The sequence below is a fragment of the Lepidochelys olivacea genome (genome assembly GCF_965140295.1).
Source record: "Lepidochelys olivacea isolate rLepOli2 genome assembly, chromosome: 1".
Lineage (NCBI taxonomy): Eukaryota > Metazoa > Chordata > Testudines > Cheloniidae > Lepidochelys > Lepidochelys olivacea.
The window spans coordinates 87,323,717-87,395,805 of NC_140411.1; positions in this window are offsets into that span (position 1 = coordinate 87,323,717).

Genomic DNA, 72,089 nt, shown 5'->3' on the forward strand with positions numbered 1-72,089 from the left:
CACCAGCGCACTTTTAAAGACCCAAATGCACATTCTACCACCATTCTGCACTTACTCAGCCTGTAGTTGAACAGCTCCTGACTACTCTCCAGGCTGCCTGTGTATGGCTTCATGAGCCATGGCATTAAGGGGTAGGCTGGGTCCCAAAGGATAACTATAGGCTTTTCAACATCTCCAACAGTAATTTTCTGGTCTGGAAAGTAAGTCCCTTGCTGCAGCTTTTGAAACAGACCAGAGTTCCTGAAGATGCGAGCGTCATGTACCTTTCCCGGCCATCCCACATTCATGTTGGTGAAACGTTCCTTGTGATCCACCAGTGCTTGCAGCAACATTGAAATGTACCCCTTGCAGTTTATGTACTTGCCTGCTTGGTGCTCCGGTGCCAAGATAGGGATATGGGTTCCGTCTATGGCCCCACCACAGTTAGGGAATCCCATTGCAGCAAAGCCATCCACTATGACCTGCACATTTCGCAGACTCACTACCCTTGATATCAGAATATCAATGATAGCGTTGGCTACTTGCATCACAGCAACCGCCACAGTAGATTTGCCCACTCCAATTCCCGACTGACCGGTAGCTGTCTGGTATTGCAAACTTCCACAGGGCTATCACCACTTGCTTCTTAAATGTGAGGACTGCTCTCATCTTGGTATTCTCGTGCTCAGGGCAGGGGAAAGCAAGTCACAAAGTTCCATGAAAGTGCCCTTATGCATGCGAAAGTTTTGCAGCCACTGGGAATCGTCCCAGACCTGCAACACTATGTGGTCCCATTACTCTGTGCCTGTTTCCCAGGCCCAGTATTGGTGTTCCATGCCATGAACCTGCCCAACTGACACCATGATGTGCACATTGCAGGCACCCGTGATTTGAAAGAAGTCTGTGTCCATGTCCTCATCTCTCTAGTCACGATGCTGCAGTTGCCTCCTCCTCACCTTGTTTCACTTTTCTTGCAGATTATAGTCCTGCATATCCTGTTGGATAACACACGCGGTGTTTATAGCCCTCATCATTGCTGTGGTGATCTGAGTGGGCTCCATGTTCCCAGTACTATGGCATCTGCTCTGAAAAAAGGCGCAAAATGATTGTCTGCCATTGCTCTGATGGAGGGAAGGGCGACTGACAACATAGCTTACAGGGTTGGCTTACAGGGAATTAAAATCAACAAAGGGGGTGGCTTTGCATCAAGGAGAAACAGAATGGCCTCCTCAAGGATATAACTCAAACCCTGGGTTTAGCAGGCCATTGACTTCATGGAGGGAGGAAGGAGAAAATGAATACAAAACAAAACTGGTCTATTTCTTGTTTTGATTCACTTCATCTATCTTTATACATCTTGCTGGCAGCAGAGTGTGCAGTACCACTGCTGGCCATCATCATGCCCTTGGTGCTCAGCAGAAGATGGTGCAGTATGACTGCTGGCCATCATCATCTCCTGGCTGCTCATTAAAAGATGGTGCAGTAGGACTGCTGGCATGACTGAATCGCCATGAGATGAAACTTAAAAGGGTAATGACCTGGCTGAGTCACTCTCATGTTTGCCCAGGTGCCCCTAACCTCGAGTTAAAAGAGCATCCTGGAGTATGTCGATGGTGGCTACCAGTCATACTGCACTGTCTGCTGCCAAAAGGCAATGAGCGGCTGCTGCGTAGCAATTCAGTACCGTGTCTGCCGACACCCAGGAGACATACGGTGACGGTGAGCTGAGCGGGCTCCACGCTTGCTGTGGTATGGCATCTGTTCAGGTAACCCAGGAAAAAAGGCACAAAACGATTGTCTGCCATTGCTTTCATGGAGGGAGGGAGGGATGGGGGCCTGACAATATGTACCCAGGACCACCCGCGATAATGTTTTTGCCCCATCAGGCATTGGGATTTCTACCCAGATTTCAAATTGGCAGCGGAGACTGCGGGAACTGTGGGATAGCTACCCACAGTGCAACACTCCGGAAGTCGACGGTTGCCTCGGTACTGGACGCACTCCGCCGACTAAATGCTGGATAAGTGCATGAAGACCATTTGTGTGGGGACACACACAATTGACTGTATAAAAACACTTTCTACAAAAGCGACTTCTATAAATTTGACCAAATTTCATAGTGTAGACATAGCCTAAGTTGGTTTGTAGCCATTTTGCAAAGAATGATTGTCAGAAAAAATATTTGAGGAAATGAGTTGCCCAGACGTTAAGAGCTACATCATATTACATAAACTGGCATGGGACACAGTTCAAGAAAAGCTTCATCATACAAGGTAAGAATATAATTTTTGCAAGAGAAAGGATCAAGGAATCGAGTGGCAAGTGATACAATTACTTCCATAATTCTAGAGATATGGGATATTTCACATGCTCCTACTTGTTGTGGCTCCTCAGTCTTCCCCCCTTAAGGCATGCTTTGCCATTCTCAGAAACCTTAAATCAGCAGAGGGGCACTTGATTTTCTTTTCCCCCTTCAAATCTGGGCCCTTCCAGAAGAGAGAAGAGAAGGTGTCAGAGAATAGAGAAGTTCAGGTTTGGACATATGAGAACAAACTCCTCCTTGGTATAGCATTGTCCATTGAGTTTAAGATGGTGGTAGCATATCCAGGAGTAGAAATATGGAAGAAATTAGTTGGAGATGAAAGCTATAGGATAGAGCGAGAGATTTCAGCATCATCAGCACAGAGATAGAACATGTAAACAGATGTACATGTACATAATGTAACAGACGTAATTTACATGTAAACAGATAGACAGAAAACCTGTTTTTCACCTTTGCTGGTGACTAATACCTTGACACAGACTCTAAGAACATATTTACAGTATATATCACTCCTTACATAATATTTCTACATATATTTCAGAATGATATTAATAGTCAGTGTGACACCAGCTTTTATTTGAGACCTCAGATGATGTTCTTTGGTGAACCAGAATGTACATATTGGAATCAGGAGATTCTTGTAACCCCCCCTGCCAGTTGGTAGGAAGACATTCCTGGGTCACAACCTCCCCCATTGCTGCTGTCATTAGTTGGTGGGGGTGAAGCAGGAGAGGGGTTGAAACAGTTTTCTACCTACCTAGGGTATCCATTGTGGGTTCCCTGTTTCAACCCCACTCTTAATCTAGCTGTGGGATCTCTGATTATGTCAGGGGCTAGGCCAGGGGTTGGCGACCTTCAGCACATGGCCCATCAGGGTAAGCCACTGGCGAACCGCGAGACATTTTGTTTATGTTGTACCGTCTGCAGCCACAGCCCCCCGCAGTTCCCAGTGACCGTGGTTTGCCGTTTCCAGCGAATGGGAGCTGTGGGATGTGGCAGCCAGCACATCCCTGCGGCCTGCAGCTTCCCGCAGTTCCCATTGACCGGGAATGGTGAACTGCAGCCACTGGGTGCTGTGGGGGACCATGCCTGCAGACAGCCAGTACAAACACAATGTCTCACGGCCTGCCAGCAGATTACTCAGATGGGCCACGTGCCGAAGGTTGCCAACCCTGGGCTAGGCTGATCAGCAGTTTTGGAGTCTGGAAGGGATTATTCTCATATAGTATAATTGGCAAACTATTGTGGGGTTTTCACCTTCCACTTGGCATGCAGGAGGTCTAGTTTTGGGGATTTAATGACAATTGTTGCAACTTCGGCAGGTTCCAGTGTGGAAGATCAGTTCTAAAAACCCTGTGATTCCTGTAACCCAATGGGCTGCTTGGGCATTGGTGCTAAGCACAGCATTGCTTGGTGAAGGGGTGTGCCTCAACATCTGGTTCAGCTCATGGCAGTTCATGGCTCCTCTCATTTTAGCTCTCATACCTCCAACATGGTGGAGTGAAACAGGCTGGGATTCTGGCTTCCAGACAGAGTTGCTTGGTAGGCCTGAGAGTATAGAAGGGGCATGGCCTTCATAGTAACTCTTGGGTATGTAGTCCATTTGGGCCATTGGTACCCATTGATATCCACATTGGAATGAACCTGCCAGGTAGTTCCACATAGTTTCCCTAGGTAAGTAAAAACTTTTTTAAAAAAATGTATATCCTTTGCATTTAACAAATTATGATGTCTGTATCTCATTGTTTCCATGTCTACATGAAATATTCCATCTCAGCTTGCTGGTCAACCAACTTTGCAATTGACAACCTAAAGAGAGTATGAGGAGCACAGGCTACACTTGTAGTATGTGACATTTAGCCCTTTCCTTCCTCCTACGCCATGATTCCCAACTGTTGACTTCAGTAGGTCAACTCCAACTAGTGCATATCCATATAGGCTCCTTATATAAGTGAGAACAGAATCTGGCTCAGAGCGTTTAGAAAATTTTGAAGAGGTATCACTGTAAGCTGAAAGCTGGTGACAGCTCTTGTTTATCTAACTATAAAAATATGTTCTCAATCAACATTTTAATGTATAAACTTTCATAAAAGACATTGTTCCTTAAGGCTCTGATATTTGGCATTTTGACAATGTGCGTTGGAGAGCTGTTCTTGCTTGAGTGGATTTCAACAGACTGAATTTGTTCAACATTCTGTATAATCAAATACAAAGATATAATTTTCTTTGCATTACCATGGGAAATGTGGATTTATGATTCTGTGCAAATTGAATAAGAGCCTATTGACTGAATTTTTTTCTGAGTAATGGATGCATTTTTCTTCTGAATTAGTATAAGACTAATGCTAGGCTGTGAAAGTCTGTAGGTCCTTCAGGGATATCATATCTGAGCACAGACCTCAGACTGAACTTCTGTGGTGCGTGTTTTACGTCTGTCCTTTCTTTTGTAAAATAATGTTGTAAGAGATAGGGTAACTTCCTGCAATATCTTTGGGAAATTATATTGTATTAAGTGTATGAATAATTTATGTACCACTGCGACACAGGGACCGTATTCACTCCACGCGGGTAGGGTTACCACAGCTCCTCCAGAAAATGAAAATAATATGGGGTAATTAACAAAATACACTCCAATTAGAACACCTCCACCTCACCTTCTGTGGAGACTTGCATATTCCAGTTCAAACTAGCACAGGCTCTGGCCTTTATTGACAGACTGGCTTGCTGGGGATATTACAGTATAAAGCACGGAGCTCTTCGTCCTTAAAAACCCCAGTCAAAGTGCAGTGAGACAAGGGTCTCCACTCAAGAGAGGTGACAGCTGGGAGCCAGAAACCTTTAAATAGGTGCAGTTGAGGGACCATGGAGAGGGGAAATACACATGTACTTACCCTGCAACTGTGACAGTTATGTTGACGTAAAACTCTCCTAAGCATACTAGTCTAGAATATTTACTGTACACCAAAAGAAATCACAAGCATATATCTCAACAGTTGAATAAATACCTTTTCAAATAAATGGAATGTGAAGCCTCACAAGACAATGTAGCTGATGTACACTGAAGAAACCTACTGTTTTTGTTGCTGTTTGTTCTGTGTCCCAGCTACATTAAGACGAATTAAATCGTTGACAAACATTTAGTTTAAAAGAAAATGTATAGTGTGTTTTTTTGTTTATTCCTCAAACAATAGTTCTTTTGTATGCCAATTTTGATTGTCATGATTACCTATGTCTTGGAAAACTGAGAGTGTCATACTAACATCATTTTGCTCTATTCTTTGTCAAAGAAATATTATGCTTTACAGTGAAAGTGTAACCTATGTACAGGGAAAGTAAGTCAAATTACTTACCAATTCTGTGCTACAGAATACCTCTCTCTGAGTTAACATATTTCCACAGACCATGAATTCCTATCCTTGCGAGAAACTACAGTGGGATTTTCTATAGGAACCTTACTAATATAGGATTCACTTTCTTTCTCTCCTTATCAGTCCAGTACCAGTCTTTACCATAAGTCAGTTACACACAATTAATAATTTCAAAATCCTTTTTATGAATAACAGTACAAAGATAAACCATTATAGCACAGCAGTTACAATGCACCTATGCTAGACTAACATCACTAACTAGAGATTTGTTATTTTCCTTTAAAATGAAGAATGTAACACAGGCCCTGTCCTCACCCCCCCACTTCCAAATGTCTATATTTAGAATACCTTACTAAATAAATAGAGGGGATTGGAACTTCTGACAATCAGAGATCTTCTGCTTTCATGTAGGCTCACCCTAAGTATTATATTTATAATTATATAAAGCATTTAGTGGTACTACATAACCAATTGTTTCAGCACCCACACTATTGAGCACATAGACAACTTCAAAGAAGAAAGAAAAGAAAACTTGACAAGTATTTTAGATGTTAGGCGCAAACACTGTCTTTGGTTCAATGATGTAATACAACTCCTGAAAACATTTGGCCTCCAGTCTGTGATTTCTCCTTTATGATGTTTTTTCTCCCAGTCTCAATCCTACTGACTTCTGTAAAATTATAGGCAACTGTACCTATAGAATCACAGAATCAATCTTGTTTTCCCCTGGCAGCTCTCTCTTCTTCCTGCGGAGCTGGGATGGATCTGACTGTTGCTCAACATGGCTGCCAGTTTTGTAACCACGACAGAACTCGCTACTGATTGGTCAGGAGCTTTCAGCTTCCAACTCAGGTGTATGTATGCACATGAGTTATCAGGAGAGACTGAGGGAACTGGGGATGTTTAGTCTATGGAAGAGAATAATGAGGGGGGATTTGATAGCTGCTTTCAACTACCTGAAAGGGGGTTCCAAAGAGGATGGATCTAGACTGTTCTCAGTGGTAGCAGATGACAGAACAAGGAGTAATGGTCTCAAGTTGCAGTGGGGGAGATTTAGGTTGGATATTAGGAAAAACTTTTTCACTAGGAGGGTGGTGAAACACTGGAATGCGTTACCTAGGGAGGTGGTGGAATCTCCTTCCTTAGAAGTTTTTAAGGTCAGGCTTGACAAAGCCCTGGCTGGGATGATTTAATTGGGGATTGGTCCTGCTTTGAGCAGGGAGTTGTACTAGATGACCTCCTGAGTCCCTTCCAACCCTGATATTCTATGATTTCTATGCAAGAATGTCTGCCCTTAATGTCGACTTCCACACCAGCTTCAAAAACAGCTACTGAGCATGGTTAACAACTTCCAGCACTTCCTTTAGTGTGCTGAAATAGCAACTCCTTTTTTGCAATCACTCAAGGCTCTGTTCTGCCACCTTGCCTGGGAATGTTTCCATATCAACTCAGAGTAAGTAGGAACCAGCAACTGTGATTGGAGCAGTAAGTGTTTTTGGATAAATAAGGGGGGGGGGAATGGGTATTAGACAAGTATGCTTGTGTTTTGAGTAGTCTAAGATACTCAAAGATACCTTCAGGGTTGTGCTTTTCAATTGTTGGTATTAGTTATAATAATTTTAATAATAGTCATAATAAATAATTCATTTTCAAGAGCATCTGTCTAGATTTTGGAAGAACATCCATGGCAAATATCAAGTTTAAATTTGTCTTGGCTTCCTCAATATTCATAAAAAGAAAAGGAGTACTTGTGGCACCTTAGAGACTAACCAATAAGGTGCCACAAGTACTCCTTTTCTTTTTGCAAATACAGACTAACACTGCTGGTATTCTGAAACCTGTCAATATTCATAGTAACAAATTTGCTTTTCTGCTGTCAGTGGGATTTCACATTGTCATTGTAATTCATCATGATGTCCGTTCAGCAAACAGAGGCTATATGAATCTTCCATTAGCAAAACAAAACATCTAGATGGGTCCCTTTTTAATCAAGTAAGCAAACTCCTAATTTAAAATATTTTCTCCTTTTACAGCCTGAGAACCAAAAAGGGTGCCAAAAAGCACTAGTTGCACCGCAATCCTGAACCAGCTATTTGAAAAAAAAATAGCCACCCTATCTGCTGTGCATACTTTGTAATATATAGAGATGTGCTATGCACCATAAAATAACTTCATACTGTTTTCTGGGAACACTGCCTATATAGGGCCCCATCTGGTACAGTGGTGAAGTCTGGGGAAGCTGAGGGCATTCAGGAGGTGCTGAGAAGCAGACCATTACCTGCTTAAGAATGAAAGAATGTGGCTAGTTCTGAAGCCATTAGATCTCATCTATTAAACTCTTGTTTCTTCCTCTCTATATATGTCTATACTAGAGCTTTTGCTGCTGTTTAAACTTGAGTTAATTGATTGTCAATTAGCTTGAGTTAACTAATATAGTTGTAAATGCATCTTCTTGATACTCCACAAACGTTTGTGGTTTATAATAGGGTAAACAGGAGGCCAGTAATCACCATTGCTTTTGCCAGAAGGACCAATTGGTTCAAGATTAGTAATTCTAATCAAATTATATATATTATAAGAGGATCTTTCTCTTGGTCCACAGTAGGAAAAAAACAACAACATGTGAACCACAGTGTCCTTGCCTCTTCAATAGTACTCTTAAAAGTCTGGTCTGTGTCTTGGCCATCTCTCACATAGATTATTGCAAATTCTTCCTCCCTGCATCTCACTGAGAACTTTTTCCACTTGACTTATCAGAACATCTAATTCAGTTCTGAGAGAACACTTCATTCAGTACTCTGGGATCCAAAACACTTAGTTCGACTCCAGATTTCATCACCAAATTGCCTTTATTTGGCTTACAGCAATGCTATGCTGAGTTGATGAGTCTCAGATGCAGGGAGGTGGATGCAGGACACGTCATAGCTCCAAAGATACACAGAAAACCTCTTCCTTTGTGTACATTTACACATAACACTGCCTCAGAAGTTTTTCACTTGGCTTGGTTACTTTTTCAGGAAACAATCCCTGTGCAGCATGCTCTGTCCATTTGCTGGTCATGTAGATCTTTACATACCATGTTTATTTTGTCCATTGTCCCTAGTATCAGGGTGTTCGTACTTATCTTGGCTGCCTCAGACATTCTGTTTTCAGCCTAATGGTCTATTTACATGGCTAATTCTATCCTCCAAGAAAGGAGGCCTCCCTCCATATGTTAATTATTCATATCAGGACAGGTCTCTCCAACAAAAATGCCTGCAATGAATTTTGCCCCCTTGCTATGCATTTTGGAAGTCTCTCCTCTACATTTAGGGCCAAAATGTGCCACATAGCATTTACAACCCCTTCCCTTTAGAATTGTTTAGCCTTCTTCCCCATCTACATTCAGTTGTGGAAGGGGTAAGGCCTTCATCACCTTCTTGTTCCTTTGAGGTGACATGCACCTGCAGATGTTCAAGATGGAGCAGCCTTGAGCACAAGTACTGTTTTTCTAATTGGCTCTTGCATGGGTTTGTGTGAAGTTATTGACATAATCTGGGAGAGTATGGATCATTGTTGTAACCAAGGTCCTGTAGTGGCACCAAATCTTGTAAAAAGGGAGTCAAATAGGGTGTCTAAGACAAGGTTATGGTTTGCTGGTTATGATTATGCTGTCTATATGTGTGTATCATTTTTGTAGTTAAAGTTATAAATATTGGCTCTATACTGTCTGCATTTCAAACTTATGGTATGCTTCTGGGTGACACCCCAGACAAGTTGGTGTCAGCTCTGCGTAGCCTGCTTGATGGCCCATTAAGGACCATCAGCTATACAACTGACCCATTGAGAGAAGGCAGATATGCCTTGTGATTCAGCAAAGTATGGAGGGACTTGCCCATGTGACTCCAAACTCCATTTTGCTGTAATTTTCCACAGTAAGAACAAAGAGGTGTTCTTACACCTGGAAAAGACTATAAAAGGCTGATGCCTCATCTCCATCTTGTCTTCAATCCTGCTTCATACCTCTTGAGGAACTTTGCTACACTGAAGTTTGAAGCAAGGACTGAAAGACCCATCCCAGCTGTGGATGTACTCCAGAGACTTGATTTGAACCTGCAGTCTATTCCATAACTGCTACAAGCCTGAACCAAGAACTTTGCCATTACTGTATGTAATTGATTCAATTTAACCAATTCTAGCTCTGAGCTATATCTTTTTCCTGTTATGAATAATGAATAAAACTTTAGCTTTTAGATTCTAAAGGATTGGCAACAGAGTGATTTGTGAGTAAGATCTGCTTTGTATATTGTCCTGGGTCTGGGGCTTGGTCCTTTGGGATTGAGAGAACCCTTTTTCTTTTACTGGGATATGGGTTTTCATAACCCTTTGTCCCCATAACGAGTGGCACTGGTGGTGATACTGGGAAACTGCAGTGTCTAAGGGAATTGCTTGTGTGACTTGAGGTTAGCCCGTGGGTGAGACCAAAGTCTGCTCTGTTTGGCTGGTTTGGTTTGCCTTAGAGGTGGAAAAACCCCAGACTTGGGCTGCAACTGCCCTGCTTGAAGCAATTTGTCCTGAATTGGCACTGTCAGTTGGGTCCTGCCAGAACCAGCATCGTTACAGCTTGCAAGGGGAAAAGATGAGTGTAACATTCCTCCCTTCTCACCAGTGTAATAGCAATCCACAGCCGGTCTCCAGCTCTTCAAGAAGTTGAAAATACATGTGTGACATGTGACTTTAGGAGCTATGATAGTAAATGCTTCAGCAAGGACTTGGTCCTGAGAGATTCTGGGCATCTGAAACTCCCATTCACTCAGCACCTTCCTGTGTCAGGCCCTTTCAGCATGTGTATGCTGCAGCTAGGTGCAAGCCTTCCAGCCAGAGTAGACAGACTCACATGAGCCGAGCTTGAGTCAGCACATTAGAAATAACGGTGAAGACGTATGGCTCAGGTGGTAGCTTGGGCTGTCAAGGCCACCAGGCCCTCTGGATCTGAGCTCAGATAGCTAGCCCAAGTCTTTGCCAGTGCCACAACATCCACAGTGCCAATAGTATACTAGCTTGAGCTGAGCTATTGCAAGGCTGTCTACCTGGGCTGGGAGGCTTGCTTCCAGCTGCAGTGTACATATACTCTTTTTATCCTAACTAACGGCCCAGGTCTTTGGTTATGATCAAAGAATGCCAGTGCAGCTCAGAAGTCAAAGGGTGCTCAAAAGATGTCTGTTGTGCTTTCCCAGTCCTGAGTTTGTTCTGTGATAGGCCATTCCCACAGTGAAACTTGGAGCAGCCTTTTGTCTGCTCTAATTAACCCTGGCTGCCAATTGACCAAAGGTGATAATCTGGTTCCTTGTGATCAACAGCACATAGGGAAACCTGCACTATGCCTATTTTCTCTAATCGGCACCCACTATACTGGTATCATGTGTGTGGCAAAATGGCTGCAAGGCCAGTTGTTCCCTTTACACTGAGGTGTTCTCCTGTGGTTGGCTACACTGGGTATATAGCCATAGTCCACAAATAGTACAATGTGAAATGGCTGCACCCCAGTGGAAAATCTGGATCAGTATCTGCATGGGAAGATTTTGACACCGAAAATGTTCTTCATGTACAGTTTTCAGTGTGGAAATATATGCTGCATTGAAATCTTTTTGCTCTTCCAGCCAAATGTATGTACTTAAAAGTCCACCTTTTCTCACGTACATCTCTGCCCTTGGACTAATCACATGAGTTAAGGTTAGAGGAATAGGTCTGTAGCTGCATGTTGTGTCACTGAAGAGTAAAAGTGAAATAAACAACTGATCATTGAACAGTTTTGATAATAAAAATGCACGTGGAACATTATGACAATTGTATTTGTTACCTGTTAGACAAAGATGACTACTATTAGGTAATCACCTATAGTAATTAGACTAAAACCATATCTTAGCTGAGGTGTTCTGGTCTATCAGGTAATTAATTAATTGGGTAGAATTTTAAAACTCCTAATTATGTGCTGATAGACTGTAACAAGTCATTCTGGCTTATTGAGTACTTACTAATTTAGGCAATTCTGTTTTTTATAATGGGCATAATGTTCTATGCAGTACATGATAGTATTGAAGAGTTTCCTTCAAAACCATTCCAGTTTATTGGGCAATTGTATAATTAGGGTGTTCATGGTACTGTACCACTAATTTTAAAAAAATAAATACATAAACATATTAGATAGGAATATTAATTTAAAGATTTTTAAAATGAAAATGTTAGCTGTCTTTTACTCATTTTGATACATTTTAAACCTGTAAAATTGTGAACTAATACAAATCTGATATTAAAAATGACATTTCAGATGACGATTATATAGTAATAGCAGCAGATTTTTCTCAATTATAGTGGAAGTATTCTCATTTATTGCTTTCTCTTTCATTATCTCTTAGGAAATTTGCAGTTTGTGGTAGTTTCTTTAAGTTAGATTGAGAGACTTTCTTCTCTGATATTCATTTTGCTCAGAATGCTCGATCAATCTCCCTTGATGTGCCTGAAAAATATGGCTGAAAAAATAATTTCCATGAATTTGGGGAAGGGAGTATTTTACAGAGCCATGCTTCCTCCTTCCACATCTCCTTATCCAACTTCTCAGGCTTTAGCACCTCTCTGTCAGTGCAAATTGATAGGGCCCTTTATGCATACAATTACAGGTAGTTTACAAAATATTACATTTTTCTACAGTTATTAATTTCAAAATGAAAAAAAGAAGAAGAAAAGTGAAAAGAAATCCAGTGTTATCCATATTCCTGTGTTTATTTGAGCATACTGGGGAATGGGTGTATAGGTATTTTGACACTGTGGAAGTTAAGATTTTGTGTGCTTCTCTGGGTATCTTGGCAATACGGAAGGTGGTTGTATGTCCCTATTTTATATTTTATTCCCCTTGCAATCCTATAAGCAGGGCAAAATTTATTTAAAGGGAAATAGATTAAAGCTAAAATAATCCATCTCAAGGGAGCAGGGAATATTTGGGAGCAGTAACATCCTTTGTAGTAGGGTGACCAGGTGTCCGGTTTTCATCTGGAACATCCGGTCAAATAGGAACCCTGGTGGCTCCGGTCAGCACTGCCGACTGGACACTTAAAGGTAGGCAGTACTGAGGTGCTAAGGCAGGCTAGTCTCTACCTGTCCTGGGCACAGCGCTGCGCCCCAGAAGCGGCCAGCATGTCCGGCTCCTAGGCAAGGGGGCCACCGGCCAATCGGGGCTGGGGGGTGGGGTGGGGTAGTGCCTATGGGCGAGAGCAGCTTGTGGGGCACCTCTTGCCCTCCTCCCCCACCGACTAGCACTGGACCTGCTGGCTGTTACCGGCGCGAGCACAACACTGTGTCAGGACAGGCAGGCAGCCTGCCTTAGCCCCCTCGACTGCACCCCTGACTGGGAGTTCCGCAAGGTAAACCCGCTCCTCTGCCCCAGCCCTCAGCCCCACCCCCAAACCTGGAGCCCCCTCCTGCAGCCCAAACCCCTCATCCTCAACCCCACCCCAGAGCCAGCGCCCCCAGCCCAGAGCCCTCACCCCCTTCTGCACTCCAACTCCTTGCCTCAACCCACAGGCCCCTCCCACACTCCGAATCCCTCACCCTCACCCTTCAGCCTGGAGCCCCCTCCTGCACCCCAAGCCCCTCATCCCTGTCCCCACCCCAGAGCCCACACCCCAGCCCAGAACCCGTACCCCAAGCCCCTTCCCCAGTCCAGTGAAAGTGAGTGAAGATGGGGGAGTGCAAGCCACGAGGGAGGGGGAATGTAGTGAGTGGGAGTGGGACCTCAGGGAAGGGTCAGGGTAGGGGTGGGGCCTATATGAAGGGGCGGGGCTAGGGTGTTCAGTTTTGTGTGATTAGTATGTTGGAAACCCTACTTTGTAGTTCCGTAGGCCATGAACCAAATCAGTGTGGGAGTGTGTGATATGCTAACCTTGAAAAAACATCAAGAAAAATACACTTGTTCGATTATTAAGACAATCTAGAACAAAGATGCTGGAGTGGTTTATTAAATAGTGGCTCCTATCTCAGGATTTCTAGCTCCTAAGAAATGTGGCCTGGCAGTTTATTGTGAAATTGAAATAATATACATTTTCAAAGCAGTGTGTGGGGAGGGGAGTTATTAGTCTGTTCTGTTCAAGTTCTTACGTCAAGTTTTTATGTCACTTCTGTCCATCTCCCTCCAAAGACAGGATTTAGGTTAGCAGTCCTTTGGCCATTCCCTGGGACTATGCCAGCAGGTCAGACCAATCCAGCACCTGAGCTTTCTCAAGAGACAATGACAGGGTTAACCAGTGACCAGCTTGCTTTCACAAAGCACAATACATTTATTTTAGGACAAAAAGCATTACAAAGGGGAAAAAACATATGATAACACAATAAATAGTATACATGCATATAATATCTAAAGGGAAGTATATCCCAGGACAGGAAATGTTCCTGATTGTGGAAGATCCTTACAGTGATTGATTCCAGAAGACTAAGTAATCCTGATGGTATGTGGAGGGGAATCTTACCTCAGACTCTTGAGCAGAGATCTCCTCTCTTAAATGCAGTGGTATATTTATGAATCCTCTGTGGTTCCTGATGTTCATCTCTGGACTATTGTTGGTTTATTAACACAATTTTGTCTGTATTCTGTCAATAAAGAGCCATATACTGGACTTTGAACATATGTAATCAAGAACAGGATTTATGATTATCTCATAGGAAGAATTATAATTTTGTTAAAATACCATACAAAGGTTATTAAGTGGCTTGTGCAATGGAGAAAAGCAAAGGAAAAGCTGAAATTCCATTCTTGATATGCCAGGAAGTAGCAACTCATTTCATTCTTTATGATCATGCTATTTTCAGGGACATCCAGTCAAAATGGTACTGAATTTGAGACTTCATACTGGAGCACTTAATAGTGATTTAAAAGGCATAAAATCATGATCATGCACAAAGCACATGAAGAGTCTATGTGTTTGTGCTTGGGATGTTAGAAATAAATTACTGGAACAGATGGATTGCAGTAGCTTGGCAACAGTGGAAGCGAAAATTATCGCTCTCTTTCTGAACTGAGGTTGAATTCTAGGCTCCCTCCCACACTTTCCAATTTAAAAAAATTAATAGTTAGTAAATCAAATTAGATGAAGTTTACCCCAGAGCTAGCTCAATGTAACATGGCATTGAAACATTTTGTGCTCCTTTAGCTGAGAACTTTAATTAAATTAGGCCTTCTAATAAAACTGGTTGGTGAAATTTTATAAAACCATATTCCATCAGAGTATGCAGTTCAGTCAAAATTGTAACAGTTTGTGAAATTGTGTCAATTTAAGTGGAATTTTGTTTCGGATGAAAAGAAAAAAAATTTGAAATGGAATGTTTTGACAATTTTGGAAAAAATCTTTTGATTTTGTGTTTGGAAATTATTTCTTTAAATTTTTTAAATGTTGTGTATTACAATACAATTTTTTTTTAAAACTCAAAATCAAAACAATTTTTTTTTAAATTTACTGGGAACAAATTTATTAACAGAATTTTCCTTCATGACATTTTGAAGTTTTCAAGTTTTGTCCAGTTTTAAAGCTAAACCAAATTTTCAAATGTCAAAATCCTTAATGAAATGGAATTTTTAAACATCTCTATTTTCTAGTCTGAAAAGTTCTGTGGTTTTCTTGTTGACTATTCCTGTTAGCTAACTAAACAGGAAGCACAGAGATTTTAACTGCAGCAACTAGACAGTAGGCAAAACATTCCCTAAATGCTCTGTGTGACTTTCACCAAAATCTTCCCACTGATATTAAGATCTGAGACTACAGGAACAGTAAGACAATGGAACAAATTGCCAAGAGAGCTTTTGTTTTTTTATCAGTTTTTATAAACAAAGCTGGACTAGACAGATAGCTACTAGACCTATTTAAGAAAAACTAATTAGAACCTGCTGTGATGCAGGAGGCTGAGCTAAATGACCTATTAAAGGTCTGTTTGTCTATGCTATCTATATTCCAGTCTAATATAAAATCTACATTAAAAGAATGTTAAGGTTGCATAGTGAAGTACTCAAAAGTTAGGAAATTATAAAGTTAAGTTTGCTTGTGCAACCGTAACTGTGTCCTCTTTTTCCTGTGCATTAAGAGCCAATGTTTTGCATAATCACATACTGTTCCTCAAATACTACAATATATCACAATTATATCATTTTATACTGCATTAAGCACACATGTGCAGATTTACAAATGTGATTAACTTTACACAATATGAAAAGGCTCATTGAAGTTAATAGGGATTCTTACAGCATGTAAAGCTAAGCATGCGTGTAAGTCTTTGCTGAATTGTGTCTAAAGAAAAAAATGACACACATTCTGTAATGCAGTGGAATACAAAAATAAATTCTAGATATTAAACCTATGAAATAATCGCATGTTAACATTAGGAAAAATGTTTTTATATTATGTATAAAGTTCTACAAAAGTATATCTAAGGTAGTATAAAAGCACATCATTCAAATATAAAAAGAAATCTATACCCATTCCAAAACCCATCCAACACCCCTTCCCCCAAAACCCCTTCAATGGCATGCATGCTATATGTAAAGAAAAGTCTTGGCTCTAATGCACTGTAGACTCAAAGATCATCCTACCACTTTATACTTCTACACCATCGGAATACAGCTTTACATTGTACCTACTGTAACTGAATTGCCTTTGCTTCCTCCTAATCATATTCCCTGGGTATATTTGACTCAGCCAAATGGGCCCTCCACCTACAGGTGGATAATCAAGCAGTGCCAGTGTAACCCATTTGTCTAACAGGGAGAGATCTCTTTAAGAGGTCCATAGAGAAGGTGTGGGATAGGAATGAGTTGTGTCTGGGTCACTGTTGCAAAGCAGATGCACAATTAGCACTCGACACACAGAAGATTCTGGAGTTGGGTGTGATAGTTTTGGACATGCTCAAAAGGCTCTCTGTAGGTTGACTCAGACTCCATTGAGGACAAGTAGTCAGGGCAGGTGCTTTATAAAAGACCATGTGACCTGTGTGGGTTGGAAGATGCTGAATCATAGGAGCAGAAAACAGACTGTTTTTCTTTAACTCTGAAGCATTTTGCAGCAGGTTAGCGATATTGTTAATCCTCTAACAGGGAAGCTCTGGCAGTGTTAATTACAGAAAGCGGAAACTGGGATGGAAAACTATTTTCTTTTTACTTTAATTTTGTGCTTTGAATGTTATTTGTTTTACCCTAGCTGTTTTAGTTAAATAGTCTCAACCAGTATGATTTACCAACTCTTCTCTTATTTAAATAAGATGATGAGGGAAGTCATTTATATTTTCTATTCTCAATTTTACATTTTTTTATGTACTTAAACTGAGTGCTTGGTTAATTAGTTAGCTAACTGAGTGATTTCAACAAAGTGGGAGGTAGAGTCTGAATGAATTCCAGCTGAAGATTTCTACAACCAAGTGGAGGGAAGATGATGTTGCAGTGCTTTTGACTCAGCAAACCGAATAGATTTTGGTCATCAAAGACTGTAACTGAAACTCAGGTGAAGTCCATCTAAGCTTTTGGGAACTCTGAGTTTTTTCTCACTGTGTCTCTATGGGGACTGACCTGTTTAGATATAATTTGTTTTATTTATTTATATTTTTGAATAACTGTGAGGATAATGTATGTGGATTATAAAGTAGCTGTGTTATGCTGTAGAAAGTAAGTTATTATGTTTCTTTATCATAATATTTTATAAAGTTGGTATGTAAAATATGAAATTAATTCTTGTTCTTTTTTATCTTGGTTGTGGGGAGGTTGACCCTAAGCAATCCTTGCTGAAAATCCTCAGTGATTGAATTCTGGGTCTCCATGTGCTTTTCTATGGGACTTGGTTTTAGGCAATAGAAGGGCAGTGAAGTAAACTCTAGCCCACCCAAGGGTTACTCAGGCCCCAGTAGTGCAGCTGATCAGGGACAACCAGTGGCTGCAGAAGCAAGCGAGGAAGCTCAGCGCTGGGAATATCATGCTATGAACACAGCCTGCAGTGCCTTGCCCTGGACAGGGGCCTGCAATACCCTTGCCTGAACCCTAACCCTAACCAATGCCACTTTTTATTTCTGATGCATCCTAAAACCTATGCTTCTGAACAGTGCAAGGTGAGCTTGATAATTAGCCTGCTGACTGGAGACACAGTAGACTGGGCCTCCCTGCTGCTGGAAGGTCATAGCCCAGTGCTGTTGAACTGGGATACCTTTATCCAGTGAATATTAACCATCTTCAGTGATCCACACAAAGCTTGAATGGCCGAGGCCACCCTAAGGAGACTCATATAATAATACAGACCATGCAATCATAGACCCCAGCCCCTTCTTTGTCATCTGTGAGTACCACCCTCCTCTCCTGATTTTATTCACAACTACCCATATCCGCCCCCAACTCATAACCCTAGGACTTAATACAACACATCCACCATCACATGCAAGAGGAAGTGAAGGGACACCTTGAGAAGGGAAAGGAGGACTACAAAAAGCATACAGACAAATATAGACAACAAGGTCCTACATACTCCATAGGACAAAAGATAGGGCTTTCCAGAGAACATCTGCATGTACAGACTCTCCCAGAAACTAGACTTTCTTGGCCCATCCTGGATGTGGCAACAAATCAAGCCGAAATGATGAAAGACAGATAAAGTCTTAGGAATCCTTAAATAAAGGTGTCACTCTGTCCGCCACCTGCTGGGAATAGCACACTAGTCTGGAATGTGGGTTGCTGCTCCTTGTTAAATTGTTGAAGGCATCAGATTACTAGGCCTTTGGCATTGTAAAATATACCTCTGCAAAATGAATACAACAATGGGTGTAAATGCAGTCAATGATGTGTGTCTGCAAGATGAAATGTAGTGCAGAATTCATCCCCAAATATCTAGTATTGAAAAATAAATGCCTGTTTAATCAGCAATTTTCCTGTCTTGTGTTCTCTCTCAGTGATTCACATGCCATTTAATCCTTGAAGCACATGAATAAACAAATATTTGTGGGGAATCTCTCCCAAGGTCACAGTTACTAATATGTCTCTTTCCTTAAAGCACATACATACAAAGAAATATTTGGCTAAATTTGTTAGTAAGTCCCCGTATTTGTTAATAGTTACAAACTGTATGGAAAATTCTGCTTTATCTTAGCACTTTTATAGTCCTTTTTATCTTCACAGTGCTTAACCACTATTAAATAATTATCATAATTGCCCTGTCATACAGGTAAATGAATATTACCATAATTTTACATGAATTGCATGGAAGCTTGTGCCCTAAGTCATTGAAGGAATCAATGTCAGAGACTGGATTAGGATTTCTTCCACCTTTCATTTTACTTCACGTCCACTGCCTGTAAATCTAATTCCTGCTCCTCCACTCTCTTGAACCATGAACTTTTCATTTTTTGACTTGTACAACTTCTTAATATCACAGGACACATTGGTGCCCCAGTGGAAGGCAGAGATGATGGAGAAAAGATAGTTTGTTACACCACAGCTAGATCATGCGTTTAGCAAGTGGTAACTGGTATTGGTAGCATCCCTAATTTAATTTCCTTATAAAAGACACCGTAGACTGACTTGTTAAGCAAAGAAAAAATCTATACATTTAAAAGCATCTCTATAGTAGAAATAAGTAACTAAAATAAGGTTAATTTATTTTTATGTTGAATAGCATTAGTCACAATTCATAATATCAGGTAATATTGCAATGCCATCTGAGGAGTCAGGAAACATAAGAATCAAAGAGATGGTTATTTTCTTTTGGGGACAGAAATGTGTAGACACAGAATGAATAACTTATTACTCTGTTTATTTAGAATATGTACATGCAAGCAGGTGACATCAAACTTTTCCAGCATACTGCATTTGTGAGAAAGAGAGAGAGAGCTGTAGTCATCACAAAATGCTCTCTGGTGGAGGAAAGTGACCATGGATAGGAAAAGGAGACCAGGCATTCAAATCTCTCTGCTGAGTGCATCTCTATGTGGTTCATTTATTATTCAGCAAGTTTTCATACCCATACCGCAGAAGGCAGTCAGATATCATTTCTGCTGTTGTACAAATATCTGAGAAACTGAACAAGGTCACATCAGGCACAGTCCAGAACAGAACTCAGGCCTCTAATATGAGAGATCCAAGGACTCATTTACGCAGGGGCAGTTTAATCACAGCTTTTAGCTGCACATAATGTAATGCACAATATGCAAGCCATGCTAATAGCATGCACTGGGATGTCTGGTGCCATCTTTTAATTCACATTGTGTGTACACATGACAATGGCTTTCTGCATATTAAGCATCAAGCGTTCTTGGAGGGTATCCCATGATACTTTGCATTGCCACTGAGTAGTACGTATCCTGGAATTTTTCTCACTGTGAATTGTGGGATGCATAGCGGAATACAGAGGGTTCACATTTTTAAGAAATCCCATGTTTCTACTGTCTCTGCCCCATGCTTCCTTTCTGGGTGGCTAGTACCATTTCAAATTGCTATCAATCAGAATAGGCCCAACAATACTGTGCACTGTTATGCTGCCAACCTCAAAGACAAAGTGGCTTCTTGGTCTTCATTTCAGTATTAGAGCCAGATGAATTTGACTTTGGACTTCACCCACTGTACTGACAAGCAGATGATGTGGCAGTAGGAGCAGCTCCTCCAGCAACAGAAGGAAATTCAGTGGCAGAGGAAACAGGATGAAAACAAGGAGAACATTGAGCAATTGATACAAGAGGAGTGGTTCCTGGACCAACTTCACACCATGCAGCAAACCTGCACAAATCGTTGAGACAGGATCATTCTGCAGACCTGATGACCTGGATGACTAGCAGCAGTGAGAGAATTTCAGGATGGGGGAAAAAAACCTTTTCTGAGACATATGCCAAAGTAATCCCGGAGCTACAGAGACAGTGTACCAAAACTTATGGAGAAGTGGGTCAGAATTGCCATCTGAATACTGGCTATCCCCAAAGGCTACCAGTCCATAGCTGACCAGTTCAGCTTGGGGAAATTGACTATTGGGATTACTGTTAGGCAGGTATCTGATCCCATGAAAAAAAATATTGTTGCACTGGGTTATAAAGCTTGGGGATGTTCAGGAAATTACTGATGACTTTGCATGCATGGGGTTCTCAAACTGTACTGGGGCAATTGATAGGACACATGCCCATTATTTGCTTCCCCCTCCCTCCCACAGGGCACAGAATTTCTCAACAGAAAGACATATTTCTCTATGCTGCTGTAAGGGCTCTGTGATGGATGGTGTTCACTGGTGGTGTTGAATAGTGGTTAGGGGATAAGTGCCCTGGTTGTCATGTCTCTGTTCTGTTCCCTGAACCACCTTCATTCTTGATATCAACCTGTCTTTTATTGGGGGTTGAATCAACCCTCCAGTCAGGTTACCACTCGGTCCTGTCTCTCCCCCTTGTGACAGGGTCCCTAGGAAAATATGAGGATCAGCTTTGACCCCCATGAGTGTCTGATCCCACCCAGGGTTTCAAAAGTTTGTTTCCTTTCCTTCCTTGCCTCTGGGGGTTGGGGGGGTGATCTAGATGGTGTGGGCTTTGGGGGCCTTCTTAATGAGAGGAGGGTGATTTGGTAGGAGAGCCCCAGTCCTCCCACACCACTGGCTGGGGTTCAGGGCCCTATAAGGGTTACCAAGTGTCCAGGACCCAGGAGTTCATTAAGGCTGCCTCCCTGGGCTGTTTCCTACTATCCGCTCTCTTGTCAAAGTCTTGCAGTCTGTTGTGAAGTAGTATGAGAAAAGGTACCAATTGAATTTTCAGTCCCTCTGGGCTCAGTAGGCAGGCTCTTCCTTTCCTGTAGCACTTTGTTTGGGATCTTTTAGGGCAGATCCTCCTCCCTGCCTTGTCAGCCCCTGTAGCGAGGCGGTGTGCTTTCCTGCCACCCCAGAGAGGGACAAGCCCCAGCCAAACCCCTCTACAGCCCCCTGCTGAGCTGTCTGACTCCCATTTAAACTCCATGTCCAGGTTCAGTATGGTCTGCAGGTGCGGCTTGGAGTGGTCACATGTGCCAAGAGTTGCTCCTAACCCCTTCAGTTTTTGTGTGGGGTTGAAAACATAATCACAGGCAGGTTTACAGATATAAGTGCAGGGTGATCTGGAAAGGTCCGTAATGCTACGAAATTTCCAAACTCAGCTCTATTTGCCTCAATGGAGAAAGGACTGTTTGCTATGGATATTAATGTGATGGAGATTGCTCTGGTTATTTTGGGAGCCATAATTTATTCTCTGCTACCCTGGTTAACCAAGCCATTCACTGGCCTCTTAGACAGAAGGAAGAAACTGCATGATAGTAGCAGAGTGTGTATTTGTCTGGTTGTTTGTTAGAAAGGAAGGTGGCACTGTTTGTGGAATAGGTGGGAAGCAGCAAGAAAAGAAAAATGTTCCAACTATTATAGCAGCATGTTTTATTTTATTCAATATTTGTGAGAACAAGGGAGAAAGCTGTTGCAATGGCTAGGTGACTGTGGTGAAGAGACTTTGTCAGCAGTTTGAACAGCCAGCAAGGAATCTAATAGAAAACTGAAAGAACTGAGGCAATATTGTCATGAATGCCTATTACACTTATTTTGAATTTTGGGCCTTAAAAGTGCAGCTGTATATCCAGCTATAAGCCTGTGGATGTGCTGAGTGCGATGGATTGTTTATTGGTGGTGGAAGTGGTATGATGTGCAAACCTTATTTTACCTTGTGTCTTTGCCTAAATATTATTGTAAACATTTTGTTTACACTGTCCAAATACACTGCCTTACAGAAGTACCATCTCAAATCCATATGCTTAGCTAAACTGTCTGTTACCACTAGTCTAGGATGTAGACATCACTTCCTTCCCAGAACCTGAAATAGTACTCAGACTTCTTGTCTGTGGAAAAAAATTAAACATTTCTTTTTTTCATTTCATTGAAGAATATCTCTGACTTTGCAAATGTTCAGATGAAATTATTTGAAATGAGGTTTGTTTTTTATTAAAAAGTAAATGGAATAAAAATGAACCTTTTATATTTTTATTTATCTATCTGTATCCTCTCCACCACCCAACCCCCCCCCCCCCGCCAAACAAACAAAACCAAAGATTGTTTCAGTTCCATACGGTTACAATCAAAACAAAAACTTTGGTTAAAATCATTTTTGTGAACAATCAGAAAATGTTGAGTGATGTAAAAATGTTCATATTATTTGTTACAAGGAGAGAAAACAAACAAACAACTAACTGAAACCAACCCAATAAAAATACTTTTTGACTAGTCCTCAGCAGAACCCAAGATTCCTAACCTCAACCTTTTGCTGCTGTTTACCAAATAGTTCTGTAACCCATTGTCTAACTATGTGCAGTTTCCCCTTCTAATAATAGCTACTACACAAATGAAACAGCATGTATTCCTGTTGCCTTGGTAGTAATGGTGAGATCTGAATGGTCTGGGCTTCAAATTCTGCTGATGACCTCTGTAGAATGTATTCTTATGGTTTGTATAATGATAGCCACATCTGCCTTAGTCATACTCTGTCAAGGGACAGACTTTTCTTTATACGACCTTGTTTCACTAGGATGGGCAGCTTTAACAGGCAGCAGGTTTAAAACAAACAAAAGGAAGTATTTTTTCACACAACGCACATTCAATCTGTGAAACTCCTTGCTAGATGATTTTGTGAAGGCCAAGACCATAACAGGGTTCAAAAAAGAACTAGATAAATGCATGGAGGATAGGTTCATCAATGGCTATTAGCCAGGATGGGCAGGGATGGTGTCCCTAGCCTGTGTTTGCCAGAACCTGGGAATGAGCGACAGGGCATGGATCACTTGATGATTACCTGTTCTGTTCATTCGCTCTGGGGTATGTGATATTGGCCACTGTCAGAAGACAGAATACTGGGCTAGATGGACATTTGGTCTGACCCAGTATGGCGATTCTTACGTTTTTAAGATGTAAACGGATTACAGGAATGGCTTGTGAATCCCTCCTTCACTTCTTGTGAGCATGTCTGTCCTTTTTGTTTCCTCCTTTTGCTGTCCCAACAACCACTTATTCTTCTGTGTGGTGGCTCTTCCATCTGTCCAGTTTACTTCAGCTGTCAGATGTGGATTATATAAATTCTCTGGTGGCTAAACCTCTCAAGTGCTCCCACTTTTATTGCAAAGCTTTGCCAATGTAGATAGCTAGTGTTGGCAAACTCAAGATTGTATTTATGTAGTCAGACTTTCCAAAAATGATTAGGGGTCTGGAACACATGACTTATGAGGAGAGGCTGAGGGAACCGGGATTGTTTAGTCTGCAGAAGAGAAGAATGAGGGGGGATTTGATAGCTGCTTTCAACTTCCTGAGAGGTGGTTCCAAAGAGGATGGTTCTAGACTATTCTCAGTGGTAGAAGAAGACAGGACAAGGAGTAATGGTCTCAAGTTGCAGTGAGGGAGGTTTAGGTTGGATATTAGGAAAAACTTTTTCACTAGGAGGGTGGTGAAACACTGGAATGCATTACCTAGGGAGGTGGTAGAATCTCCTTCCTTAGAAGTTTTTAAGGTCAAGCTTGACAAAGCCCTGGCTGGGATGATTTAATTGGGGATTGGTCCTGCTTTGAGCAGGGGGTTGGACTAGATGACCTCCTGAGGTCCCTTCCAACCCTGATATTCTCGGATTCTATGAAACACTGTTCCAATACCACTAAGACAGGGGGTTCCCAAACTTGGTTTGCGGCTTGTTCAAAGTAAGTCCCTGGCAGGCCACTAGATGCTTCGTTTACCTGAGTGTCCGCAGGTACGGCCGCGCTCAGCTCCCATTGGCCGCAGGTCACTGTTCGTGGCCAATGGGCTCTGCAGGAAGCTGCGTGGGCCGGGCCACCACTTCCCACAGGTCGCATGGGCCAGGAACAGCGAACCACAGCCACTGGGAGCTGCGAGCGTCCGTACCTGTGGATGTTCAGGTAAACAAAGCGTCTCATGGCCCGCCAGGGGCTTACCGTGAACAAGTCATGAACCAAGTTTGGGGATCCCTTCACTAGAGTATATCTGAGTTCCCTGACATCTGGAGAAATCTATGGCAAGAAGAATTAAGGACAACAAGATGGGATTTTAAAAGTATATTAAGAAAAGAAAGAATCATAACAATGGTACTGGTCCATTAGTAGATGGAAATAATATTTGCAATAATGCAGAAAAGAAAGAAGTGATTAATGAATATGTATCTGCTTTTTTCGCAGGTAACAAGCTGTCAAGGTTCCTTTCCCACTCTGAACTCTAGGGTACAGATGTGGGGACCTGCATGACAAACCCCCTAAGCTTATTTTCAGCAGCTTTGGTTAAAACTTTCCCAAGGTACAAAGTATTTTACCTTTTGTCCCTGGACTTTATTGCTGCCACCACCAAGCATCTAACAAAATATAACCGGGAAAGAGCCCGCTTGGAAACGTCTTTCCCCCCAAATCCCCCCCAAGCCCTACACCCTCTTTCCTGGAGAATGCTTGATAAAAATCCTCACCAATTTGCATAGGTGAACACAGACCCAAACCCTTGGATCTTAAGAACAAGGAAAAAGTAATCAGGTTCTTAAAAGAATAATTGAAAAAAAAAAGTAAAAGAATTACCTCTGTAAAATCAGGATGGTAAATACCTTAGAGGGTAATCCGATTCAAAACAAAGAGAATGTTGGATCATATTAAAGAAGTTCTGTATGAAAATGACAAATGAGTTTGATTCCCCATAGTTTAAATTCCAGGGTATTACTAATTAAGATGTCTCTTGGTTTTTGGTACTGTTTCTCTCCCTTTGTGTGTGAAACTTGCAAGGTGCTAACTGTGTTAGTACATTCTAAGACAGAGTCTGTTCTCAAAGCAATTCTTTGTAACAACAACTACTCACAGAGAGAGAGAGAGACTCAAAGCAATACTCTGTAACAACAGAAACAGCACCCAGAGACTCCCCGCCCTTTTGTTATATTCATCTCACTTTGTTAACAATTGTGATTAAAATAGAGATAGAGGATGTATGTGGATGGATGCTTGGTGTGGATAATAATTGAATGATCAGGGAGGTGTCAGCCTAAGAATCCAGGGTCCATCGGCTGAAGAAGGTATCAAGTGGAAATAACCAGAGGACCCCCGGAGGGCAGACTGGAATCCACCCAACCGCCTCAAGGATGGGAGAACCAAAGAACAAGAGAACATCTGGCAGCACAGAGCTATCAGGAATGTGCCATCTGCTGATTGATTCAGCAACAGCATGATGAATCAATTCCCATAGACTGGCATAGGAAGAAATTCCTATAAAAATGGACTCTAGAAAGTGAGAACTTTGGGGTCTGATTCTGCAAATCAACTTCCAGGAGCATCAGATGAGCGTCTGACAAGGCCCTGCTCCCTCCTCATGTCCAGGCCACCTGGTCAGTGGCTTGGCATGAGCAACTCTAAGGCTGGTAACTATGATAACAACCTTGCAGAACCTCTGTGTGTGTGTGTTTATGCATGAATGTGTGAATCAATATGAAATTGAATGGAATGTTATAGCTATAACTAACTGCTTACTATGATTCTTTCTTAATATGATTCACAATACATGTGGCATTTTGCCTTTTCCCCTTTAATAAGATCCTGCTGGTTTTTATTTTATTGGTATAACAAGAATCCCTCTAGGCAAAACCTTAAGTTACAAAAAGGCAAAAACATTCCATTCAGCACAACTTATTTTATCAGCCATTTAAACAAAACCAAATCTAATACATATCTAACTAGATTGCTTATTAACCCATTACAGGAGTTCTGACCTGTATTCCTGCTCTGGTCCTGGCAAAAGCAACACACAGACAGAGAAAACCCTTTGTTCCCCTCCTCCAGCTTTGAAAGCATCTTGTCTCCTCATTGGTCGTTTTGGTCAGGTGCCAGCGAGGTTATCTTTAGCTTCTTCACCCTTTACAGGTGAAAGGGATTTTTTCTTCTGGCCAGGAGGGATTTAAAGGTGGTTAGTCTTCCCTTTATATTTATGATACAAGCAGATTTCATGAAACATATAGGTTGGTAGGTAAGTTGTTTCTTAGTTTATAAATGTCAGGATACCTCGCCTTAACCCTTTGTTCAGCTGAGGGGACAGCAGAAATTCCCACTGCTGACTGAGCCATTCCTTGCCACTGGTTACTCATTTGTTAGTGTACCTGTAGTTTCTTTGGGATGCTAGAGCTGTGCCTTGAGGGCAATAAACCTGGCCAACTGCCTTTGTCACTGAACCGTACCAGTGGTCTTTCTTTATGAGTAACATTGAGGTCTGCTGAATTAGCAGGCTGTGTTATATGCTAGTGCTGATAACACTGGAGCTCCACAAACAGAACCACTGAGCAGCTGTAAAAAAAACTCAACAGCCTCGACAACATTCTTCAGGATCATACTTAACAATATCTGTATTTGGGAAAATAGATGATGTAGTCACATCCCATGATGATGACACTCTCCATTTGTAAGGGGGTGTACAAACCCCTCACTGGGTTAAGGAATTGTTCTGGGCCTGGCAGTCCCACCCCACCACATGTGCAAAGCTTTCACAGGCTCAAGGAGAAGCTTAGAAATGGAAGCAGAGTAGCTCACTGGAAAGCAGACAATGGAGATGAGCTCCTTGGAAGGAATGCCACAGAAGCTTTTGCTGCCTGAGGCTTGGCTATAGTGGTCTGGCCAAGGTTACAAAGGAGAGGCCTGTGACTCTCTGAATGTAGATACTGTATCTTTGTATTTTAGTTAATTACTTTACCCTATGAGAAGAGAGAGTACTGATATGAAGTGGTATAGGGAGGCAGAAGGATAGCACCCCAGGGTTCAGGACTTAGCTGACTATGGTTGGGCCCTGAATCAAAGCCCAATGGGGAGGGTAGGCCTTGGGTCCCCTACAAAACCCTAATCCCTAAAGAGGGACAATGATGGAAGTCTGTCTCTTGGTGAGGAAGTTAGTTATGAGAAAACCCTTTAGGTACAATGGTTCAGACGACAAAACCCTAACTCCAGGGAAAAGCCCTGAATCTCTTGCCAAAGTCTGAAGGCTTCTCCATTATTGGACTCTCTATATATACCTCAAAAGGAGTGGACTGAAAATATGACCTGTATGGAGGGCTAAGTCACTGAAAGGACAGACCACCACAGGGTGGAGCTGTAGCAAGAGGGGATGCCTGGGAGGAAGACAACCAGCCACATAAAAGTCTGACCATTGCATGGTACTGGTGATGAGTATCCACCATCACACAATTCCACTAATATCTCAGGAAGATGTTAAAGAGAAACTAGTAAAGTTAGATATTTTTTAAACCATGGGTACAAATGACTTATATCCAAGACTTTAAAAAGAGCTGGCTGAGGAGCATGCTTGACAATTATTGTTAATTTTCAATAAGTGTTGGAGCACTGCAGTTCCAGAAGACTGGAAGAAAGCTAATGTGCCAATTTTTTTTTAAAAAGGGAAAAAAGTTATCATAGCCCATAAGTCTGTCATCGATCCCAGAAGCAAGAATGCAGCAGCTGATACGCTTAATAAAGGAGGGTAACATAATTAATGTCAATCAATATGGGTATATGAAAAATACAAACTAACCTGATATCTTTTTTGATGAGATTAGAAGCTTGGTTGATAAAGATAATAGTGGTGATGTAATATGCTTATGTAAAAGACATAAAATAACATGACACATTAAAATGTATTAAAAGCTGGCTATATGATAGGTCTCAAAATGAGGGCTGTCAAATGATTTAAAAACACAATCACAAGATTGAGTAAATAGTTGTGATTAATCATGTCGGTAAACAATAATAAAATACCAATTAAAATTTATTATAAATATTTGTGGATGTTTTGCTACATTTTCAAATATATGTATTCCTGTTACAACACAGAATATAAAGTGTACAGTGCTCACTTTATATTATAATTTGTATTACAAATATTTGAACTGTAAAAAAGATAAACAAAAGAAATAATATTTTTCAATAAACCTCATAAGAGATTATACTACAGTACTTGTAATGGTGAAAGTGTAATTTATAGATGTAGATTTTTTTTTTTACATAAATGCACTCAAAAATAAAACAATGTAAACTTTAGCACCTGCAAGTCAAAGCTTGAAGGGGCATATTAATGTTTAGCATATCTGGCATGTAAATACCGTGCAATGATGGCTACAACAATGCCATCTGAATGCCTGTTCTCACTTTCAGTTGACATTGTAAATAAGAAGCAGGCAGCATTATCTCCTGTAAATGTAAACAAACTTGTGTGTCTGAACAAGAAGTAGGACTGAGTGGACTTATATAAGGTAAATTGAAAATACTATTTCTTTATTTTTTTTATATTTTTAATAAAAATAATATAAAATGAAAACTGTATACTTTGTATTTTGTGTTGTAATTGAAATAAATATTTTAAAATGTAGAAAAACATCCAAAAATAATTTTAAATGCTCTATTATTGTTTAACCATGTGACTAACAGTGGGATTAATTAGAATTTTTTTTAATATAGTTAATTTATTTTTCACTGATCACATGCATTCACTCCAATTAATTGACAGCCCTACTCAAAAATATAATCGTAAACAAATCATCATTGAAACGTGAGTGTTTCTAGTCGGATCACAGAGATTGGTTCTTGGACCCATGCTATGTAACATTTTTATTATGGCCTGGCTGAGAGCACAGCCTCCTCTCCCCATAAGGCCAGCAGATCCAGAACAGAACTCAGCTGTGCTCCAAGGAGAGAGTTTGCTGTGTGGAGCTGCCATGGTCAGATAGGAAAATGCGATGTGAGCTCTCCACGATGAGCAAATAAGTGGTGGAATTTCAAAAATTCTTTGGCCTTCAAAGGGGGAAGGGTGGATGTCTGTGTACCTGAGTGCAGGGCAGCAGAGTTCAGACTGCTGACCATAGAAATCAGGATGGGCATTGTAGGACACCTTCTGGAGGCCACACAAATCAGACGTCAAGAATTATAACATTCAAAAACCAGTCGGAGAACACTTCAATCTCTTTGGTTACTCGATTACAGACCTAAAAGTGGCAATTCAACAAAAAACTTCAAAAACAGACTCCAACAAGAGACTGCTGAATTGGAATTAATTTGCAAACTGGATACAATTAACTTAGGCTTGAATAAAGACTGGGAGTGGATGTGTCATTACACAAAGTAAAACTATTTCCCCATGTTTATTTCCCCACACACACACACAGTTCCTCACATGTTCTTGTCAACTGCTGGAAATGGCCCACCTTGATCATCACTACAAAAGGTCCCCCCTGCCCCCCTGCTGGTAATAGCTCACCTTACCTGATCACTCTCATTACAGTCTGTATGGTAACAGCCATTGTTTCTTGTTCTCTGTGTATATAAAATCTCCCCACTGTATTTTCCACTACATGCATCTGATGAAGAGAGCTGTTGCTCATGAAAGCTTATGCTCAAATAAATTAGTTAGTCTCTAAGGTGCCACAAGTACTCCTTTTCTTTTTGCGGATACAGGCTAACACGGCTGCTACTCTGAAAAATAACCAACCGCTACACTTTTTGTTTAGTATACCTTTGCCGCAAAAATCTCTATGCCTCTCGTCAAGGTCGTTTTATTTTGTCAGCAGAGCAGAAGAATTTTGTCAGCAGAAGGTGCATTGTAGTGTGTACACTTCCATTTTTTTTGTCGACAAAACCTGACTTTATTGACAAAACTTACAACTAAGGGCTTTAACTCTTTGCCCAGGCTTATTTCAGCCTGATCCTATCTGCTCCTTGAAAGAATACCAGCTACTTAGGCATGGTGTCTTTTCTAAAACAAACTCTCTTCAGTTCACTAACCAGTGCAAATTATATAAACACCCACATAGAGACTACATTCTGAAGGAAATTATACTTCTGGAAGATTATTCAAATTTTGAATTCTGCTGTGGTAATTTTTTGTCTTTACCATATTAATCTGAAGAGAGTTTTCTGCTTTGCATTGACAGTTCTCTTGAGCATAAAGTGGAGGTTCTAATCTCAATCTTAATATCTGCAATAAAATTTTGTTTTGTAATCCTTCAACAAAACACTCGGAAAGTCTCCTTTGCATTTCCTAACGTAACAGCTCCTATTTGAGAAATAAATACCGCACAGATGGTGAAACAGTTGAAAAAGAAATCTGTGGACTTTCTTATATATACACATATGTAAAAAGTAGTGAGTTGTTCCAAGAAGATTTTATTATATTTTTAAATTCAGGATATAATTATACAGAGACTCTGATAAGCCACAGAAACCACTAATTTACAGGTTGGGACAATTGGAGTTTCCCACCATTCCAGTGGGACAGAGCTGTACATTGACAGTGCTGATAATACTAACAATGCCATTACACATGGAGAACAGGTCACAACAGGGAGCCATAGTGTCTTCTATTTAAGCAAATTCAGGAAATCTTAGCTTTTTAGAAGGTATTGTACTTCTACAGCTTGTACAGAATTGGAAATGTGTGCTTTGTCACCACACTAACCTATTTGATCTTTCAGTGTTAGTGCTATAATTTCAATAGGTAGGCCTAGGAGAATTATATGTGTAGATGTATGGGGCAAAATCCTGGGCCCAGTTAAGTCAATAGATGTTTTTACATTAATTTCAACTGGGCCAGGATTTCACCCATAAGCTCTGTTTTTATTTATACTTTGACAGCTGGTGGCAGCTTTCCAAGATAGAATCTTTGGGGGAGATTCTCTAAGGGGCGGATGGCAACTAAGTTGTTAATGCCCATTAAAAATAAATGGAAATTAGACCCCTAACTTCCTTTCAGAATCTCCCCTCAAATGAAGAATGGTGAAATGGTGTTATTTCCTAACTGGGTTTTTATAAGGGATGCAGAGGTAAGATTTCAGTGATTGTGGCCACAGAGATAAAACTCTTCCTTATGGGTGAATAAGGTAGTGTTGGAGTTTGGTTTTCTATAGTCTCAGATCACCACATGAGCTGAGTTAAGATTGTTTGTGTGACCTAATTGTGCATTTCCATAATTTCAAATATCTGAATTTTGTTTGTTTGAGCTTAACTCTGAAAATTATGTATTTCTCATAGTGTGTTTGTTTTAATTTTGTTTTAAATAACCATTGCTATAACATTATTGGAATGCTTTTTGCCCAAAAGAGTACTGTCACAGGGTAGTTGGCCCTCTGGGCCTACCTGTGACATTCTCCACTAAGGATTATAAGCCAACTCAGACCCACCTGTGAGTACTTAATTGCCTACATCACTGTGCAGCTGTTAATTAGCTAAGGAACATATTAGCCTCAAAGGGCTTTGAAGTCTCTGCCCTAGGATTTAGCTGACAGGAAGCTCCTGAGGAGAGGTACTTCTCAGGAGAGCTGGGTAGGGAATACACTAGGAAACAAGGAAAGGTTTCAGATGGTAAGAGTTGTAAGTGCCAAGCCCTAGGGCAGGGGTTCCCAAACCTGGTTCACAGCTTGCTTAAGGTAAGTCCCTGACGGGCCGTGAGTCACTTTGTTTACCTGAGCATCCACGGATACGACCGCTTGCAGCTCACAGTGGCCTCGGTTCACCGTTTCCGGCCCATGGGAGCTGCAGGAAGTGGTGGTCTGGCCACTGAATTCTCAGAAAAACAATCTTCTCTTGACATATTTGAAACATCCTAATTTGAAAATTCCAGTCAAAAGAGTTGAGGATGGAATTGAAAGTAATGTCTAAAATGAAAGTCTAAACTCAGGTTACTGACACCTAAGCGATATGTGGCATCCCTTTGGATTCATGTTACTACATCTGTTATACTAGAAAAATATTTGTATGTTATCAGCCATAGGCATGTCCAGCTTCCTGTATGTTCAATTTGATAGATTGGGACCTATTCACATGCTCCTGTGTATTATAATTAATGTAGTGGTTATCTGTTTAAATATTACTTTTTTTTATTTAATGGCTCATGAAATATTTTAAGATACTACCTTAATGGGTTCAGTCATTGCATAGTATGTCCATTAAACTAATATTCACATTATTAACACACACTTTTCTTCCATCACTTGCAATTTGAACATTCATAGATTGATAGCAAATATAAAGGGACACATTTTTGAGATTTATTGTATGGGTTCATTTACAATATTATACATTTTATTATATATTACATGATACTGTAATAAAGAACCTCTAGTTCTATGTAGCCTTTTATGAAGTAATAAAATGGTTTCCATGTGGACAAGCTGTGGACAAATAGTCAAAAATGGCAGAGTCCTGTGGCACCTTATAGATTAACAGATGTTTTGGAGCATAAGCTTCCGTGGGTGAATACCCACTTCATCAGATGGATCAAAAAAAAATGTATTTTAACAAAAGATGTAGGTTATTGCTTTTTAAAACTATGATGACTGCTACTATTGCATAAGTGTTTGTGTAGAACTTCTTTGGTGACTAAACTCTCTAAAACAGTATGAATTTTGTTAAAAACATGATTTGTTTTGTTTTTTTGTTCAACTTTGATAGTAAAATAGAAAAAGTGAAAGGATAATTCTTAGTTGCAACTCTGTTTTCACTGAGGTCTTGTTAATATTATGAAATTCTATGTATGCATTATAAAATAGATCTTCATGAAAAGTAACATCTTGAAATTAATGTAATTGATATTGGCTCTAATCATGCTCCCATTCATGACAATGGGAATTTTCCCATTGAACACAATAGCAGCAGGATTCACCTCTAAGACAAACAAATGCCTTAACTTCAGACATACCTCTAATTTTTAGATCAATGCACAACTTGTCACAGGGTGAAAGCCCCAGTAGAGGTAAACCAGTCCCAGTAGATGACCAGCAAAAATTTAATAAGAAGGTGTGGTGGGCTTCTAAGTTTACTGCACAGAGTCAAAAATTTATAACTATATGCCTTGTTGCAGAGCTCACTACCTTTGGAGCCAAGTAGAGCACCTTGAGGCCAAAGATTTTGAGTGGCAACATATATTTTAAAAAAAATATTTACCTTATGAAATACCTATATTCCAAATGAAACAGACTTCAAATAATGTAAGAAGGGGAGATTCTATCTTTTCTAATAGCTGCCATTTAGCAAAATATAAATAAAATCTACCTTTTAAACAAACATGACAATCACACAATAAAATCAAACTTCCCCGTGCAAGTTGAAGAATATGTGTGGGTTTGAGGAGAGAAGAAGGAAGGCAAGGATAAAACTGCAAATTAGTATAAGTTGCTTATCCATATCTTTTTGCTCCTTATCAGCCTGACTGCAGTAATAGTAATGAAGAGGCCTTTAACCTGCTGTAGGATGAGAATGATTAATAGGGATATAAATGGGACAAGTTTCAAAGAGGTGTGGAATAGTGATGTGAAATCATCAATTTTTTATATTGGAACCTTTACGCATTAGAGTACGGAAGGTGAACTAAACTTTAAATCCAAGGTATTTGCTATTTCTGACAAATCAGAATATGAACAGGAGTCTAAAATATACACAAACTCTCTATATTATATAATGTGTGCATATGTACACACACATATAAAATCCTATAATGTGAGTACATTGTGTGTGTATGTATATATGCCTCCCAGTAATTAAAATACTGGGGACCACAGCTATGACACTTAAACCTATAGGCATTTCTTCCTCCTTTCCCCAACCCCGGTATGGAAGCAGAAGGGTCTGTTTCCCCATTCAAAAAAAAAAAACAAATTATCAAATTTAAACTAAACAAAAAAAGAAGCAGTTACTTTGTCTGAAGTGTTAAGAAAATAATGGAAGATTACATGCTAAAACAAACAAACAAAAATAATCAAAAGATCCAGTCATATCATGTAGAAATTAAATATTGCTCATTGCATATCTGCCAAAAATTAGTTGTTTGGGTTTTTATTTGATTTATATTTACAAATTACATTTATAGCATAAATAAATGTTTGAACATTCTTAGAAATGCAGAAAAAGTTAAATTGAAACTAAGTGTTTATTTACAATTATATCTATTTTGTATAAATAATGTGACACTTCTCACAGCCACTGGTCCTTTTATTTTTCCAGTGACTAAATACTATTCGTTAGTAAATGTAAGACTAACGATTAAAAACTAATTCTCAGACTAGGGGAAGATTGTTTTTTGCCTGATCCAGTAGATCCACTCCAAAAAAACTCACAAGAGGTAGAAGGTTGTGGCAGTATCTCTTGTAAAATTTATGCGAATTGCTAGTGCACTCACTGGGGATGTGGGAGATCCTAGTTTGATTACCCCTTTGCCTGATGAGAAGGGATTTGAACAGGAGCTCTCTATCTCTCAGATGACTTCTCTAATCATTGAACTGTGGGTCATCTCAGTCTGTCCAGCTGAAACTGTTCTATTGTATATAATAATTAAATATGCGTTGGCCTAGAGAAATTAAGAATGATTCTGTAGTCCAATGGATAGGGCACTCAGCTGCAAGGTAGGAAAACCCATTTCAAATCCTTATCAGGCAGAGGGGTGGAATTGAAAAGGGGTCTCCCACATAGTAGTAGTAGTAGTAGTAATTTTCCACTAAAAAGAGGGGGAGGGCAAGACTAGGAAACAAAAGATTCCCACCTTATGTAAATCTTATTTAAGGCTAGGGAATAAGGAAAACAGGACTCTCCTCCATTCCCTTCCTGCCCAAGAAGCAAGACTGCTGAAAGTACCTGAAGGGACAAAGGAACTCAACTGAGGGAAGGCAAGAGCTGAGTTCAGACTGAGACAGAGGGGTCTAGTCTGTAAAGAGAAATAACTGGAAATCTAAGCTACAGAAAATTTGCATCCTGCCTAATGTCAACATTTAAGGTAAAAATTACTTCTTGAAACCTGTTTCTTTAGTGAATCAAGCTTAGTTTGCATGTTTTGTTTTATTTGCTTGGTAATCTGCTGTGTTCTGTTTGCTATTCCTTATAATCACTTAAAATCTCTGTTTTTTGTAGTTAATAAACTTATTTCTTGTTTATAACATAACCCAGTTTTTGCCATCCATATATGGGGGGCAAGAAGCTGTTCATATCTCTCTTCACATTGAGGGAGAGGGTGAATTTTTATGATCTGTGCAGATCTTTCTATACAGTGCAAGACAATATGATCTTTCCTGGGGGTTTACTTCCCAACTGTGGGTGTGCACGTGAGTGGTGGGTGAATCTTCTCACACAGATCTGACTGCAGTCTGTGTCTGCAGCTGCGTGTGGGACTATAACTCCCTGCTCCTCATGCTGTATTTTCCTACTGATCTCTCCCCATGCATTGTACGGGGAGCCTAACCCAAGGTTTGTGGATTTTCTCAGGTGGCTAAGTGCCTAAGAGTTAAGTGTTGCAATGCTCAGCTTTGCAATGAGTAAGATCATTTATGGAGTTGGGTCTATCCACTTTTTATAGCTTGTGTAATTGCAAATATTATAGTGTCAGCATTAAGATAACAAGGTTATGTACATTTACAGAAATGACATCTCTTTCCTCATTTGCTAATGATAGTCTTGTGTTTGTAGTGTTATTAAACCAGAGTGCTTACAACTGAATACATCTCTCTGGAATATGCCTTCTCATGAGAATAGCATTCTAATTCTAAAGAGTTAACCTTAGCTCTAACTCAGCCACTACTGTGGCGCTTGCTAAGGATTTCTATTCACACAATTACAAAAATCACATAATTAAAAGAAATCAATAAAATCTGTATGTCAAATGCAAAAACAGTTCAATCCTATAAGCAATTAATTATGTCATGGCTTATCAGATCAAATTTAACTAGATGAATAATTCAGAACTAAATTTACATATAAATTATACTAATACAAAAGCATAATAGCAATAAATATCCTAATTACAACAATGTCAATCACTTACCATATAAATACATATTATTTTAAAAACATAATCAAGAGTAGACCTCTTTATCAGAGTTGGGTAGTTTTTAAATGCAATATTAAACAAGACTGTACCCTTTTCTGCATCTGTATCTTAAACACAGCTGACACCCAGTAGTGTATAGCTTATTCCCAAAATACCAATACAATGCATCCTTTTTTCATAATATAGTCTAAATGCTTATGTATTCATCTGAAACGTGAGATTTTATGGCATTTGTTCAAATGATTATCATAACTTAAAGGTAAAGATCCATGTTGATTTGTCTTCAAAAACAATAGTTTAGCTTGTGGCTTTATGATTGTAATCTTTGCATAAGAAAAACCAACTAAATATCCCAATAAATATAATATTCTTAACAAAAATATACTTTTAACTATAATACACTCCCTACGTCTTTCCATAAATGACATGGAGTGGCATAGTAGTCCCTATGGTATACATATGCTGATTTTTATGAACTTTAAGTCATCCTCCAAATGTCATAATATGGACTAATTTATAAATAAGATGGTGGTCCAGCCAGGGTGCTGGGTTGGGGGCTGCACCTGCATCTCAGCCCTGCTCCGGTGCTTCACCTGGGGCACCAGGTCTGGGGCTGGAGCTGGAGAAGGGACATGCCCTGCTTCTGGGAGCCGCTTGAGGTAAGCGCTGCTCAGAGCCTGAACCCCTGAGTCTCTCCCCATGCCCCAGCCCTGATCCCCCTCCTGCTCTCCAAACCCCTCAATCTCAGCATGGAACACCCCCCTGCACCCCAAAACTCAGCCCCACCCCAAGGCCCTCATCCCCAGATGGAAACTGTACCCCTTCCTGCACCCAGGCCCCAGCACAGAGCACCCTCCTGCACCCCAAACCTCTCATCTACAGCCCCACCCCAGAGCCTGAACCTGCACCCCTTCCCACACCCGTGCCCCAGCCCTGATCCTCCTTTGAACCCCTCGGTCCCAGAATGGAGCATCCTCCTCCACCCCAAACCTCTCGTCCCCAGCCCCACCCCAAAGCCTGAACCCCCAACCAGAGCCCTTACCCCCTCCTGTACCCCAACCCCAATTTTGTGAGCATTCATGTCCCGCAATATAATTTCTATTCCCCGATGTGGCCCTCCGGCCAAAAGTTTGGCCACCCCGATCTAGTCTAACCACTTGCATAACAGGTCATAGAACCTCAACCAGTATTTCCTGCATCAGGGTCATAACTTCTGTTAAGCTATAACATCTTTCTTTGATATATATCATCTAGTCTTTAATGAGCAAAAATATTCATGTTTGAACAGGTGCAGAAATAAAATGCCTCTTTGTTTTAACTTAGAGAATTTATACCTGCTTCTGCTCCCACAGAAGCCAATTGACTTCAGTGGGAGCAGAACGAGGCCCTATACAATTGCTTTTCCATCCATTCTGATTTCAGGGTTCCCTTCCATAAAAAGTATGGCAGTGAACATAAATAAGTCCAAAAATCTTATCTCTAGCCAGATTTTTCCTGGGAGAAAGTCCTTAAGTTGGTGGCCCTTTGAATAGGAATTGTTTCACACAGTGAACCAAGGGGTCATATGATTTGCAACCAGAGAATGGAGACATCAGTGGGACTACTAGCATGCTTAAAGTTAATTATGTGGGTATCTGTTTGCAGAACTAAGGGATGTATCTTGGAATGCATTTGAGACAACTCATTATAGAAGATGGAGAAAATGACTGGGGAGAGGCTGTTCTGGATTTAAGTCTCATAAATGGGGAGGAACTGGTTGAGAATTTGAAGGTGGAAAGCACTTGGGGTGCAAGTGAACATGAACTGATAGTTCATGATTCTAAGGGTTGGTTGGAGGGAAGTTGAATGCAATAAATGACATAAATGTCATCACTATTTTTACCAGTCCTTGTCCAAAATATTTAACACAAATCAGAAAGCAGGGAAGCCAAAGAAGTAGGCTCAACCAGAATGTTTTTGTACATGTGTTGTTTTTTTAAAGTAATCTGAATCTCTAATTCAGAGGCAGTATTCTTCACTTTTTCCACTGTAATATGCCAGGCTTGTCCAAATACACATACATTTATAATGGAAGTATGATGTCCTTCAGCTTGATTTAGATCAGGGGTTCCAAACTTGGTTTGCGGCTTGTTCAGGTTAAGCCCCTGGAGGTCCATGAGACGCTGGTTTACCTGAGTGTCTGCAGGTACAGCTGCTCGCAGATCCTCTACATACCTTCACAGATATGTTGAAAGATCTGTTGGGGAATGTAATTCTGCCATCCATCTGTCAAGATAACAGCAAAGAGGGGAATGTGAGAGCCTGTTGGGTTGGTAAGTGGAGTTAGTGTGGGTTTTAACCATGTTTGACAGTAAAGATAAATTTCATACTACAGAAATGTTGAATCATGAAGTCCAGATACACACCTAAGCCTCCCACAAATTGGAGGGAATTCAGTATGTATGTTCTGGTTCTGTTTCCTGTAAAATTCCTGGACCATTTGTTGGTGTACTTGAAACCACAGAATACTCACTAGAGAGATTTTTTTCAAATGAATACTATCAGGAGAAAAGCCTCCTTAGAACTCTTACAAATTGGAAACCTGAGACTAAATGGAAAACATAGGATGGTATCAACAGGAACTTCTCGCAGACGACAGCAAAACAATATTAGATATCCAGAATATGCTTTGTTGAAAATTAAGAAATCTAGTGAGCTAGGACCAATAGAAAGAATTACTAAAAATCACAAATATGATAAAAAGGATGAATGGACACATGCACACACTCAGTCTGTTGCTCCCTCCACTTATTATGGGTTTCTTCAAAGAGCTTGATCTAAAATCCCTCTTCCCTACCATTTTCTGTGCTTTCAACGCACTTCTAAGCAAGCTCGTCAATGAATGCTACTAGCTTCTTCCTGCTGGGCAGATCAGGGGCCTTTGTGTAACAGCTTGATCCAGCCACTAGAGAAGAAACCTTGGCTTAGAAAGCTTCACTTTTTTCCTACAAAGCTGCTCAAATCCAAGGCTAGGAGAATGGGGTGCCAAAGAAGTGAGTTATTTGGCAGGGGGGAGTTGTTTAATCCTCTTACCCCAGACTTGAGGTCACAATCTGGCAGATGAGTTTGCAGCTGGCAGAGGACTAAAAAGTTTGGATCAGATAGCTGGAAAGCCACCAGGTGCAATACACTTGAATATTAGTCTCTGCTGTATTCTGAGGCTAGTATAATCAGAGCACCCAGTTTAAGATAGCCACATGCATGCTCTGGGTGTGGTGTGGAGGTGCATTACTTTAGTGCGAGCAATAGGAGCATGGCCACTGTTACACTTTTTGAAAGGTGACAGCATATAATGCCGTTGTCATAGCACCACTTACGCTAGCTGTCATGGAGGGGGAAATTGTTGTCATCCTTCACCTTTCCTTCTCTTTCCCCTTTGAAGAGGTTAATGTAGCTCTACACACTAGTCTCACACAGATGTTTTGTACTTCCTGGGAAGGTGTCAGATCTCACTTATACTAGAGGAAATCTTACTACTACCCCCTCCCCACCCCACTTCCCCAAAAAAACCCACAGTAGAAACAATACACTTATAAGTACATGGGGAAAACGTATCCTTGCAGTAAATGTCTAAGATCAGAAGTACTGACTTGTTTCATGAGTGACGGGAAAAAACTTAGTCTGCTAGGCAAAAAGACCAGAAAATATTTTTCTAAGCTTTCAGTGTACTAAAGGAACATAAAGTTACAAGATGAAAGATTCTTAGAGTACATCTAGTCTGGAAAGGTTTCAGTTTGCTGGTGTGATCTGTGAAATGTATTGCTCAGGAGAAAAAAGGCAATTAACAGGCAATGGTAGTCAGAGTTAACAGCCAATGGGAGCCAATTAAGCTCACCATAAAAGAAGTGACTTTCGTAGACACTATCTAAAACAACTCATTCAATCCCTAGTAGGAATCAACAATACTGAGAAGTAATAAAAAGTCATTTAAATACATGAGAGGAAATATTCAATGCTTTTCAAAGGAAAATAAACAAATGATCAGCTATCATTATTAAATTGAAAGGGATATTGTAAGGCTAAAAAACATACTGTGCATAGTAATTATATATATAATTATTAGTAACAGACCTGATTTAATAGTTGAACCATTTGCATGAAGAAATAAGGTTTCAAAATGAATATAAGTCACTCTGATTTTAAGTTATTTGTATTAAGTATTTTGTATAGCTTTACTGTTTTGCACCATGCTTTGCATAAATTTAAAGGGTGGGGGGTCATACCTTACACAAAGAGGTTTTCATTTCCATTAGAATGACATAAAATGGGAAGAAAATAGACAAAGTGATGAAGAAATAGTTTGAAACAAAGATAATATGAAGTTAGTACTGATATGTTTCAGGTGAGACTAAGGTAGGGCAAAAAGGAAGAGTAGATAGCAGAAGACTGACTGTTGAAGGAAAGTGAAGATGGTTAGTGCAGTGCAACAGTCATATCATCCCAGGAGTAGAGAGGAATGTGAAATGAGGCAACAGGGCAAGAGCTAGAAGAGAAGATATGGTAAAAAGACAAGAAGAATATTTTAGGCCACAGGTGAGAGGAGATGAAAGACAAAATGCTGGCAGTGCGGGAGTTATGCACGCATTACAATGAGGATGTGGAGTCTGAAAGGTAAGTGGAAAATAGGAGACAGTGGAAAGACTTGAGGCTGGAGATTGAAAGCCTAGTCAAGGAGGTGAGAAAAGAAGATTATTACAATTGTGAAGGTTGTTTGGTTGGTTTTAGGAAGGGCAGAGAGTATTCCAGGTGAGACCAACCAATGTGGATGGAGAGGGAAGAGGTGGACTTTTAGTGAGAACATGAAGATAATTCAAAAATATTTCCAAAGATTTTTAGCTTAGAAGACAAAAAAAGTTCTCATTATTTAAAGCTGCACAGATAATTTATTAAATTTAAAGAGCCATGGTTTATGAAAACAGACATTTAATAAACATACCTTACCTGGAGTCCTTACTCATGTTAGATCATTTAATCATGCAAATGGTTTCAATGAAATTTGCAGAGTAAGTACTTCTCACCATAAATAAGGGTACCAAAATATGTCCAAATTGAGGTAAAAAACCTGAAATTCCTTTTTCATCATTTACTGCAGGGATCGGCAACCTTTGGCATTCAGCCCGCCAGTGTAAGCCCCCTGGTGGCCACAGGTTTGGCCGATCGCAGCTCCCACTGGCCGCAGTTCACCGTCCCAGGCCAATGGAGGCTGCAGGAAGCGGCGTGGGCCAAGGGATGTGATGGCCGCCACTTCCTGCAGCCCCCATTGGCCTGGGACGGCAAACTGCGGCTAGTGCGAGCTGCGATTGGCTGAACCTGCAGACGCAGCAGGTAAACAAACCAGCCCAGCCCACCAGGGGGCTTACCCTGATGCGCCACATGCCAAAGGTTGCCGATCCCTGATTTACTGCTTAAGCCAAATTCACTAGTGGCATGAGTTGTTATCAACTTTCTTGCACTCCTATGCAGGGGATGGCTAGAATCTGCCATTAAGGGACAGATTCTGATACCAGTATTCAAGTTCTGTCATCTTTACTCACAGGTGGTAGTATATTTATATCTGAAGTGAGAGTACAAGAAGCAGGCTCAGAATCAACAGATAAGACTAGATTTGTCATAAGGGCACTGCCCATAGTAAAGGACAGCAATATATACTTTTATCACTCTAGGAAAATCTTGGAGAAAGGATAATGTCCTTTAAAGCCACAATTCTCTCTCTGGTGGAGGTAATGTATTGCAAACCTACTGCAACTGTAAATTACTTGACTTCGGTCTCCTTTCTTCACCTGCTGGACTGGTTCATCTGGGTTGGCCACTGAGCAGGGGGCTTAACAAAGGCTCTGTCCATTCCTGATCCCTTTCTGTCCACACACTATCCCCTGCTTTGGTTAGAAAATAAACAGGCTTATAGCCCCACTTACTGTGCACCCACCCAAGGTCTGAGCAGCCTGTGTGAGGAGGTGGAGTTATTTCTCTCCCTTACTGCCTTGAAGGGCAAGTAGGCCAAGTCACAATCTAGCATGAAATATAAATAGACCTGGCTGGGAAATTTATTAAATATTTGTTTCATTGGTAACTGCTGATTCATTGAAACCAAAACCTTTGCAGAAATATTAGTTTCAACAAAACTCTTGTTAAGAGGTTTCTCAAGGATGGAATTTCTGCTCAAGACAGACACTTACCCCTCCACATGCACACATCCTGAATAGTCTCATTAGGGAACTTACCTGGGATGAGGGACAAGGTTCCAGCCACTATGTAGCCTGATTCAGACCAGGGTCTTGAACCAGAGTATCCTATGTGAGCCCTCTAACCTCCAGGCTACTGGGGGCAGGGGGCTTTCTTACTCTCTGCTGTTAGATCACTTTACTTTGAGTAAACAATTATATATATTCAGTTGGTGTGGGACTTGAACCTGTCTGAAAGAGCCAGGTGAGTGCCTTAATCACTGGGCTACAGTTAGTCTCTCTCTGGCCTAATTAATATTTCATTATTTATACACAGTGGTACAGCTCCAACAGGGAAGACTGAAAGAGTCTCATCCAATTAGGGCACTAATCAAGTGAGTGGGATGGGGTTTGGTGGTGCACTGGTTTTTTTGTTTGTTTTCTCTTTGTTTTTGTTAAAAAAAAAACCCAAAAAACCTTTCATAAGATCTCAGTTTTGTCCCAATGTGGAATGGGAATTTTTTTTAAAGGGGTGGAAAACCCATCTTCTACCCAGCTCCAGTGAAAAGTAGAGGCAGGCCAAATTCACTACGAGAAAGGAGCACCCATGTATGCCACCAATGAATTTTACCTAATATCACTTCATTTGTTCCAAAATTCTAGAATTCCTGAATAAAACTAGTTCAAAGTTAAAACTAAATTCTACTCATCTATATGGATATTTGGGTTAGAACGTATTATAAAAGTGAATGTGCTAAATATAAAGTTTTAATTGTAATGTAGTTGCTGCAGTGGATTTCACTAACAGAAAGCCTCAGTTAAATTGTCCTTCTGGAAATGGCTCTGATCTGAGTAATTGATATTGTTGCATTGGTGGAAGAAAGGTCATGTTACAGGAGGTGTAGTGACACATCCAGTTTGGACAGGAGATTGGGAGGAGACGGGCTGATGGTTAAAGTGTATTTTTAACCTGAAATTATGCTGTAAAACAGGAACTTTATTCATTCGATTTGTTCTTTGTGTATCCAGTAATAGCTTAGTGTAGTGACAAATATTTTTCTTCTGTTTTTTTTTTTTTCCTCTGCAAAGCTGACACATAGGAAAGGGTGTGAACTAAAGGCTGTTCTTTTCTGTGCATTGGAAGACCTGTGCCTAAATCATGAAAGGCTGTGCTACAGAGGAGCCAGTATTCCCCCTGGGGCTCTGCACGGTGCCAGTGCACCTCTGGCTATAAAAGTCACACTCTACTTTGTGTGTGTGTTTTAAAAAAAGAAAAAGTCCGTGTTCTCTCCTACATAAAAATAGTTGTCAGTTATTTCCCTAACTGGAAAATCCTATTTTCAGAAGTATTAAATGTTTGAACTTGGTGATGAACTTGAAGGTGTAATCAACTATGATGTCTGGAAAAAGACAATGTACTGACTGGTCCTGTATTTCTTAAGAAGTCAAGATCCTAATCGTGATGTATTGTCTCAGGCAAAACTGTTAATGTGTTCAATCAGCCAGATTCCTTGTGCAGTAGCAGCTCTCACCCCCTACAATGTGTGCTTCTCCTCCGATAGCCAGCCAGCTCAGCTGGCCAATGAGAAGGAAGAAGTCGAGCTATGGCTTTGTCCTTATTTCAAGTGGTGAGCATTGAATGCAGCACCAGAAGGGAGCAATACTTCCACTCTTTAATAGCACCAGGCCCCTCTGGAAGAACACAAGATCATAATCTTATTTATGAGATTAAAATATAGGTTTCTTATGCCTGCTCTCCCCATGTATGTATGGAACTTGGAAGGAAGAGTACAGGTCTCAGGAAGGAAGAGCTGGGAAGAGGCACCGCAAAATGAGCCTGTTTGAATATAACTAGCATGCTAGCCACGGATACAGTATCTCTGTGAATAGTTATCTTTATAAAGAACCACTTTAGATTTATAAACATGGAGTAATCTCATGTTTACTCAGCACATGGTATATGAAACATGATGGTATCAGTCAGTCTAGTGAGACCCACAGGGAGACAAAGCACCACATAGGAATTGAGCAAACAGTTAGCATGGATGGACTTAAAGGGATTTACAGACAGAAAAAGCATGAAGCATGGAAGTGGTGGAAGCAAGAATTGGTTGGTTGTATACATTCCATTACTATGGAGCATAAAGATGAGAAAATCAAGGTAAAGCTTTTTCACTGAAGTGAGGGCACTGTTGCCAGGAATAATGCCCAAAACACTGGAGCAGATGATAAAGGTGTTAAGCACTGTGCCCTGCAATGCAATGAGACTGTAGAGAGGGTTTCTTCTTTAAATCCAAAGAGACAACAGAGGGAATAGATACGTGCACTGCAGAGTGAGATCTCTGTCAGCTATCTTTGGTTCCTTGTTAGTTACAGGATTGTTTGTGGGACATGTCATCTAGTTTACAGGAGAGAGTAAGAGTAAAAGATCTAATCCACGGGTCGGCAACCTTTGCCATGCGGCCCATCAGGGTAATCCACTGTGGGGACCGCAAGACATTGTGTTTACGTTGACTCTCTGCAGCTCCCTGTGGCTGCGTTTTGCCATTTCTGGTCAATGGGAACTGCAGGAAGAGGTGGCCAGCACATCTGTTAGATCTAGCAAGAATCAAGTTGGTTGTTGATTGGGGAGCCAACGGTAATATGAGTCCAGCAACTCTGATAAGCAGAAATATTAGACCAGAGAAATGTGATCAAGTGCCTGTGATGAATAATAATACCATTCTGAGGCCATTGGGCAAATGCATGCAACAAGAGATTGGATGCTTGGATTTATAGTACTTGACACTCAGGAGCACCACCCAGTGATGAGCAACAGGGCAGAGCAAGCCATGGATTTGATCACAATACAGCACCAGGATATCTTCAATGTCAGAAAGGAGGGAGAACAGTCACAAGAGGTCCTGTCCAGCATTCTAATACGCCAGCTGGAAGATTTTTTTCCCTTAGCAGAATCCGTAGGATCAGCCTCGGCGGCCCCTGGAGTCACATCTTCATGGCACCCAATATAGGCCCCTGATGACCCACCACCCCCGTAGTTCCTTCTTGTTGGCTGCTCCAACAGAGGGGTAGAGGGAGGGTATTGGAATGGACATGAACGACACATCTCGAAGAACAGTTACGAGAAGGTGAGTAACCATTTTTTCTTCTTCGAATGCTTGTTCATGTCCATTCCAATCAGGTGACTCACAAAGCTAAGTTCAGGGGGTAGGGTCGGAGTCATCCACTGGCACTGCTCGTCCGAAGGCCGTGTCATCTCTGGCCTGCTGAGTGATCGCATAGTGTGTGGTGAAAGTGTGTATAGAGGATCACATTGCTGCTCTGCAGATTTCCTGTGTGGGGACCTGCACCAGGAATGCTGCTGAGGAGGCCTAAGCCCTAGTGGAGTGTGCAGTGATTGGCGGAGCAGGCATCTTCGCCAAGTGGTAGCACTCCTGAATTCATGATATGATCCACGACAAGATACACTGCGATGAGACCGGGAGGCCTTTCATTTTATCAGCCACAAATAACTGGATGGACTTTCAGAATGGCTTCATTCTCTCACTATAGAAGGCTAGCACTCTGTGGACAGCCAATGAGTGAAGCCTCTGCTCCCTGCTGCTGGAATGCGGCTTAGGGTAGAAAACTGGGAGGAAGATGTTTCAGTTGATGTGAAACTGGGAGACAGCCTTTGTGAAAAAATCCGGGTGAGGTTTGAGTTGAACCTTGTCCTTATGGAATACAGTGTAAGGGGGGGCTCTGATGTAAGGGCCCTGAGCTCAGACACTCTCCTAGCTGAGGTTATTGCCACCAGAAATGCCACCTTGTATGCAAATTAAAGTAGGGAGCATGTTGCCAGTGGCTTAAATGATGGTCCCATAATTCTGTAAAGGACCAGATTCAGGTCCCAAGTCAGGATAGGCTGTCATACCTGAGGGTATAGGCTGTCGAGACCTTTAAGGAAATGACTGACCATTGGATTCGCAAAGACAGAGCAGCCCTCTGCGCCTGGATGGAAGGTGGAGATGGCAGCCCAGTGAACCCTTATTGACAACATGGACAGTGCCTGTTGCTTAATATGGAGGAGGTAGTCCAGTATAAATGACACTGAGGCGAGCGTTGGAGACTGAAGATGCTGCTCCCACCAGATTGAGAACTTATTCCATTTGGCAGGGTACATCACCCTTGTGGAAGGCTTTCTACTGCCAAGAAGAACTTGTCTGACTTGATCAGAGGAGCCATGGAGCTTCCACGTTGGAGGTGGAGCAGCTTGAGGTTTGGATGTTGGAGGTGGCTGTGATCCTGCGTTATTGGGTCCAGGACGAGTGGTAGGGTGACCAGAGTTGCTACGGGGACATTTCCAGGAGCGATGTGTACCAGTGCTGATGTGGCGAGGCCAAAGCTATAATATCACTAGGGCTCGGTTCCTGCGGATCTTGAGCAGCACCTTGTGAACAATAGGAACCAGCAGGAATGAGGATAGGAGATGACTTCCCCATGGAAGGAGGAACGCATCCGCTATGGATCTTGGGCTGTGACTCAGGAAGGAGCAGAACAGCTGACACTTCCTGTTGCATCACGTGGTGAACAAGTCTATCTGGGGAAAGCCCTAGTGATGGAAGATTGAGCTCACTATGTCTGGTCAGAGGGACCACTTGTGGCCGTGAAAAGACCTGGCTGAGACTGTCTGTCAGCTCATTCTCTATCCCAGGGAAGTATGATGCCTGCAGGTGTATCGAGTGCTCTAAACTGAAGTCCCACAGCATGAGGACTTCCTGTTACAGGGGAGAGGAGCGTGCACCCCACTGTTTGTTGATATAAAAATTGCTGTGATGTTGTCCGTGAGGACTGATACACATCTCCCTGATATATGGACTCTGAAAGTCTGGCACGCCAGGTGCACCGCTCTCAGTTCTCTGACATTGATATGCAGAGTGAGATCTGCCTGAGACCAGAGTCCTTGTGTCCGGAGGTCTCTCAAATATGCCCCCATACCAAATCTGATGCCTGTCACTAATGAGAAGGATGGCTGGGGGCTGGTGAAAGGGACCCCTGCACATACTACTTGTGGGTTGAACCACAACAGGAGGGAGTCTAGTATGGGGCGAGGCAGGGTTATGACACTGTCCAAATCACCCTGAACTGATCGATATACTGACGCTAACCATGACTGAAGTGGGTGAAGCCTGAGTCTGACATGCTGTACTATGTAGGTACAAGCAGCCATGTACCCTAGAAGCTTCAGGCAATTCCTTGCTGTAGTGGTATGGAACTGCTTGAGACCCCATAGGACGTTGCCCAGTGACTGAAATCTGGATTCTGAGAAGTATGCGCTGGCTTGAGTTGATTCTAGCACTGCCCCTATAAACTCTATCCTCTGTACAGGGGACAACGTCAATTTCGCCTCATTTGGAAGGAGACCCAGTTCGTCGAATGTCCTTCTTATGAAGTCAACCTGTGCATCTACTTGAGATCTGGAACGGCCTTTGATCAGCCAGTCGTCGAGGTACGGGAAAACCTGTACCTGCTGCTTGCGCAGAAACGCTACCAGGACTGCCATGCACTTGATGAACACCTGGGGTGTTGCCGACAGGCCAAATTTTCAAGGAAAGCGACACCTAGAGAGCAAACTGAAGCTAGAAATAGACTCCACATGAAGCCTTTGAAACTACCACAGAGTTCTATCAGAAGAAGGAATTGTCAAGCTTGCAAAAGAGACCTCATTATGGCGCCTGACACTAGTACAGAATGGATCAGACATTATATCTATATTTTCAGAGACTAAGACCAGAAGGAACTACTGTGATCATCTAGTCCAGCATAACACAGGGCATAGAACTGTACAGAAATAATTGCTTATTGAAATATACCATATATATATATATATATATATTTTTATAAATCAAGATTGGATTTTTTTTAATTGCCAGTGAAGAATCCACTATGATGCTTGGTAAAGTGCTCCAATGTTTAATTATTCATTGTTAAAAATGTACAACTTAATTCCCCTTCTGACTTCAACTTCAGCCCCAGGGTCATGTTATACCTTTCTCTACTATACTGAAGATCCCATTATCAAATATTTGTTCCCTAGGTAGGTACTTATAGACTTGGATCAACTCACCCCTTAACCTTCTCTTTGTTAAACTAAATCAATTGATCTCCTTGAGTCTGCCACTATAAGGCATGTTTTCTAATCCTTTAATCATTTGTCACTCTTCTCTGAGCCCTCTCTAATTTATCAATATCCTTCTTGAATTCTGGACACAATATTTCAATATGCCAAATAGTGATTCTATTACCTCTGTCATCCTACTTGAGATTCCCCTGCTTATTCATCCAAGGATCACATTTCCTCTTTTGGCCAGCAGTGTGGCACTTGAGCTCGTGTTCGGTTATCTATCTCCCCCTTTCCCAAATCTTCAGAGTCAGTTTCCCAGGATAGAGACCCCATCCTGTAATATAGCTTACATTTTTTCCCCAACCCCCCCCCCCCCAAGATGTACAGATTTACAGTTAACCATATTAAAACACAGTTTGCTTGTGCCCAGTTTACCAAGGAATCCAAATCTGTCTGTATCTGTGACCTGTCTTCCTGATTATTTACCACTCCTCCAACTTTTGTGTTCTCTGCAAACTTTACCAGTGATTGTGTCTTTTTCCAGTTCATTGATAAAAATGTTAAAAATAGCATAGGGCCACTGATGCCTATAGGAACCCACTAGAAATACACCCACTCTAAGATTATTTCCCATTTACAATTACATTTGAGGCCTGTCAGTTTTCCAGTTGTTAATCTATTTAATGTGTCATGTTAATTTTGCATCATTTAAGTACCAAGTCAAAGGCTTTAGAGAAGTCTAAGCATATTACATCAACGCTATTACCTTTATCAATTAAACTCGAAGTCTCATAAAAAAAAAAGATATCAAGTTAGTTTGACAGGATCAGTTTTGCATAAAGCTATGCTGATTGACATTAATTATATAAACTTATTCCTTTTAATTTCATGGGAACATAAGGTCTTGAGCATGGCCTTTCAACTTTGGAGGTCTTTTCCTGAAATCTTAGCTGTATCTCATGACATTTTGATAGCTTTCAGTTCTGCTTCTGTTGTGAATTTCCACATTGTCACTTCCTGCCTTTGGAATTCCAGTCCAGTGTCTCTCGTGTTCAGTTCCTTCCTCCATGTGTCTTAGCCACCTCTACTTTTGTTCAATACTCTCCTGTCCTATAAGTTTGCTTTGTCCTTCTCCAAAGCTGTTCATCTATGACTTTTTTCCTGCCCATCTTTTGAGAGTTTATCTGAAGAAGCTGCTTCTAAAAACTTGCACTTTAGATAATAAGGTCAGTGGTAGGGTCTAGTCACCACAGGTGACACCTGTTCCTGTGGTGGTGTCTTGCCCTGTGGCCTCTCTCATTCCAGGAACTGAAGCCTCCTCTTCATGACTCAGTCCTCCAGCCAGATCACTATGTGGTTTCCACTTTTGGTGGTTACCTAATGTCATTTTACAGAAATAGTCCCAGGAAGTCTTTTCTAGCTCTGTCCTGATGGTGCGACTGCTCCAGTGGCCAGTAGGGGAATCCAGGCCCACCAACTACTCCAGGTTCCAGTCTGGGGACCCTAAACGTGCAACTGTGATCTGTTTTCCCTCAGCCCTTGTTGCTCCTTCTCTGGACTCCTTCCTACAGCTTCTGGTTTCCCCCTTATCTGTGTATACCAGCTCAAACATAAGATCTTAATAAATGTCTACGTTTCAGTGCCATATAGTCAGACAGATTTTTACAATGCTATTAAATATTCAATGTTTAGTTTGGAAAGCAAAATGTCCGTTTCTCTAGACTGGTTTTAGTGTCACAAAGGCATGTCTGGCTTTCACTATTCTGACTATAATGTCTTCATCTGTTCCACCTGTTTTGCTCACAGTGCTGCCAAGATATATGAAGTGTTGGACTTCTATGTCAATCCTAGAAAGAGTTATTGATGTTGTGCGTAGATTCTCATGGTTTTAGTTTTCTTGATGTTGATGATCTGTGTATAGGTCTGGAGATATTTTTGCTTTAGCTTACATATCCCTTTGGTAAGGGACAGTAGGCTGGTGTCCTCAGCATTGCAGATGACATCTAGCTTCTGCGTGAAAGTCCACTATATATCCCTTGTCTGTTCTGTGATGTCTCTGATTACCACATGCATGACCAGTAGGAACGTGCCCTTGTGTGGCACAGGTAGTTACCTTGCATGCCTTATTCAGTTTACTGTAATGCATTATGTGGCATGTCCTTTTCATAGAAGCTCTGAATAATATTTACAAACTTCTGGGGGTTTCCATAGTAAGGTAGAAACTTCCATAAGACTGAGCTAGCCACTTTGTCAAAGGCTTTCTGGAAATCTGTGAAATTTATGGAGAACAGTGATTGTGGTTTGATTGACAATGCTATGAAGATATGTAGGGTTACTATCTGATGTACTCATGTACCCTATCTAAACCCTGCCTGCCCTTGTCACAGCCTTGAACCTACTGCTTTGTTTAGTCTCCCTAGGATAATGCATGGAAGTATTTTACATGGGATGGACAACAGTTGAATATCCCTCTAGCCTTTGTGCTGACTTGTTCTCCTTTCTTTTCCCCATATATTTTGTAAGAACCCTGCCAGAATATCCATTGTGTTCTTCAAGTCTGTAAAGACCTCATAAATGCACACACTTTAAGTCTAGAAGGGCCCATCGTGGCCATCTAGTTTGGCCTCCTGCATATTGCAAGGCACAGAACTTCACCTACCCATTCTTGTAATAGACCCATAAGCTCTGGCTGAGTTACTGAAGTCTTCAAATCATAATTTAAAGACTTCAAGTTACAGCGAATCTACCATTGACACTAGTTTAAACCTTCGAGTAACCCATGCCCTATAATACAAAAGGGGAGAAAGGCGAACCTCCCCTCCCCCAGAGTCTCTGCCAATATGACTAGAAGTAAAAATTTCTGTACCCAAATAACCAGTCAGTTACACCCTGAGCATGTGCACAAAACCCAGCAGCCAGACACCTGGGAAAGAATTCTCTGTAGTAACTCAGAGTCCTCCCCATCTAGTGTCTGGGCTCTTGGAGATATTTTGCTACTAGCAGTCGCAGATTAGCTACATTCCATTGTGGACAGTCTAATGCATGGTCCATTCTTGCATTTGCCCCATTCCTGACACATACATCTTCTAAAGTTCTTCAAATTGTGCCAAATTGTAATGTGATCAATTTGGTTCTCTGTTCTGTGATCTGGTGACTTCAAAGTTACCTTGTAGATAGTACAGTGAGGGGAAATAATTTCTCCAATGGCCAGACAGTTAATGCCACACAAATCAGCAAATATTTTACCATTTTCATTCATTTCACTGAGGCCTTGTTTCCCCATAATTACTTCATTTTCAGTATTGTTGCTCCTTACTTTAGCATTTGTGTCTCCATTTTCTAGGAAGATATCAAGGCATCAAATAGCCACACAAAGCAGTGATGAAAAGTAATATTCCAAACTGCTGTGGGGCACAGGTCATTTGACATAGCTACAGACTCTGAACAGTAGTGGAGACAAAACCAAAGAGAATTGTGGAGTAGAGGAAGATAGCTGAGACTTTTTCTAGTCCTGGCCCCATCTATCTGGATGAGCCAGCTATCAGCTGACTTAATGCAGGAGAGTCAGAAAAAATAAACTATATGAGCAACACAGAGGACCAACCAGCAGGATGCCAATGAACAGAATGAATGCAGCAACAGCATGGAAGCAAGATTCCCCACCAACCGTAGTAACACAAACAAGAAGTGTGGGAGACTAGTTCAAAGGCCAGCATAAGTGAAGGACTATGAGGCCTAACAGGCTACAGTGGCCTGGAGATTTAAAAAAAAAAAAAACTCATGCCCCTAGGATGGAATGTGTATTAGTAACCTCTGGCCCCAGTAAGTCAGTAACTTCTTGCACAAAATCGTTATCTTAATAAAGAGCTATTTCAGTTTTAGAAGCATGGACTCCTTTCATATTATTACCCATTATGTGCTACCTGAGATATCCCTGTCCAACTTAGCACCTGCAAAGGGCTAAGCACAGTCTGGCTTTGAATAGTTATGCTACTACTTAATACCTATCTAAACATTAAACTGCATGCAAGGGAAGTTGCATGCCCAATTAGATAAGCAATTGCCACTGTCAGATGTGCAACACAATCATAACCTTTTTGAAAATGTAGTGGCAAGAATCAGACTGAATCGAAAGATACTCATATTTCCTTGCTCTATTTTATCACACAGCTTTTTCCTTCCAAGTTCATCCCTAGTTGATATCCTTTCAAAGCAATATTTTGAAAAAGTATTAACATGACATGAGTCTGTAGCTATTTTTATAAAAGACTCCTAACTGCATCTAAGTTACAGACCATTTTCCTTTAGAACTCTCTTGATAAATGCACTTCAACCAAGTGGAAAGCATATTCCTTTTCCTGCTGTGATTGCACATTTTGTAATGTTCACTGTAGGCACGTGTATTTGCAATTTCTTTCTGACAGCTTGATTAACCTTGAAAAGTTGCAAAAGGAAAAAGCTTTGTCATTGAACCCTAACTTTCAAAACTAAATTTGAAAAGTAGTAATATAAATATACTATAGATAGTAGATACCAACTTCTATGGGGTCTTTTAACAAGAGTTTTATTTTTCTTGTACTATAATCTCAATATTTGCACTCCAAGTGAAGAATGCCAGTATTACAAAGTATCAGAGTTAGAGGTATCTATTCACTTCTGTGCTCTGCACCTATGTCAACTAGTTGAAAAAAAATCTTCCATACTATGGTAGTATCAAGATGAAAATACAGCCCCTAAGGGTTTCCACCATTAGGTATACACCTAGTTGAGAAACTATAATGGAATGCTTAAACTGGAACTATAAGTTATATGTTTTAAGCCACTCAACTATGTCAAACTAAAATTTTTAAAAAACCATCCAATTCCTTATGTTTCTATATCTATAGTGATTATTTTATTATTGTGGTAATGCCCAAAGTTCCAAAGTCTGCATCAGTGACCGATTTTACTGGGCACTGAAAACATTCAGTGAGCCATAGTCCCTGCCCCAAAGATTTTTGGAATCTAAATATACAAGACAGAAAAAAGGCAGGGATGAAAGGAACACAACACATAGGCAAAGTGATAAGAATGATGGCTGGCAAACATCATATTAGTTCTATGGTGTGTTGTTTGGGTTATAAGGTTGGTTTATTTATTTAGAAAAAACCCATGGGACATACAGGTAAGTTGACAGGAAGAAGATGAACACACACACACTATATATATATATATATATATATATATATATATACACACATACACACACACACACACATCTGAGCAAGGGGATAGGAAAAGGACAAGAAGGATCCCAGTGTTCAGGTTTGGAGAGGGGAAGATAGGGAAGTTGCATTTGCCTGATTTAAGAAAGAAATACAAGTATAGCATGGCAGTTTTCATGTGGTTCATAGGCCAATTTTGGGCCAAGATCTTGGAAACTTGTGAAAATGTATTGGAAATTTCTAAAATTTATTAAAACTTCTAAACCTGAGATGTGTTTATTCCACGATAGATGCAAAATAGAGCTCTGAAGTGTTATGTTGTACATTGCTAGAATCTGCCTTTTTCGAAACTGGTTAAAGAGCACTTCTCTTGTAATTGAACCGTGGAAAGGTGTTGGTGTTTCTTTTTCTTTGGAGAAGTTTACATATTAAAGAGGATTCCATTAGTATCTCAAAGGACTTTAATGGAATCTGAACTGGGCCCTTTGTGGTGGGCAGAGACTGACTCTTTTCCAGCAGCATACTGTCTTTGAACTCCTAACTAGACATATGACTTTTTGCTTCTTTAATAATTTATGTAACAAGTGAAATATATTTAACTACCTAGACTGAGAGGTCTTTATCCTGTGGAAAACAGAAAGCATAATGTCTAAAATCAAAGCCAAAGACTCCTTTTCTCCTGAATTATCTTACTCAAAGAAGAAATGGTGAGGTTCCTGTGAGACCACTATAGACAGAATTAGTCAAGCTCCACACTACCTAACCTCATGCAGGGAGGAGAGGAGGGGGAAGCTTAATCAAGCAAACATAATCCTATAGAAAATGTGATCAATAGTAGAATAGGAAGGGAGAAGAGGTAACATATTAGGAGAAGATATCCTCAGTAAGGGAAAGATTATATCAAGAAAATATATTGACTTAAATATATGTTTAAAATTGGTCACTTCAAAGGAAATAGATTCAAAAGAAAACCACCTGAGGGGCAGAACATCTGTGTTAGGAACTCTGACAGGATTCATTGGATGACCAAGGCTGTAACATAATGACAAAGTAAATATAGTCATCTTTTTATACTAAAATATATTTCAGACTATTGATAGCAGGAAACAAGAGCAGTGGAAATAAGGCTATTTTAAATCTTGATTTTGGCAATATTGAAGATTAAGGACGCAGTTGTGGCCACATTAAAATAAATAGCAAAACTCCAATTGCCTTCAGTGGGCTCAGGATTTCACCGCAAGACAGGCTGCTGAAATTAGAGAGTAAATGCTGCTGAAACAGAACAGATTTTTTCTTTGTTCACACTAATGTAGGTAATACAATAACTGTTTAACGCACAGGCTGATAGAGATAATTTCTTCAAAGAATTTAGAGAGAAAAATCTGACTACAGTATAGCAACTCGTTAGGAATTTTACTTTAATCAGGCAGCATGTTCCATCCCACCATACACTCTGTGTAGGTAGTGGATATGCCTACACAGCAGAAGCTGTGCATGGGCTATCCTACCAAAGCTAGCTTGAATCCAGCTAGTGTGGGTAACAAGAGTAGTAAAGACAGCACATAGTGAACTAGTGAGACAAATGAACACCCAGGGTCTGGGTGGATTGATTGAAATCATAGCAATTTCAATGAGGAAGCAAAAACCCTTGTTTTAAATCAACGTTTATCTTGTTTTGCTTTCATACTTGGCTATTTTCCTAAAGAAACATTGGTTCTCACTGGTTGGTAACCGATAACACATGCTGATTTGCAACTAAAATTTTAGTTTACAATGAAATTGGCACTTCATTTTTGTCAACCAAGATACACAGTGTGTATGATATTATATATATACATACACATACATACATATACATACACACCACACACATGTATACATACACACATGCACACGTGTGTGTATATACACACATGTGTGTATGCTTAAGCAATTATTTAACTTAATATATATTCAGATTCTTAATTTTTACATTTTAATTATGTTAGAAAATGTTAAATGATGTGTTTCTTCACTAGCTGATTATTGTTTTACTCAAAATTTGTGTAAGATCTCTTTGGATGGAAATTGAAATGCAATTAAATAATTAAAAACCAGTTAACTATATTTCTTAGTTCCATAAAACTACATTTTGCATTTTAAGCCAACTAATCTATTGAAAGAAATATTATCTGTAGGTAATGAATTGCACTGATTGTTTCTGGCCATCACACACTTCAAAACTAGAACCAGTAGACCTCCTTTTCATATCAGGATTGATTGGAACAGGGAAACAAGTTTTGCTGTTGTTTTTTAAACTCCCAGTTGGTTTCTTAAATGTGAATGAATTCTAGTAATTGAACTAAACTAGTTGAATAAACTGAAATTAAGAAAATATCCTCTGTGTACCTTTAAAAGTCTGTCAAAACCTGAGATAGCAGTTCAACAAACTCTGGTTCCAGGTGCTCAGTTGTTTGACTTTCATTAAAACTTTGGTAACAAGAATGTAGTGCTTAACATTAATTTTGAAATTATAACATGAAAAGTTAAATTTAGATATTTAACATAAGTTATGGGAAATTTAAAAATCAATTTAATAGATTTTTTAAAGAAACAAAGTATTTATATAATCCAATCAGAAATCTATTTAATTCACCCTGCCAAGTCCATGTTGGGCTTGAAATACCTACGCTGATGCCTATGCTGTTCTGTCTTCTATGCTATTATCCACAATAACTAGATTCAAGCTAGCTCAGGTGGGCTAACTTGTGTATAGACTTTGCTGTGTAGACACACCAAAGATTTGCCTGTGCCTTCCATTGTAATTAATCTCATTGTGTATTTGAACTGCTGTATTTTTTTACAAATTATTCTCCATATTTGTGTTTATTTACCTTCAGATGTTCTGTTTTTGCTTTGCTTTCACTGATGGGGAATCAGCAGCATTTAAGTGGTCCTGTTATGGTATATTGGAATAACCTGTTATATACTGTTCTGTACTGCAGGTTGTGCTAGGCGTTGTTGAGGGTCAAAGAAGGTACAGTCAACAGAAGCATTTCAATTGAAAAAATTGTACTGGCCTAAAGCCTGTGTTGATAAATGTCTGCATAACAACAAAAACATAGTATGCTTTTTATATTTTCATCTAACTTGGCGGCTATTCTTACCAACTATAAAGAGACAGTAAGTGAAAACAGTGAGAGCATTTATAAAGTAGGCAATGTGCCTTTCTTTTCCTTTCCAAACACAAAGTGAATGTGCTTAATGCTACTTTGTGCAGTAGGTTCTTGTCTGGCTGGCCAGATGAAAAGGGGTTGTTGCCCCTTCTCTGATCAGTGACAGGGAGAGCTTACCAGAGCAGGGAGGAACAGGAAGTGACTGGACCATGTGTGGGATTCTGTCCTTCCAGGTTACTTCCAGAGAAGCCCCTTCCAGAGAAGCCTCACACTGCAATTGGGCTAACTCCCACCCTCCTACCTATGGAATCAGAGTAGAACTGGATTTTATCATGAACCCTATGGAGATTGTGCTTGTCATATTTTTCTTCAGGGCTGGGAAGGAATTATTTTCCCTCACTGTCAGATTGGCTGACTGGGGTGTGGGATTCTTCATTTTCTCCACAAGAGGTCAGGGACCCAGGGGGGTGGGCAGGCAGGTTATGTTAAAATGTCATAATTTAGTAACTAAACATGTGGCAGATGTCTAGTACAAGTACTCATTATGGAAGGGATAGGGATATGATTATTGGATAAAATGTATTGTAAGTGGATTTAGAGAAAAGCAACCCTAAGAAAGCCAGGGAAGGGGGATTGGGCTTCTAATTTTATGTTGCAGCCTAATAAAACTATATCAGTTGCGTCTGATCTTTCTTCCAGTGTGGCTGGGAGAATAACTGCATGTTCTCCAGCCATATCTCTACTCATCTGTTAGCAATTAATATTTTAAAATATATATATTTACTTACAGAATAATATAAGAACAAAAGAGCCATACTGTGTCAGACCAAAAGTCCATCTAGCCCAGAATCCTGTCTTCTGACAGTGGCCAATGCCAGATGCCCCAGAGGGAATGAACAGAACAGGTAATCATCAAGTGATCCATTCCCTGTCGCTCATTCCCAGCTTCTGGCAAACAGAGACTAGGGACACCATCCCTGCCCATCCTGGCTAATAGCCATTGATTGATCGATCCTCCATGAATGTATCCAGTTCTTTTTTGAACCCTATTAGTGTCTTGGTCTTCACAACATCCTCTGGAAAGACTTTTGCAGATTGACTGTGTGTTGTGTGAAGAAATACTTCCTTTTGTTGAATTTAAACCTGCTGCCTATTACTTTAATTTGGTGAGCTCTAGTTATGAAAAGGAGTAAATAATACTTCTTTTTACTTTCTGAACACCAGGCATGATTTTATAGACCTTAAATTATATCCCCTCTTTGTCATCTCTTTTCCAAGCTGAAAAGTCCTAGTTTTATTAATCTCTCCTCATACAGAAATCATTCCATACCCCTAATCATTTTTCTTGCCCCTTTCTGAACCCTTTCCAAGTCCAATATATCTTTTTTGAGATGGCGTGACTGCATCTGCATGCGATATTCAAGATGTGGGCATATTATGGATTTATATAAAGGAAATGTGATTTTTATGTCTTAATATCTATCCCTTTCTTAATGATTCCCAACATTCTGTTTGCATTTTTGACTGCCACTGCACACCGAGTGGATGTTTTCAGAGAACTATACACAATAACTCCAAGATCTCTTTCTTCAGTGGTAACAGCTAATTTGGACCCCATCATTTTATATGTATAGTTGGGATTATGTTTTCCAATATGCATTACTTTGGATTTGTCAGTGTTGAATTTCATCTGCCATTTTGTTGCCTAGTCAGGCTTACCAACCTTTTAATGCCGGGATGACATCTGGAGCCCTTACTAAAAATTGCTGTTGCATTAGCTATCCTCCAGTCATTTGGTACAGAAGCTTGGTTAGTAGTTCTGCAATTTCACATTTGATTTCCTTCAGAACTCTTGGGTGAATACCATCTGGTCCTCGTGACTTATTACTGTTTCGTTTATCATTTTTTTCCAAAACCTCCTCTAATGACTCCTTGATCTTAACAGTTCCTCAGATTTGTCACCTAAAAAGAATGGCTCAGAAGTAGGAATCTCTCTCACATACTCAGCTGTGAAGACTGATGCAGAGAATTCATTTAGCTTCTCTGCAATGGCCTTATCATCCTTGAGTGCTCCTTTAGCATCTTGATCCTACAGTGGATCCATTGGTTGTTTAGTAGGCTTCCTGCTTCTGCTGTACTTAATTTTCTTTTTTGCTATCACTTTTTGGAGTCTTTAGCTAGCTGTTCTTCAAATTCCTTTTTGGCCTTCCAAATTATATTTTTATAGTTCATTTGCTAGAGTTTATGCTCCTTTTTATTCTCCTCACTGGGATTTAACTTCCACTTTTTAAAGGATGCCTTTTTGCCTCTCACTGCTTCTTTACTTTGTTGTTTAGCCATAATGGCACTTTTTGGTTGTGTTACTATATTTTTTTTCAATTTGGGGTATACATTTAGCTTGAGCCTCTATTATGGTGTCTTTAAAAAGTTTCCATGTAGCTTGCAGGGATTTTAATTTTGGTTCAGTACCTTTTAATTTCTGTTTAACTAACCTCCTAATTTTTGTGTAGTTCCCCTTGCTGAAATTAAATGCTATAGTGTTGAGCTGCTGTAATGTTTTCCCTGACACATGGATGACAAATTTAATTATAATATGGTCACTATTTCCAAGTGGTCCAGGAATTCCATCATGATTTCAACAATTTCCATCCCACCATCAACCTCAGCCTGGACCAGACCACACAAGAGATCCACTTCCTGGAAACTACAGTGCTAATAAGTGATGGTCACATAAACACCACCCTCTACCGGAAACCTACTGACCACTATGCCTACCTATATGCCTCTAGCTTTCATCCAGACCACACCACACGATCCATTGTCTACAGCCAAGCTCTACGATACAACCACATTTGCTCCAACCCCTCAGACAGAGACAAACACCGACAAGATCTCTATCAAGCATTCTTACAACTACAATACCCACCTGCTGAAGTGAAGAAACAGATTGACAGAGCCAGAAGAGTACCCAGAAGTCACCTACTACAGGACAGGCACAACAAAGAAAATAACAGAACGCCACTAGCCATCACCTTTATCCCCCAACTAAAACCTCTCCAGCGAATCCTCAAGGATCTACAACCTATCCTGAAGGACGACCCATCCCTCTCACAGATCTTGGGAGACAGGCCGGTCCTTGCTTACAGACAGCCTCCCAACCTGAAGCAAATACTAACCACCAACCACACACCACACAACAGAACCACTAACCCAGGAACCTATCCTGGCAACAAAGCCGGTTGCCAACTGTGTCAACATATCTATTCAGGGGACACCATCATGGGGCCTAATCACATCAGCCACACTATCAGAGGCTTGTTCACCTGCACCTGCACATCTACCAATGTGATATACACCATCATGTGCCAGCAATGCCCCTCTGCCATGTACATTGGCCAAACTGGACAGTCTCTACATAAAAGAATAAATAGACACAAATCAGATGTCAAGAATTATAACATTCAAAAACCAGTTGGAGAACACTTCAATCTCTGGTCACTCGATTACAGACCTAAAAGTGGCAATACTTCAACAAAAAAACTTCAAAAACAGACTCCAACGAGAGACAGCTGAATTGGAATTAATTTGCAAACTGGATACAATTAACTTAGGCTTGAACAGAGACTAGGAGTGGATGGGTCATTACACAAATTAAAACTACTTCCCATGTTTATCCCCTCCTCCCACTCCCCACTGTTCCTCAGACATTCTTGTCAACTGCTGGAAATGGCCCACCTTGATTATCACTACAAAATGTCCCCCGCACTCCAGCTCTCCTGCTGGCAATAGCTCACCTTAAGTGATCACTCTGGTTACAGTGTGTATGGTAACACCCATTGTTTCATGTTCTCTGTGTATATAAATCTCCCCACTGTATTTTCCACTGAATGCATCCGATGAAGTCAGCTGTAGCTTGTTAGTCTCTAAGGTGCCACAAGTACTCCTTTTCTTTTTGTCAGAGGAGAGGATACTGAGCTTGATGAACCTTTGGTCTGACCCAGTATGGCCGTTCTGATGTTCTTACGTTGAACTTGATGCAGTGAGGGCAATCAATAAGACATAGTAATACCAGGGTAGAAAATATATCGGAAGGATGAACAGGCCTATTTTCCATTGAATGCATCCGATGAAGTGAGCTGTAGCTCACGAAAGCTTATGCTCAAATAAATTTGTTAGTCTCTAAGTTGCCACAAGTCCTCCTTTTCTTTTTGTGAATACAGACTAACATGGCTGCTATTCTGAAACCTGTCCTCTGACAGTGGCCAATGGCAAGTGCCCCAAAGGGAATGAACAGACAGGTTATCATCAAGTGATCCATGCCCTGTCACCCAATCCCAGCTTCTGGCAAACAAAGGCTAGGGACACCATTCCTGCCCATCCTGGCTAACAGCCATTGATGGACCTATCTTCCATGAATCTATCTAGCTCCCTTTTGAACTCCATTATACTATTAGCCTTCACAACACCCTCTGTCAGGGAGTTCCAGAGGCTGACAGTGTCTTGCGTAAAAAAATACTTTCTTGTTTTGTTTTAAACCTGCTACCTATTAATTTCACTTGGTGGCCCCATGTTCTTGTATTATGAGAAGGAGTGAACACTTCCTTATTTACTTTCTCTATACCACTCATGATTTTATAGACCTCTATCATATCCCCCCTTAGTCGCCTCTTTTCCAAGCTGAAAAGTCCCAGTCTTATTAATCTCTCCTCATATGGAAGCCATTCTATACCCCTAATCATTTTTGTTGCCCTTTTCTGAACCTTTTCCAATATATCTTTTTGAGATGGGGCGCCCACATCTGCATGCAGTATTCAAGGTGTGGGTGTACCATGGATTTATATAGAGGCAATATGATATTTTCTGTCTTATTATCTATCCCTTTCTTGATGATTCCCAATATTCTGTTCACTTTTTTGACGGCTGCTGCACATGATTTCAGAGAACTATCCACAATGACTCCAAGATCTTTCTTGAGTGGTAACAGCTAATTTATAAGCCATCATTGTATATATACAGTTAGGATTGTGTTTTCCAATGTGCATTACTTTGCATTTATCAACATTACATTTCACCTGTCATTTTGTTACCTAGTTACCCTGTTTTGTGAGATCATTTTGTAGCTCCACACAGTCTGCCTGGGACTGAACTTTCTTGAGTAGTTTTGTATCATCTGCAAATTTTGCCACCTCACTGTTTACCCCTTTTTCCAGATCCTTTATGAACATGTTAAAATAGGGCTGGGCACAGTACAGATTCCTGGGGAACACCACTATTTTCCTGTCTCCATTCTGAAAACTGACCATTTATTCCTACCCTTTGTTTCCTATCTTTTATCCACTTACCAATCCATGAGAGAATCTTCCCTCTTATCCCAGGACTGCTTATTTTGCTTAAGAGCCTTTGGTGAGGGACCTTGTCAAAGGCTTTCTGAAAATCTAAGTACACTATATCCACTGGATCTCCTTTGTCCTCATGCTTGTTGATGGCTCAAAGAATTCTAGTAGATTGGTGGGGCATGATTTTCTTTTACAAAAAACATGTTGACTATTTCCCAACAAATTATGTTCATCTATGTGTCTGACAATTTTGTTCTTTGCAATAGTTTCAACCAATTTGCCCAGTACTGAAGTGAGTCTTACTGGCCTCTGGTTGCCAGGATCACCTCTGGAGCTCTTTTTTAAAATTGGCATCACATTAGCTATGCTCCAGTCATTTGGTACAGAAGCTGATTTAAATGATAGGTTACAGACAATAGTTAGTAGTCCTGCAATTTCACACTTGAGTTCCTTCAGAACTGTTGCGTGGATACTATCAGGACCTGGAGACTTATTACTGTTTAGTTTATCTATTTGTTCTAAAATCTCCTCTAATGACACCTCAATTTGGGACAGTTCCTCAGGTCTGTCACCCAAAAAGAATGGCTCAGGTTTGAGAATCTCCCTCACATCCTCAAAAGTGAAGACCGATGCAAAGAATTCATTTAGTTTCTGTGCAACGGCCTTATCATCTCCGAGTGTTCCTTTAGCATCTCTATCGTCTAGTGGCCCCACTGGTTATTTAGAAGGCTTTCTGCTTCTGATGTATTTAAACAAAAATTGTTTTTACTTTTGGAGTCCTTGGCTAGCTGTTCTTCAAATTCTTTTTTGGTCTTTCTAATTATATTTTTATACTTCATTTGCCAGAGTTTATGCTCCTTTCTATTTTCCTCATTAGGATTTGTCTTCCACTTTTTAAAGGATGCCTTTTTGCCTCTCACTGCTTTTTACTTTGTTGTTTAACCACGGTGGCTCTTTTTTGGTTCTCTTACTAAGGTTTTTTTTTTTTTTTTTTAAATGGGGTATACATTTAAGTTGAGCCTCTCTTATGGTGTCTTTAAAAAGTTTCCACGCAGCTTGCAGGGATTTTACTTTTGGCACTGTACCTTTTAATTTCTGTTTCACTAACCTCCTTATTTTTGTTTAGTTCCCTTTTCTGAAATTAAGTGCTACAGTGTACAGGGCCGCTGTGGAGTTTTCCCTGCCATGGGGATGTTAAATTTAATTATATTATGGTCCCTATTACCAAGTGGTACAGTTATATTCGCCTCTTGGACCTGATCCTGTGCTCCACTTAGGACTAAATCAAGAATTGCTTCTCCTCTTGTGGGTTGAAGTACTAGCTGCTCCAAGAAGCAGTCAATTAAGGTGTCAAGAAACTTTATCTCAGTATCCCTTCCTGAAGGGATATGTACCCAGTCAATATGGGGATAGTTGAAATCCCCCATTATTATAATTGAGTTTTTTATTTGAATAGCCTCTCTAATCTCCCTGAGCATTCCTGTGATGCCTATTATATCTATATCCTCATTTAATACAAGGTACTCTAGTTCACCCATCTTATTATTTATTTAGACTTCTATCATTGGTTTTTATGCACTTTAAAAACCTGTTACTTTTTAGCTGTCTGCCGTGATGTAATTGAATGGGACTTTTTTCAATTTGACTTTCTCATCAGATCCTACCTGTATTTTATCATCTTCCATCATCTCCTCCTTACTAGGACATAGAGAATCTCCAGTAATAGATCCTACCCTAAGGGATGTCTCTGTCCGAACCACGTGCTCCTCCATACCTGTCGGCTTTCCCCCAGCCCTTAGTTTAAAAACTGCTCTATGATCTTTTTAATTTTAAGTGCCTGTAATCTGGTTCCATTTTGGTTTAGTATATCTTAGGCACACTGCCTTTGCCTATAAATCAGTGCATTACTTAGGTTTCACATCTCCACACTATTTATTTGTGATTATTTGCTCTTTGCTTAAGACTAGAGCTGTTCAAATAATGAATTTTTCAATTCACAGGCAATTCCAAAAATTGAAGGGGGAGAACAGTTTAAAGTAGAAAACAAACCTTTAAAACAACCATTTTTTAAATTGAAAAGTCAGCACACATTTCAGGTTGAACAAAACATGTTATATTGACAAAATCAAAACATTTTGACCAGTTTAAAATGTTTTTTTGTGATTTTAATAAAATTATCTTTTGAAACAGTTATTTTGAATTGAAAAATTAAAACATTTGATTTTAAAGTGTCAGAATGTTACATTTTTGGAAATATTTTTGGGTATTTTTCAGTGGAAACAATTGTTTAAAACCCATACAAACTCACAATGTATCAATTTTGATTAATCTAAATTTGTCAATGAAAAAAGGTTCAGGTGAAAAATTTTGTCCTGCTCAGGTTAAGAGTATGTTTCCCTTTAATAGAGCGATTGGTTAAAAAGTATCTTCCCAAGTTATTGTCAGTTTCTAAAACCTAAACTGGTAGCAAATATTATTGCTTCTGCAGAAATGTTGGATCAATTTGATTTAAAGTAATTTTGAAAACTAGGGCCAAGTGTCTCAAATTAGGCTCTTAGATCCAGATTTAGGCCTAAATAAGTGAGTTAACTTTCAAGAGTGTTCAGCAATCTGAAGTTCCCTTTGAATTAATTGACATGTAGAAAAATCAAGCCACGGAAAATGAATTAAAAACAGTTTTTATAGTAAAAAGAAAACACTTAAAATAGCCAAAGTTTTAGTTTGAAAACTCACTGCTTCCATGATTTTTACAGGAAACAAGCTTAAATTTATAAATCTATATCTGGAAATATTTTCCAGAATTCCTCTGTAACATCATAATTTGAAGGATTGTCATTTCTTATCAATTGTTTGAATGTCCATGTTTCACAGCCATAATTTAGTTTCACAAATTAAGGTTTAGAAGAATTCTCAAACTATCATGGATAGATTTCATAGCCAATGAAAACATACTGGAAATTATTGAAATTATCGGAAAACATTAGTCAAATATCTTACAAAAACAGATTCAATTAGGAGGGCATATCTTAGGGTTTTAGTGATGCATGTTTTGGGGCACTGGAAGGGAAAGTTGCTGGCAGGTGAACATGAGGCAAAAAAAGATCTTTGTTGGTGATGTAGTATTTGTGGATGGATCAAAAGTAGTATTCGTCCACAAGACATTAGTAGAACATTGTACAGAATGTGCTATCATGCTTGCAAACAGCCAGTAATGGAGATGCCATTGTACCCCATGTGGGGCAGCTTTTGTCCCTAGGTGTCTTTGCTAGCAACTCATGGAGATGTGTGTTATGGAGAGAGGAAACACACAATTTTCATGCATCCAACAAAGTGGGTATTCACCCACAGAAGCTTATGCTCCAATACGTCTGTTAGTCTATCAGGTGTCACGGGACTCTTTGCCACACTATTTCAAGTGAGAGGAGCCATTCTCGGTGTGGGGAGAGATAGCAGGTGTGTGTGCATGGCCATCCAGCATGCCTGCTCAGAGGAGAAGCAATGTCTGAGATGGGGTGAGGATAGTTCTAATGATTGACAGGAAAACCACCTGGGAAAGTAGAGCAAGCCTAACCAGTAAGACTCTTCAGCGAGGATGCCTGTCCCTGGAAGCACTGAAAGGAGAGAAGACATTTTGGAGGATTCTGGAGTCAGCTGCTGAAAGGGAAGAACTGGCTGTTTGGTGAGCTTCTGAGTCGCAGGCCTGCATGCAAGGTTTCTCCTGAGAACTGGCCTGGGAGTACCTGGAAGCAATATCCCAAAGCTTGGTCCTGTCTCTACTCATACTGGTAATTCCCAATTTACAGAATTATTTTGGGAAAACTCCCTACACACACCAGCTGAGTCAGTCTTTCAGCTCAATAGATAAATCAATTAGCATGTGGCAAGTATTACTCTTGCTACTATTTCAGGTTGCCCACCTGCTGTGATTGTAGTTAAAATCATGCGTAGGAGAGTAGGAGTTCTTTCGGATAATTATTTATAATCTGTACCTGATCCCTACATCCCTTTATGGTGATGGGAAATCTCCAGAAACAGAAGCAGCCTGATTCCTGTACAAAGAGGATTCCTACCAGCTGAGGTTGGCAGACCTTCTGCAATTATTGAGGAGTCCAGATTCAGCTCTAAACCTGAGGATCATTCATGGAGTTGTGAGAGCACCATCTTTTAGTTAGTCAGGGAAATTGCTTGTGAGACTTCCTCTTCCCCCCCACCTCCAATTCCCTGAACTAGAACCTCAAACTGAGGGATAAGTGTTTGGAGATTTTATTACCTGCTGTCTATTAAACCTGGTGGAGGGATTTACTATTTGTGACAAAGTTCTATCCTTGTCTCCATGGGTCCCACATTTCCTGGTGGATTTCACTAGCTTCAGAGGCTCACTGTGACTCTCCACATAGCCCTTCTCTCTCTAGAGGCAAGGGTCACAGCCTACTAAGCCATTTTCATCATAAGCCAGCAGGGGAGGTGAGGAGAAGCTATCCTCCCTTGCACAGTGTCATAAATATAAAGGGAAGGGTAAACCCCTTTGAAATCCCTCCTGGCCAGGGGAAAGCTCCTCTCACCTGTAAAGGGTTAAGAAGCTAAAGGTAACCTCGCTGGCACCTGACCAAAATGACCAATGAGGAGACAAGATACTTTCAAAAGCTGGGAGGAGGGAGAGAAACAAAGGGTCTGTGTCTGTCTGTAGTCGTCTTGGCCGGGGATAGACCAGGAATGGAGTCTTAGAACTTTTAGTAAGTAATCTAGCTAGGTATGTGTTAGATTATGATTTCTTTAAATGGCTGAGAAAAGAATTGTGCTGAATAGAATAACTATTTCTGTCTGTGTATCTTTTTTGTAACTTAAGGTTTTGCCTAGAGGGGTTCTCTATGTTTTTGAATCTAATTACCCTGTAAGATATCTACCATCCTGATTTTACAGGGGGGATTTCTTTATTTCTATTTACTTCTATTTTTTATTAAAAGTCTTCTTGTAAAACACTGAATGCTTTTTCATTGTTCTCAGATCCAAGGGTTTGGGTCTGTAGTCACCTAGGCAAATTGGTGAGGCTTTTTACCAAACCTTGTCCAGGAAGTGGGGTGCAAGGTTTTGGGAAGTATTTTGGGGGGAAGGACGCGTCCAAACAGCTCTTCCCCAGTAACCAGTATTAGTTTGGTGGTGGTAGCGGCCAGTCCAAGGTGTAATATTTTGTACCTTGGGGAAGTTTTGACCTAAGCTGGTAAAGATAAGCTTAGGAGGTTTTTCATGCAGGTCCCCACATCTGTACCCTAGAGTTCAGAGTGGGGGAGGAACCGTGACACACAGTCTCTGTTGTCTCCCAGTCTTAGTGATTAATCAGTGGGTCTAAGGGGGGAGCCTAGGACCACCCTCTACTGCAGGCTTCAGCCCAGGGACCCTAATAGTATCAGCTATGGTAGCTGACCTTTTAGAAACACGAGAAATACAATTCCCTGGGCTACTTCCCCACAGCAGCCCCCACTTCCTCAAGATACACTTCACCCTTACCTCAGGGCCTCCTTCCTTGTGCTCAGTCTCTCCAACAGCACAACTTCCTCCTACAGCTTCTGACACACACACACACACACACCTGACTAAGTGGGAGGCTTTTAACTAGTTTCAGCCAGCCCCTGATTGGCTTCAGGTGTCCCAATCAATGTAGCTATCTTCCCTGCCTTCTGGAAAGATCTTAATTGGCTCCAGGTGTCTTAATTGACCTGGAGCAGCTGCCATTTACTTATTTGTTTAATCTGGGGCTAATATGTCTGTCTCCCACTACTTTTCTATAGCCATCTGGCCTTCGCCTCTCACATATCTTATTCTCACATGTCACTTTTTGGGGCTTTGCCGATCCAAGTCAGCCAACTTGCTTATTTCTGCTATAGAAAATATTATTTTTCCTGGTCATCAATGACTCCACAGTGTACATGTACCAATGGGGACATTAAATACTATTCCTTCTATATCCGGTCATGTGACTGAGAGTTTTGGGGAAATTCAAAGGTATTATCACTGTTAGGAGGGCAATGGTGACCCTGAGAGTGTTGGTTTCCCCTGTATGTCATATTTACTTCCTGTTTAATCTGATTACTCTGAATATATTATCTATGTTTGTATTATTCCTTAGGAGTCTCAAACTATCTGGCAAATAATTCAGGATTACCTTGTGCTTAGAATCTTCCTTCCAAGTTGCCCTGGTGATCCTATCAGGAAGGAACAAGGGGTGGGGATTGGAGTCATCACCAAGTAAATTTTTCTGAGAAGAGAATAAATAAATTACACCCTGCAGAGCTGGAGGTGGGATCCAGATGAACCCAGGCCCATTCATCAAAACTTGTAAGCAGATTATCATTAAAAGGGCAATTTGGTGGACAGGGACACTACGCAGGAGTCACTGCTGGGATCCTGGTTTTTTTTGTTTGTTTGTTTTTTAACCCAGACCTTAATACTACTGGTTCCCCAGGGAAATAAAGTAAAATCACAGTATGGATTGCTAGACGTGACTTATAACTTGATGTGAGCTGGAGAGAACTGAGCACCAAACATCTCTTCATGCTCACTAATGTACCCACTGAATAGGAAATTAGACAAATTGAAGATAAAATTGGCCATTTCAGAGGATGGGACAAGCTAAAGAGGAGACTACTTTATCCCTACTGCTAGACAGCAAAGTCATACTTTCTACTCTAGTGATTTCCAATGTTATTCTGCCACCCACAGAGAAGAAAGGATGGAAGGTGACCATCAAAATGTGATCCCCTACTCTCTCTCCATCTTCTCCATCATCTTCAGTTACAAATTTTCAGTCCAAATTAGAGACAGGAAGGAATCATAGAATCATACAATATCAGGGTTGGAAGGGACCTCAGGAGGTCATCTAGTCCAACCCCTTGCTCAAAGCAGGACCAATCCCCAACTAAATCATCCCAGCCAAGGCTTTGTCAAGCCTGACCTTAAAAACTTCAAAGGAAGGAGATTCTACCACCTCCCTAGATAACCCATTCCAGTGCTTCACCACCCTCCTAGTGAAAAACTTTTTCCTAATATCCAACCTAAACCTCCCCCACTGCATCTTGAGACCATTACTCCTTGTTCTGTCATCTGCTACCACTGAAAACAGTCTAGATCCATCCTCTTTGGAACCATGTTTCAGGAAGTTGAAAGCAGCTATCAAATCCCCCCTCATTCTTCTCTTCTGCAGACTAAACAATCCCAGCTCCCTCAGCCTCTTCTCATAAGTCATGTGTTCCAGTCCCCTAATCATTTGTGTTGCCCTCCACTGGACGCTTTCCACTTTTTTCACATCCGTCTTGTAGTCTGGGGCCCAAAACTGGACATAGTACTCCAGATGAAGCCTCACTAAAGTTGAATAGAGGGGAATGATCACGTCCCTCGATCTGCTGGCAATGACCCTACTTATACATCCCAAAATGCCATTGGCCTTCCTGGCAACAAGGGCACACTGTTGACTCGTATCCAGCTTCTCGTCTACTGTAACTCGTAGGTCCTCTTCTGCAGAACCGCTACCTAGCCATTTGGTCCCTAGTCTGTAGCGGTGCATGGGATTTTTCCATCCTAAGTGCAGGACTCTGCACTTGTCCTTGTTGAACCTCATCAGATTACTTTTGGCCCAATCCTCTAATTTTTCTGGGTCCCTCTGTATCCTATCCCTACCCTCCAGTGTATCTACCACTCCTCCCAGTTTAGTGTCATCTGCAAACTTACTGAGGGTGCAATCCACGCCATCCTCCAGATCATTAATGAAGATATTGAACAAAACTGGCCCCAGGACCGACTCTTGGGGCACTCTGCTTGATACTGGCTGCCAACTAGACATGCAGCCATTTATCACTACTTGTTGAGCCTAACAATCTAGCCAGCTTTCTATCCACCTTATCGTCCATTCATCCAGCCCATACTTTTTTAACTTACTGGCAAGAATACTGTGGGAGACTGTGTAAAAAGCTTTGCTAAAGTCAAGGAATAACACGTCCACTGCTTTCCCCTCATCCACAGAGCCAGTTATCTCATCATAGAAGGCAATTAGGTTAGTCAGGCATGACTTGCCCTTGGTGAATCCATGCTGACTGTTCCTGATCAGTTTCCTCTCCTCTAAGTGCTTCAGAATTGATTCCTTGAGGACCTGCTCCATGATTTTTCCAGGGACTGAGGTGAGGCTTACTGGCCTGTAGTTCCCCGGATCATCCTTCTTCCCTTTTTTAAGTCTTTTTTTAAAGATGGGCACTACATTAGCCTTTTTCCAGTCATCCGGGACCTCCCCAGATCGCCATGAGTTTTCAAAGATAATGGCAATGGGTCTGCAATCACATCTGCCAACTCCTTTAGCACCCTCGGATGCAGCGCATCCAGCCCTATAGACTTGTGCTCGTCCAGCTTGTCTAAATAGTCCCGAACAACTTCTTTCTCCACAGAGGGCTGGTCACCTCCTCCCCATGCTGTGCTGCCCAGTGCAGTAGTCTGGGAGTTGACCTTGCTTGTGAAGACAGAGGTAAAAAAAATGCATTGAGTACATTAGCTTTTTCCATGTTTTCTGTCACTAGGTTGCCTCCCTCATTCAGTAAGGGACCCACACTTTCCTTGGCTTTCTTCTTCTTGCTAACATACTTGAAGAAACCGTTCCTGTTACTCTTAACATCTCTTGCTAGCTGCAACTCCAAGTGTGATTTGGCCTTCCTGATTTCACGCCTGCATGCCTGAGCAATATTTTTATACTCCTCCCTGGTCATTTGTCCAATCTTCCACTTCTTGTAAGCTTCATTTTTGTGTTAAGCCAAGCTGGTCGCCTACCTTATTTACTATTCTTTCTACACATCAGGATGGTTTGTCCCTGTAACCTTAATAAGGATTCTTTAAAATACAGCCAGCTCTCCTGGACTCCTTTCCCCCTCATGTTATTCTCCCATGGGATCCTGCCCATCGGTTCCCTGGGGGAATCAAAGTCTGCTTTTCTGAAGTCCAGGGTACGTATTCTGCTGCTCTCCTTTCTTCCCTGTGTCAGGATCCTGAACTCGACCATCTCATGGTCACTACCTCCCAGGTTTCCATCCACTTTTGCTTCCCCAACTAATTCTTCCTAGTTTGTGAGCAGCAGGTCAAGAAGACTTCTGCCTCTAGTTGGTTCCTCCAGCACTTGCACCAGGAAATTGTTCCCTACACTTTCCAAAAACTTCCTGGATTGTCTGTGCACCACTGTATTGCTCTCCCAGCAGATATCCTGGTGATTGAAGTCTCCCATGAGAACCAGGGGGGGCCTGTGATCTAGTAACTTCCATTCGTTGCTGGAAGAAAGCCTCGTCCACCTTGTCCCCCTGGTCCAGTGGTTTATAGCAGACTCCTGTCAAGGTTCCTCCCCCACTCTGAACTCTAGGGTACAGATGTGGGGACTTGCATGAAAAACCTCCTAAGCTTATCTTTACCAGCTTAGGTCAAAACTTCCCCAAGGTACAAAATATTACCCCCGTTATCCTTGGACTGGCCGCTACCACCACCAAACTAATACTGGTTACTGGGGAAGAGCTGTTTGGACGTGTCCTTCCCCCCAAAATACTTCCCAAAACCTTGCACCCCACT